Source organism: Moschus berezovskii, chromosome 12, assembly GCF_049115385.1.
Source record: "Moschus berezovskii isolate FMDL1 chromosome 12, NW_MosBer_1.0, whole genome shotgun sequence".
Classification (NCBI taxonomy): Eukaryota; Metazoa; Chordata; class Mammalia; order Artiodactyla; family Moschidae; genus Moschus; species Moschus berezovskii.
Window position 1 is genome coordinate 56700403 of NC_142471.1, and position 72089 is coordinate 56772491.

A 72089-nucleotide genomic window follows, 5' to 3' on the forward strand; every position below is an offset into this window, starting at 1 on the left:
ATCAGGCAGCTCAACCCCAGGCATTTCAGACTCCAAGCCCTTGAACCTCCATGTCAGAGACATTTATTGACCTTTTTTCAAGTGTAAGATCCTTGAAGGGATCAAAGATCTATAAGACAGGACCTCTTCTTTCAGGAACCTTTTTCCCCGGGAGAGAAGGCAGTTGCTTCGCTAGAAGGCAGAGGGTAAAGTCACTGTTGTTGCTTTTCAGTCTCTAAATCATGTCAGACTCATAGCAACCTCACGGTAAGAGGTGCCAAAGAAGTGCTGCAGGCATGAGAAGGGGAAGCGAGGGAAACTTTGCTTTTCCTCTGGGCCAGACAGTTCAGGGACACCATGCGACCTGTGGATGAGAGACAACTCGAGTTTCTCTTCTTGTTTTGAGTAATGATCAAAAGGAACAGAAAAAAGAAATAAGCAAAAGATATTTAAAGAGAGGAAATGCTCTTGGGCCTTTGTCCAAAGAATTTCTGTTCACAACTTCCTTTTATGCATTGATTTAATGCAAACCACTGAATGCATCCCAGCTGATGGGGAGAGAGAGAAAAAGCCACTGAATGACTGACTTTGGGATCGGCATCCAAAAAAGGGTTAACTGTGATTATATCTAGGGTGGAAGTAAGTTCATTAAATGGAGATGGACGTTACTTTTTACCTTACACTGTCCTCTAGGTTTGACCTTTTTCTATGAGCATGTATTGTTGTTTAGTTACTAAGTCATTTCTGACTCTTTTGAGACCCCATGGATGGTAGCTGGCCAGATTCATCTGTTCATGGAATTTCCCAGGCAAGAAGACTGGAGTGGGGAGCCACTTACTTCTCTAGGGGATCTTCCCGACTCAGGGATCAAACCTGTGTCTCCTACGTTGGCAGGCGGATTATTTACCACTGAGTCACGAGGGACACGATGCGCATGTATTTTATGTTAAAGAAATCCATGTCTTCCTCTCCACCTCTCTCAAGTTGTTTTGCAACACAATTATCCTCTCTCACCTGAAATCATAACCCTTCTGTAACAACTTCTAATGAAGGAGCTACTATTTACAGTTTGCCCTAGGTGGAGCAGAGTGCTAAATTCTCTAAGCATCTTCCTTATTTCTCACTATAATTCTTTGCGTAGGTATTACTGCCTTCTTTTTCCAGATGAGGAAACTGAGCCTTAAATGAAGTAATCTGTTCAAACACACAAGTTCAAAAACAGTGGAGGAAGGATTGGAATCCAGGCAGAACCTGCAACGGTCCTAGCTAGAATCACCGCTACCATTCTCTGCTGCCAGTTACCTTCTTCCACCAGATCTGATTACATCATTCCTTTGCTTAAGATCTGTGGAACTCTCACTCATATCCCACTCACCAACCATTGCCTATCATATCATTTCCAAGTGCAGTTTTCAATTCATCCAGGACTCATCATAAACCAACAAGCAATAGCAAGGCCTAACTTTCTTTTCAAAGCAATTTTCCATATAATTTCCCAAGTCCCTGTGACAAGGGCAAATGAGCAAGCAGTTCTAGGCAGCTTCAACGGCTGGTCGAGCAGCAAGACAATAAGCCTTGACGTTCCTTCCTTGTTCACCCAGAGCTCAGAACTCTGGTTTTCTGTTTCTGTTCTCTCATCTCTGATTTACAGCGCTGTTTCTTCTTCCAGCTATGTCCTTTATCCCACCCAGAGAACGCACACAAATCCTTCATGATTTCTAGTGTTCAAATGACCGGTCTTTCTTTGGGCTCCTGTACCAATCTGTTAACACCCTCCCAGCATTATAGCACAAACTACATTAGATTAGATGCACTTGCTTGCCTGATTCGTTTTCCTAGTATACTGTGACCTTCTCCAGAACAGACTGTGACTGATTCTCTCTCCTAGTAGACTGTGACCTTCTCTAGAACATGGGTTGTGAGCACGGCCTTAGTCAGGAAGCAGAAATTGATGGAGGAGAGAATGAATGAAGAAAAACATGATTAATGGCAAATCTGTGTTTCCATTGCTTCCAGGATCCATGCAACACTGAACCAGTATTTATCAAGAATGAGACACAGTACTTGGGGCACAGATAACTTAAAAACAGGACAGAAATGGTAGTATGTGTGTGTATTTAGAGAAGGCGTATATATATATATACACACACACACATATACATATACATGGAGTATATATATATAGGGTGCGTGTACATATACTGTGTCTCTCTCTGTGTATATATAATACATACATACACACATATATGTCACATTTGTACATATATAAGTATATATATATATACATATTCATATTTTGGGTACATATATATGTGTATGGGCTTCCCTGGTGGCCCAGTGGTAAAGGATCCACCTGCCAATGCAGGAGACACAAGTTCAATCCCTGGGTCAGGAAGATCTCCTAAAGAAGGAAACGGCAACCAATTCCAGTATTCTTGCCTGGAGAATCCCACAGACAGAGGAGCCTGGTGGGTTACAGTCCATGGGGGTTCCAAAAGAGTTGGAAATGACTTAGTGACTAAACAAGATATCCATATATAGGGTTATAAAGTATGTTTGTACGTATATAGTGTTCATGCATATATTGTGTATGTTCATGCACACATATACAGTGGGCAAATACATGTCTGTGTCTGTTTAACAGTACGTGGACATATAGTCTGTGTGTGGTAGGTACATGTATAGTGCGCACACATATGATGTGCATATATGCACACTCACATGGCCTGTGCACGTTTAGGTACCTGTGTGTTCACTAGAATGCAATGTGAGTGGAGATTTAGAGGGTACAGCAAAAGATGGTAAGGATAGCCAGTACACACAACAGAGATATTTTTTAATAAAACGAGGAGAAGCTTGAGGCTGCCTCTCTGCCAAGGAGAGTGAGAAGAGTGAAGGAAGAAGAAAGAGCTGGAGAATTAAGAAGGAAAACAGCTTAGAGAAAGTTCACTAAAACCAAGCAAGAACCATATTCTAAAGCTTGGTGAGCAGACACAAATACCTTTCAAACAAAGCCGGAGAGGTGGAAAACCAAGGGGTGGGAAAGCACTGGCTTTGATCAATAGGAAGGTAGCAGTGAATAGAGAGTGAAAGCCCCAGGAAGAGGTGGGGGGGATGACTCAGTGATGAGGAAGCAGAATCGGACAAACACAGACTTCTGTCTCTTTCCAACACTTTGGCTTTGAAAGGATGATGAGAGAAGCAGCTTTGAAAAAAGCAGGATCAAAAACTTGGCTTTTTATTTTGGTTCTCTTAAATGGGAAAGGTCAAACATGTGTGTGGACAGAAGGTTATGATTCTGGTGCTGTCCCAGGATTCACATTGTGAAGCATCATTTGCAGCAAACACAAATACAGTCAAGACCTCTAACCCTTATAGCACTCACATATAGAAGCCCAAAATCTCTCACAACAGGTCTGGGAGATAGGTTCTATAATTATCTACATTTTACAGTTGAAGAAACCAAGCACAGAGAGGTTAAGTAACGTGTCCAGAGTTGCTCAGCTAGTTAAGTCCCAAGTCAAGTCCCCTTTCCTCTCCCAGGCAATCTAATGTGCAATGAGAGATGCAGAATATAGAGCCTATGACATGCTTCATGCTTTCCCAAGTCCTACTAAGACTGACCTGGCTTTCTCCCCTGCCAAGTAGAGGCTTTGAATTTGGCGGGGGTGGGGAATCTGGGTTTGATGGGGGAGGAATAACAGAGGGAGCCCAGTTAATGGCATTGCAGAGTTTGCAACTCAATTGCCAGTTGTGAATTTTATCATAAGCATCATCCAAAGACAGTTACAGTACACACTATGAGACCTAAGATCAAGAACTGCCTCCATCTCCAAGTATTTTATGATCTGGAGCAAGTCGCTTAACTGGTGCAGGTACCAATTTTCCATTCATAACATGGAAAAATAATAATAAATTATTCTACATCCCTTAGAGTGCAGTTGTGAGGAGCAAGTGAAAAGATGTGAGAAAGTTCAAGCAAATGTGCACCATTTCATTATTATTCTCTCAAAACTGAGAAATTGCTCATTCTCTCCACTTCCCCATTCCACTTCCAGAGGTATTAAAAACTGGTAAGACATCCAACTCTGGGAAAGTGTTTCTAAACCCAAGTAATTTCCATGTGTACAATTTGCCCTAAGTGGGAAATTCCCTTACACAGTGAGACAGGATGACCCATTTCAAAATTTCTCTGGAAGTGAGCTTTAATTAACTGTCATTATCTAAGATTTGCAGGCTGTTTTTGGATCCTAAAGCTGCTCAAGGCAAATAATACTATATATTCTACACCAGTCTGTTCATCCTTCTTTTCTTTTCTCCACTCACCATGGGGATCATGATATTAATACACTAACTCCAGTAAAGCATTTTTCCCTTACTACCTGCTTCTGTGAATTTCACTTTTATTCATCGATATAGTCTTTAAGTCCCAGCATGGTCCTGCTGCAGATGATCAAGGAGGTGACTTCAGCAGAAGCCAACAAGGCACAGCCATTGGAAGGGAACGTGAGAAAATCAGCCAGGCAGCCAGGCAATCTGATTGTATTTTGCCAAATGTTTGGAGCACCAGTACAGAGTGTGGCTATCAAGTCTTCAGATGGATTTTTTCATCTTTAAACAAGACAGTTTGGTGCATATATCCTGAGCCTAGAGTTCCATGCAAAGCAGCTGTCCTTCAGATTTTTAAATTGTCTTGATTTTTTAAAAACTTTACCCTTTCTATCTAAACTATGTTCCAAAGATAAAATTAAAACAATTAGGCAGCAGCAGCAGCAGCAGAATGGGGTATATGATGGGTGACTGGTGTGTGTTCGGTTGTAGGCACATTCACTGTAATCTATGAAAACGTCTGGACCACAATCAATCTCCTTTGCAGGTGAGAAACTAGGGATCCAGGGTCAAATTTCACTTTTTCTTTCTTTGAGAGAGGAGTATGCAGTTTGTATGTATGGCTTCATAAAGAAAAGTGAACATACAAAAATTTCAAATTGCAGAGACAACCTGTGTGATGGTCATTTGTATTAGATAGCTTTATGAAAGGTTGTTGGGGTGGGAGGTGCTCATTCATAATCCCTTCCCTATCTGCATGCAAGCTCAGTTGTGTCTGACTTTTTGTGATCCCATGGACTGCAGCCCACCAGTCTCCTCTGTCCATGAAATTTTCCAGGCAATACTGGAAAACACTGGAGTGGCTTCCCATTTCCTACTTGAAGCCATCTTCCTTATCCAGGGATAGAACCTGCAAGTGCTGCCTTGGCAAGAGGATTTTTTTTTTTTTTTTACCACTGTGCCACCTGGAGCCCCTTTAAAGCAGACACTTAACAGTTTTGCAAAGCGAAGGACTTCACTAATTCTATTCATCCCGCAAGACAGCCCTTCTCCCCAAATGATGAAATGGTGACCCAGTGTTAATCTCGCTGTAAAATTTTACAGAGAGCAAAAACTTTTAAAATTTACTCTCTGTAAAATTTTATAGAGTAAGTCTCATTAGTTCCCTGTTATGCAGAAATCAGCTGAAACACAACCAGAACAATGGTATTTTCCCCTCTGGGAAATCTCTAGACCAAGACCAGCACACAGATGCCTTCTCTACTGCCGTCTTTCCTTCAAGTTCCATCACCGCCAGACTCCTCTCTTTCCACAGCTGGGCTGATGCAGACTCATGACCCTCTACCATCCCACTTCCCTCTTCCATTCCAGTTTATATCGGCCAGACTACCAGTGAAAATCACAGAAGCCAGTGCTTGTTGAGTTTAGGTGCTTTACTCTTTTTCAAGCACAAATAACATTTATTTTAATATAAATACACAAGTCTATAAAAAATTTTTTTAAAGTACAATAATCTGAGTCACTGTCCAGCAGGACCATGCTTCATTTTTACAAATATCAGATGCTCCATAAAAATATACTCTTTTAGCCTAGTTCTAGGACACCTTCAAACAGTAAAATTCCTTGTTCTACAAAAAAATCTTCTTGGAGATTATTTACATATGCCAGTGACTTTGGATACTTTATACCCAGAAATCAAGGATATTGAAGTGAGTTAAAATTCCACATCAAGAATACAACTGCTGACATACAAACATTACAATAAATTATTAGATTGTGAAAAACACATCAGAGTTTCTCTGTAAGTTTCTAGCAGATAATAAGTTACCCACGGGAAAAAGAAACAACAAAACAAAACCATCTCAAGTCCACCTCAAGTGTGTCTCTCCTGATTCAAGTGTGAAATGTCCCAGGTCTGAGGTGCAGCCACACCTCACCGCAGCACGCACTGTGCCGGGAGGGGTGCGTGCGCATTACTTGGCGTGAGCAGACCTCAGAGTTCCCAGTATTTTGTCCCAGTGTGTGAAGTAAGGCGCGAAGTTGCAGTTAAACTGGGAGTGATGCAGGTCGTGGTGCGCCACGCCCCCAAACCACCCGAAAGGTACCAGTCTGTGCGTGGACCAGGGGAAGTCGTAGCCGGAGTGGTCCTCCACCGACAACCAGATGTTGACCACGTGGAAGGTCAGGGTGGTGAGAGGGTGGCACTGGAGCAGCAAGACGTTCACTATGTCAAAGAAACCCAAGGAAAAGAGCTCCCCGACGCTCATGTACTGCGTGGCCAGCGCGAACGGGGACGAATTCTGATGGTGCATCTTGTGGAAGGTCCGGTAGAGCCAGGGCACCTTGTGATGCAGCAGATGCCACACGAAGAACTCGGTGTCAAAGAGCAGCAGGCAGAGCACCACGTGGCTCACCAGCTGGAACAGTTCGGGGGCTTCGGCGGGCAGGAGGGCGGGGCTGACCGCCCAGTGCAGCAGCGTCATGGGCAGCACGAACACCACGTGCTGGTACAGCGTCTGCCCCAGGCAGGGCAGCAGCTGCCGCGCAGACGGCGAGAAGTCCGGGCGGATCTTGTAGCGCCGCAGCGTGGGCACCCAGGGGCACAGCAGGTCCAGCACCACGAAGGGCAGGCAGAAGCCCACGTAGGTGGTGATGGAGAAGAAGACAGGGAAGAAGGGCGACTGCAGGAGAGCCTCCCAGGTCCTCAGGCGGTCCCAGAGGGGCTGCAGGAGCAGCTGGCCGGAGCCGCAGAGGACCTGGAGCTCGGAGCGGTTGTGGCTGTTCATGATGAGGCTGTGAAGAGCAGCGCGGCTACTCCGGTCCTAAGGCTTTTCTTAGAGCTTTCGACCCGCCCCCCGTGATGTCAGCCGCAGTGTTTACTCCCCTTCCCGTCTTCGCGGAGCTTGCAAAGATAAATAATCCAACAGAATTGCGCTTCGTTGCTAAAAATACTCAAGTACAGCTGCGTTCAGTGGCATTCAGATATGCAATTACGCAATGGCACGTCGTAATTTCTATGCCTTACAGGATTACGTTCTGATGTTTTAAGGGACGTACAATTTATACACGATACAATGCACAGAGCTTCAGTGCAGAGTTTCTACGAGTTTTGACAACTCAGTTTATGGGTTAGCACCATCCCTAAACAAGAGGGAATATTTCCATCATCACCAGAAACAGCTCCTTTGCAATCAAGGCAGGAGTACTTGTGTTTTTAATACATACATTAAATTGCGTCTGTGTGTTTTAATAAAGACACAAATGTGGCTGTATTTTTTTTTTTTAATCTTTAAAAAGCGACATACCTTTCCTATTTCGGATCTTTTCTTTCTGCTGGCGCGCTCTATTGATCTAACTAGCAGCGATCGGCAAACCTTTCTTAGACAGAACCGCGCAGGTCGCTGGCCGCGAGCCGTGGCGATCTGCGCAGGAAATTAGCCGGGAAGGGTAGCGGGTCGGGAACCTCCTCCAGTTCCCGTATCTTTCCCGAGCGGGCTCGCGGAAAGCTCCAGACCCTACAGCACGAAGACTCCCTCGGAGGAGCCCCCCAAACCCTGCCGGAGGGTCGTCCCTTCGCGGTGCGCCCGAGTCGCCCAAAGCGGCGACGGGAACCGGGAGGTACTGCGGCGAAAGAGGGGACAGCGACTTTTAGCCTTCGCTTTACCTAAAAAAAAAGAGTCAAGGGCTGGATTTAACATCCAGAGCTTGCCCATCCAAATCTGGCTAAAAGCCACTGCATCTCATTTGGGATGAAAGCAGTGCAATCAGTAAACCACCCACTTTGAGAGAAAAAGGAAAATTTTTGCGTTCCCTGAAGTCTGCGGGGAGGCTGTTGATTGAACAGATGATGTCGCGCCCTCCTAGCCCTTCCCTTTGCTGGTTCCGCGACGCCGCGTCCTTGACCCCGCGATCCCCCAAACCATCCCTGGTGCTGCGAGCCCAACGGCGAGGCCACCCCCCAGCTCTGCGTTTCTCCGCCATCAGCTGTGGTCAACTGGTCGGGATTGAGCCTGAGAAAGTCGGTATTAGGAGAGCTCAGATGGGTCATGACTGGGCCGGGAGTGGGGTTGGAGGGTGTGACCGCAGGACTTGCAAGAAAAGCAACCTCCGCGTTTGACCCGGGGGCCTGACGAAAGAGACATCTAGAGAGTGGAAGTTTGGGATGGAAACTGAAGCCAGGGGTCACTCCTAATCCTAGCTTTGCCCATTCTTGTGTCTATGAGGTTAGGATCAGCGCCACACTCCAGGAAGTTCTGCTTTATCTTAACCCCCCTTTCCAAAGGGAAATAACAATCATACCCATCTCATGAGGCTACTGCAACCATTAAATGAGAAAATAGTAATAATAATATTGTTAAAGTTACCCTGTAATGTCTGCTAGACATTAAATGAGAAAATAATAATATTAAGTTACCGTGTTCTGTCTGCTAGACATCAAGTGAGAAAATAGTAATAATAATATTGTTAAAATTACTGTGTAATGTCTGCTAGACATTAAATGAGAAAATAGTAATACTGTTGTTAAGACATTAGCTAAGTGTTTTACTTGAAGTGATTAAATGCAGTCCTTGGAAGAGCTGGGTTTGCCAGTTGCCAAGATTATTTTTGCCATAATCTTAACAGAAGTGAAAATATAGTGCCTGATGGAGAGGGAAATGGCAGCCCACTCCGGTGTTCTTGCCTGGAGAATCCCAGGGATGGCGGAGCCTTTTGGGCTGCCGTCTATGGGGTCGCACAGAGTCGGACAAGACTGAAGTGACTTAGCAGCAGCAGCAGCAGCCCAGTTACAGAATGAAACACCTATTATTTTAAATGCGTACTCCACATTTTTCCTAAGGAATAATTGAGGAAGCTTGCAATTAAAATCAAAGTCATATAACAAGAAATAAAAGATATAAAGCCATATGTTATACTACAAGGAAATAATAAGTACAACAAAAATACAGACCAATATATGGGCCTATAAATGAATGATATATAATAGTTCAAATCATAATATATAATAATTTATCAATATGTAAGTCTCAGACTTACAAATGAATTCTGCTCAGATGCAAAATATCACTCACATTTGCCATCTACAAAAATTAAGTCAACCTTCAACTTTCAGTTCAGCACATGCTGTTCTTTTCTTGTGGTTTCAGCTTTATGCTGGAATGCTTTGGATTCTCTCACAGATTTTTTTAAGTGGGTGGCTTAATTTGGACTTCACTAATAGATTGATATCAGGACTGCCTCCTTTGAGGCCCTGGCCTCAACCAACCCGTTCTTTTCCTTTCTCAGTTCTTCTGGTCTCTATCCCTAAACCTGTTAGAATATGCTTCGTAAAATGCTGAGCAGCAAGACCTGGAAGCCACAGCTTCAGCGTGCTTGGCCCAGGCTCTCCCCTCTAACTTGCAGCACTTTGAAGAAGAACTACCAGCTTCTCTGCCTTTCCAGCCCACAAAGCTGCCCAAGTCCTCCTGTATACAAATGTAGTTGTCTCAGGGAAAGCGGTCCGTTAAATTCTCATCCGTTGTCCACTCCATGTCATAGAGGATGCTGAAAAGGTAAGCACAACATTTTGACTGGTAACACTCAATTGACTCAAATAAAATTGAGCCCTATTTACTCTTCAATTCAGTTCAGTCGCTCAGTCATGTCTGACTCTTTGCGACCCCATGAATCACAGCACGCCAGGCCTCCCTGTCCATCACCAACTCCTGGAGCTTACTCTTAAGTAGTGCCATTTCCTAAACTGGCATGTACCTTTCCTAAACATGTACCTTTGAACACTTCTAATTTACACAAAACGTATTTAATTACCTGCTAGATGAATAGGTCTTTTTAGAGCACAGAGTCCATCTCCTAGGATGTTTTTTCCGCGGTCAAGCATTATACCTTGCACGTAATGAGGTTCAAAAGATATTTGTGGGCTCCATGCTCATTTTAGAATATATTGGCTTTAAATTAAGCCTGAAAAAGGAATCGTTTTTTCTGGGGCACTGGTTGATGTCATTTAGGTCTACTTACTTCCTGGGATGGTTTTCCATAGAGGTATTTCCTGACTTCTGATGGTATTAAGATTTTGGCCCCATTATTTCTTCTGCTTCTCTAGTTAGTTTTGATTTCCCATGCATTTTTATCTTGGCATGGTCTTTCTGGCAGGATTGGAGGATAGGAATTCTTTCTTCCCTAGCTATCCTAGAGAGCAAAGCACTTTGCTGAGCGCACACCCACTAGGTTATGTACATATTTAACACAATCTTAAAGCTGTTTGGTACCAACTTACCACAAGATGTGTAAAGCACCATCTCCCAGAAAATATAGAACATGTAATTGGAAAAACCTTTTACCAATGACACCGTTTCTTTTTATGAGTGACCTTTATGATTTTTTTTCTTTCCAAAATTAGGTAAGACTGTCTTGTCAACTGTCCTTTATCGAGCCCATCTTTGCATGAAATGTTCCCTTGGAATCTCTAATTTTCTTGAAGAGATCTCTTGTTTTTCCTGTTCTGTTGTTTTCCTCTATTTCTTTGCACTGATCACTGAGGAAGGCTTTCTTATCTCTCCTTGCTATTCTTTGGAACTCTGCATTCAGATGCTTATATCTTTCCTTTTCTCCTTTGCTTTTCGCTTCTCTTCTTTTCACAGTATTTGTAAGGCCTCCTCAGACAGCCACTTTGCTTTTTTGCATTTCTTTTCCATGGGGATGGTCTTGGTCCCTGTCTCCTGTACAATGTCACGAACCTCTGTCCAGAGTTCATCAGGCACTCTATCAATCAGATCTAGTGCCTTAAATCTATTCCTCACTTCCACTGTATAATCATAAGGGATTTGATTTAGGTCATACCTGAATGGTCTAGTGGTTTTCCCTACTTTCTTCAATTTCAGTCTGAATTTGGCAATAAGGAGTTCATGATCTGAGCCACAGTCAGCTCCTGGTCTTGTTTTTGCTAACTGTATACAGCTTCTCCATCTTTGGCTGCAAAGAATACAGTCAATCTGATTTCGGTGTTGACCATCTGGTGGTAGGGACCTAACAGAAGCAGAAGATATTAAGAAGAGGTGGCAAGAATACACAGAAAAAGTGTACAAAAAAGATCTTCACGACCAAGATAGTCACGATAACGTGATCACTGACCTAGAGCCAGACATCTTGGAATGTGAAGTCAAGTGGGCCTTAGAAAGCATCACTACGAACAAAGCTAGTGGTGGTGATGGAATTCCAGTTGAGCTATTTCAAATCTTGAAAGATGATGCTGTGAAAGTGCTGTACTCAATATGCCAGCAAATTTGGAAAACTCAGCAGTGGCCACGGGACTGGAAAAGGTCAGTCTTCATTCCAATCCCAAAGAAAGGCAATGCCAAAGAATGCTCAAACTACCGCACAATTGTACTCATCTCACATGCTAGTAAAGTCATGCTCAAAATTCTCCAAGCCAGGCTTCAGCAGTATGTGAACCGTGAACTCCCAGATGTTCAAGCAGGTTTTAGAAAAGGCAGAGGAACCAGAGATCAAATTGCCAACATCTGCTGGATCATGGAGAAAGCAAGAGAGTGCCAGAAAAACATGTATTTCTGCTTCATTGACTATGCCAAAGCCTTTGACTGTGTGGATCACAATAAACTGTGGAATATTCTGAAAGAGATGGGAATTCCAGACCACCTGAGCTGCCTCTTGAGAAACCTGCATGCAGGTCAGGAAGCAACAGTTAGAACTGTACATGGAACAACAGACTGGCTCCAAATAGGAAAAGGAGTACGTCAAGGCTGTATATTGTCACCTTGCTTATTTAACTTATATGCAGAGTACATCATGAGGAACGCTGGACTGGAAGAAGCACAAGCTGGAATCAAGATTGCCGGGAGAAATATCAATAATCTCAGATATGCAGATGACACTACCCTTATGGCAGAAAGTGAAGAGGAACTCAAAAGCCTCTTGATGAAAGTGAAAGAGGAGAGTGAAAAGTTTGGCTTGAAGCTCAACATTCAGAAAACAAAGATCATGGGATCTGGTCCCATCACTTCATGGCAAATAGATGGAAAACAGTGGAAACAGTGTCAGACTTTGTTTTTTTGGGCTCCAAAATCACTGCAGATGCTGATTGCAGCCATGAAATTAAAAGATGCTTACTCCTTGGAAGGAAAGTTATGACCAACCTTGATAATACATTAAAAAGCAAAGACATTCCTTTGCCAACAAAGGTCCGTCTAGTCAAGGCTATGGTTTTTCCCGTGGTCATGTATGGATGTGAGAGTTGGACTGTGAAGAAAGCTGATCGCTGAAGAATTGATGCTTTTGAACTGTGGTGTTGGAGAAGACTCTTGAGAGTCCCTTGTACCGCAAGAAAATCCAACCAGTGCATTCTAAGGGAGATCGATCCTGGGTGTTCATTGGAAGGACTGATGCTAAAGCTGAAAGTGCAATACTTTGGCCACCTCATGCGACGAGTTGACTCACTGGAAAAGACTCTGATGCTGGGAAAGGTTGGGAGCGGGAGGAGAAGGGGACGACCGAGAATGAGATGGCTGGATGGCATCACCGACTCTGTGGACATGAGTTTGAGTGAACTCCGGGAGTTGGTGATGGACAGGGAGGCCTGGCGTGCTGTGATTCATGGGGTCGCGGAGAGTCGGACACGACTGAGTGACTGAACTGAACTGAACTGTCTTGGCAACTATGTAACTGAAATGATTATTCTTAGATATCAGAGATGAGACATGTTGTAACATCTTACAGCTGTAATCCATAAAATTTATAGAAGTTGAAGACAAATATCAAAATCTTACCCCTCATTGTAAAAATGAAGACTCAGTCTCAGAAAAGTCAAGACTAGCTAGGGTTCAATAGGAGGTTACAGCCAAACTGAGTGCAGAACCCCATCAGTGTCAGTTTCAAGAGTGACACCTCTACAGGAGGAGTTTAGTTTTGGAGTGGGACATGGAAGATGCATATTTATAGGGCAGTTTACAAAAGACTCCAAAAACCAAACAGTTTAATTACCAGTATCCAAACACTAGGGTATGCTGATGATAGACATGGCGGGGTGGGGGTGGGGGAATGTTAACTCCCCCAAGAGATTCCTCGATGCCCTATTTGACATAGATCTAATGAATATTTAAACACTTTATATTTCAATCCATCTGTGTCATGTGTAAATGAGTGCTTCTACTGAGATTGCTGAAATTCTCATTGACCTGCTTGAAATATAAAAGCATATAAAACCATCTCCTTTAAGAGGCATACCATTGCCCCTCACCCATCAAATAGGTTGTTGTAAAAATCAAAGCCTTATGAGAAGGCTTCAAAACCCAGGAAGGCACAGGGTAAAAATATAAAGTATTTGTTGTAATACTATTAAAACAAGTTGACAGAGAAAGACTTTTACTTGCTTAGTTTGAAACAGACCTTGAAACTTGCATAGTACAATAAATACTCAATAAATACTCTTGAATGAATCACTAACAACCTCTTAAAAATCAGTATTATTATAACCTGTCTTTCAGGGATCACATTTTGAAAATCTCTCCATATATTAAAAAAAAAAGAGTTATAATTATAGGGTATTTTAAATGTTTACATGTGACAAGGTAACACCTTTCATGCCCACAAACACAAAATAATCAGTGCCTGAAGATAATATCAACAGTCTTATTAAGGGTGAAGCCTCCATTCAAACCTTCCTCACTTCCTTCCTCCTGTCTGAGTCTCTGACCACTCTTAACTATTAGGCAGGTTTTTATTTTTATGTCCCATTTGGGACACAGTTATTCTTTGAGAACATTTTTCATATGTTATGCATTAGGCAAGAATTAGTTGTAATCTTGGATAGAAATGACCACAGACATGGTTGGTCTAACCAGTCCTCAAATTAACAACTGGCTCCTAAATTCACAAAGTTCTCCGCCTCGTCCAGAAAAGGTGAGGAAGCAAAGCCAAGGGTGCCCCCTTACGGCAATGAAAAAAAAAACAAACTTCATCCTCAATTGTGACTTCTTGCACATGCAGTGCGCTTTGCCCAGGCACACACAAGACCTTGGAGTTCCAAGTTGACAGAATGTTAACTAGTCTTCTCCTTGCCCTAGAGGTCTCTGGAGATTTTTGTGCTCTGCTCAAAAGAATATGTATCAAACACAGTGGAAAATAACAGAGTCAGAACTCCTCCCAACCTATTACAGGACTTTTCAAGGCACAAGGTCCAACCCTGTTCTGTACTCTCAGCCAACGGTGAAACAAAGCTACGTGAATACAGTAGGGCTGTAAGGATATAAGAGCCTACACGACCGCATCAGCAGGAAAAGGCCGGCAACAAAGGCAAATGCACTGTGGCCCCCAACCTATCTGGCACTGGGGACTAGTTTTATGGAAGATAATTTTTTCCATAGACTGGGGGTGGGGGGAGGTGGTTTCAGGATGATTCAAACACCTTTCATTTATTGTGCATTTTATTTCTAGTATTATTCCATTGTGATATATAATAAAATATACAACTCATCATAACGAAGAATCAGTGGGAGCCCTGAACTTGTTTTCCTGCAACTAGACAGTCCAATCTGGGAATGACGGGAGATGGTGGCAGCCGCCCCCTCCAGCATTAGCATCACCGCCTCGGCTCCACCTCAGATCAGCAGCAGGCATTAGATTCTCATAAGGAGTGATGCAACCTAGATCGCTCGCATGCACAGTTCATAGTCCCCTTGGAGCTTTGACAGGAGGAGATCTGACAGGAGGTGGAGCTCAGCCGGTAATGCGAGTGGTGGGAAATAGCTATAATTACAGTTGAGGCTTCAGCTCCCTCACCAATGCTCACCTCTGCTGTATGGCCAGGTTCCTAACAGGCCATAGGTGGTACTGGTCTGTGGCCTGGGGGGTTAGCGACCCTGGTGTAACTCAGCTGTAGTAAGAACCACCATGCAACATCTCCACCTCTGGCTTGGCCCATGTACTGATGAAAAATCCCCAAAGAAAACTTTGGCAAGGAGGTGAAGAGCAAAACGATAAAGAACTCTATAGAACTCAGGCCCTGTTCATTCACTCCTGTCTTCTGGGGAGTGGCAGATTTACTCCCCACAAGTTCACTGGGGCATCTGAGGGCGACTCTATGATAGAAACCAAAGAAGGGAAACCAAGTCACCTAAAACCCAGAAGCCATTCTCTGGCCAGCTCTCTCTCACTGCTGGTGGGAAACAACAAAACAGTCATGCTATTTCTGGCCCTATACTTAAGGATCTTGTACCTGGTTGGCAAACCAGTTTGCCTTGGTCAAAGGAGAAAGAAGTGTTCTTTCTTAAGGGGAACATAAGACCAGCAGGAAGAGTGTCATCCCCCTGGGGTCATATATCCTCCACATCTAGCACAATTTTACTCTTTTCTGTACAATTTTACTTTCAGTTCAGTTCAGGCGCTCAGTCGTGTCCGACTCTCTGCGACCCATGAATCACAGCACGCCAGGCCTCCCTGTCCATCACCAACTCCCGGAGTTCACTCAAACTCATGTCCACAGAGTCGGTGATGCCATCCAGCCATCTCATTCTCCGTCGTCCCCTTCTTCTCCCGCCCCCAACCCTTCCCAGCATCAGAGTCTTTTCCAGTGAGTCAACTTGTCGCATGAGGTGGCCAAAGTATTGCAGTTTCAGCTTTAGCATCAGTCCTTCCAATGAACACCCAGGATCGATCTCCCTTAGAATGGACTGGTTGGATCTCCTTGCGGTACAAGGGACTCTCAAGAGTCTTCTCCAACACCACAGTTCAAAAGCATCAATTCTTCGGCAATCAGCTTTCTTCACAGTCCAACTCTCACATCCATACATGACCACGGGAAAAACCATAGCCTTGACTAGACGGACCTTTGTTGGCAAAGGAATGTCTCTGCTTTTTATTTTTTTTTGTCTCTGCTTTTTAATATATTATCAAAGTTGATCATAACTTTCCTTCCAAGGAGTAAGCGTCTTTTAATTTCATGGCTGCAATCAGCATCTGCAGTGATTTTGGAGCCCAAAAAAACAGTCTGACACTGTTTCCACTGTTTTTCCATCTATTTCCCATGAAGTGATGGGACCAGATGCCATGATCTTTGTTTTCTGAATGTTGAGCTTCAAGCCAACCTTTTCACTCTCCTATTTCACTTTCATCAAGACGCTTTTGAGTTCCTCTTCACTTTCTGCAATTTTACTTTAGTTGCCATGAAAAATCAGATTCCACTTCAGACTCTCCCAGGAGTTACTTGTGCATCTAATTTCATTCAGCTCAGTGACAAAGTCTGCCATTTTTCACACATTCTGTCAGTCCACATATATTTATTGACTCACTAATATTCCAGGCTTTGTGTTAGATTCTAGGTATACAAAGGTGAGTAAGATAGATCTTAAAGCTCACAGAGTAGTGGGAGAGATCACATTAGACCCCCAAATCTATGTTTTGGGAGCCCTGTGACGTTGCCTCTGCTAGCTTTGATTGCTTAGTTTAAGGAGAGAGGTTGATGGACAGAGCTTGAATCTAGGGTCCCGTCTGCAGCCATTACCTGCAGACGGCGTTAATCAGGGTTTAGTCTCCACTCACAGCCTCGCTCAGCAGACCCTGAAGATTTCCAAACCATCTCCCCACTCCTTAGGTTAAGACCACTCTCCTTCCTATGGGAGAGGACCGAAGGTTCATGGGCAGTATCAATGAGGTTTACAAGGAGTACGGAGGAGCGGGGGGAAAGACAAGAAAGAAAACATCAGTCCTGCTGCAAGAAGGAAGTCCAGAATGACTATTAAATAAAGGCGAACTCACACCTGCACACAATGCTTCAGGCCTGGGAGGCCGAGTTTTATTGACAAGTTTAAATAAGATCACTTGAATGTTATAAAGCAGTCTTATGTTGTCTGCACAGATTAACCAAGTATTGTTTATTATTGCAAAATAACTCTATCAGAAAACCAGAGCAGTTGTCACTGTTCGTTCATCTGACAGCACTGCAAGGAAACAGGGCAGCAAGAAAAGCAGGGGAATGGGGGTGTCCGGACATAGGGATGCAAATCAGGAGTATTAAAAATCTGAACACATACAAAAGAAAAAACAATCCCTGAGCTTTAATCTGAAAACAACCATGTTCACGTTCACATTTCTTTTGTGTGAAAATGAAGCAGGGCACTCCACCTGAGTGGCATCAGGGCTTCTGCTCTACACATGCCATCGCCAGGCTCCAGCAGCTAGTGAAGTGAACACTGCAATTTCAGGAAAAAATAGTGCTATCGTGTCTTCACAGGACTTTCCTCCTGAAACAAGTGGATTTATGGCCTGCCACACAATGAAGAGTTCACACATCAGTGGTTGACTCTATCAGTCAAGTTAAAGTATAAAGTTGATGACTGTATTTTTTTTTTATGAATGTAATTTATTTTTGAAGACTCCAGAAAATTACTTCCCTCAGTCTGAGCAATTTAAATGTTTGCTAAATAGCAGCTCTCACAATTAGGCTTGATAAAATTCATCATAGGATCATTATAACTGGCACTGCTGAGGTGTCACTGAAATTGATTTCGTACCTACTACATGAGAACATGAGGAGGTGTCACTTAGATCTCTAAATACAAGGCCATTTGACCGACAGCCCTTTAAGGCAAGCAGGTAAGAACTGGGTACTTATACACTGAGCTTCTTTCAAGTCTGTGTCAGATTATTTACTGATGAACAAGGCATCTTGAAAATTCTAACGTGTCAATGTGTCCTGTGTTGAGAGTAAAAAGGCAATATAGTATATTCTAAATTGTAAGGATAAATGGAATGGTCACGATCGTTTATGAATCAGTGTCATTTTTAAGACTGGTTGAGGCACCAACTTTGTATTTGGCCATGATTAAATGAAAAAAGCAAAAGCATTTCTGATCCTAACTGGAGAGAATCAGGCATCTTCAAAAGCATAATTTCCTTGGTTATAAAAATATAAAAGGCCTGGGAAAGGAATACGAATATTTTAGAGAAATGAAGCAAACACACTTAACACGACTTGACAGTAAATGTCTCCAGTCTGGCCTTCACTGGTACTTCCTCATTAGATTTATAATTTCATTATAGAGTTTCCACGGGGCATCTAAGCCCCAGATAAAGTCAAGATGATCCCACTCAGGAATGCGCTTGTGGTACACCAGGTTGGAGATCTGCATCTGTAAGAGCATGACATCCTTGTCGTCTGCGAGCCAGTCCCGACCTCCGCTCCAGACAGCAGTCTGCACCAGCATGTCTTTCACATTGTAAAGGGGAGGGGAACTCTGTAATGAAAACCCACAGGAAGCTCTGTCTCTGTTGTTTTAATTGACAAAAATGCAATCCCCTGAAAACACTGACTAAAAAATCTGATCCAAGAATAAAAGACTAAATTTTGAAAACTGCTCTCAGGTTACTTTTTAACTTACTACTGCCAGAACAAAAAAGAAGCCTAACCCAGAAGAAAAGAATACTATAATGACTGCTGGCTATCAAATTGTTACCCTGTGCTGGTAACATCCCTGGGAGGAAGGCATCATTCTCCCAGGTGGTTGATGCCAAGCTGCAAAACCAAACCAAGTGCTTGGGAAGGGGTTTTGGAGTCACACCCCAAACCTTTCCTCCCTCTGGGGTATGACACAGTCACAGAAATTCTCTAAGTCTCAGTTTCTTCTGCTTTAATAATAATAACGACATCTATGTCACACGGATATTCTGAGAATTAAGTAAGAAAAACATGAGCATAGGGCCTCACATTTTAGACTCCTTAGCATTCAAAGAAAGGTCAATTTATTTGTATATGGAAGAAAAGGTCTAGGCAATGTAATTTGGCCAAATACCCCCACCACCACCAGCCACCAGCTAACAGTCCTAGATTTGTCTGACTCTAATATCTGTTCCTGATCACTATCCATGACATATGAGACAGTTACACATACAGAGCCAGAGAAAGGACAATGTCCAAAGAATGAACCAGGAAGCTTAGGCTGTTCTAGAATTGACTAGGGGAAAACAAAGGCTACCTAGTCAACCCTCCTGGACATTTCCCCAGCACCTGAGCCCAGCCAGAATTCTCATAACTCAGGCTGGCTTCTTTGATGAGTTTTCAGGGCCCATTTAAATTCTAAAAACTTTGAAGACTTTACCTGGTTGTAATGAAAATAATTCTTGGCACTGCTTCCCCAGTCAAAGGCTTGAAACTTGTGTGATTTAACAACCTAGACAGAAGATAATTGGGGGCGGGGCAGAGTTATCTAACACAGAAATTTGACTTAACATCATAGGTTGCAAGAGTTAGCCACCTCCCCAGATACCGAATTTATTAGCTCAGTTCAGTCACTCAGTCGCTCAGCTGTGTCCGACTCTGCGACCCCATGGACTGCAGCATGCCAGGCTTCCCTGTCCATCACCAACTCCCAAGTTTATATTGAAACCCAGGTTCACTCTTCATTTCCAAACTGATTTAAAATAAAATGACATTATTTTTCTCTCCATTCCTAAATGACTCAATTTCGCACTGTATGATCGGAAAGTAGCTATTACATGACACAATAAAGCAGCTACACCTATGTGCTGTAAACGATACTGGATTAACAGTGCATCCACTGGATAAACTTCATGATGATGTTCTTACTGAAATTTGAATCTTAAACTTTTCTAAAGAGTTAACTATCTTACTTGGGAAAGGAATATATATTACAAATAATATATAGATTTATATACATTTATACATGATTAATGTATATTTATATGGGTAATCAGAGAAGGCAATGGCACCCCACTCCAGTACTCTTGCCTGGAAAGTCCCATGGACGGGAGAGCCTGGTGGGCTGCAGTCCAGAGGGTCGCTGGGAGTCGGACACCACTGAGCAACTTCACTTTCACTTTTCACTTTCATGCATTAGAGAAGGCAATGGAAACCCACTCCAGTGTTCTTGCCTGGAGAATCCCAGGGATGGTGGAGCCTGGTGGACTGCCACCTATGGGGTCGCACAGAGTCGGACATGACTGAAGTGACTTAGCAGTATATGGGTAAATATATTTATATTAGTATGTAAATATATTAATTGTATTAGCAAACATATATAGCCTAATATCAACACTATATACTTATATTAATATACGTTAATATATTTATATATAATTATATACAATCTCCATCATATTTCCTATATCCATTCCATTTGATTAGTCATATTACTTAACATTATAATAATTTCATTTAATATTTTTCTTGAGTACCAGTACCAGTATAATCACCAAACTGTACTGCACATCAGAACATTTCTAACCACTTGAGGATACTGGAGCCGTGAAATGATGTTGTATATGAAATTTAAATGTATGCTTATTTTGAATAGCATGATATGAAAATATTAGTAAAGTCACTTATTCATAAATTTTGAAATAATGCAAATTCATACTTCCTCTATACCCCCCAATTAAAAATACGTGGAGAAACAAATTCAAAATGGGCAAACTAAATGAATTGGAAACTGTTCACGTTTTGGCCAGAGGGTGGTGCCTAGTAAATGGAAAAAATCTAGACATTTTTGCCAAACTGCTTTTGATTTATGAGAATACTGGAGTGGGTAGCCATTCCCTTCTGCAGGGGATCTTCCTGACCCAGGAATTGAACCTGGGTCTGCTGTATTACAGGCAGGTTCTTCATCATCTGAGCCACCAGGGAAACCCCAGGAGAAGTTTTTAGTTCTTATCAACTGCATAAAATTCTACTGTTTCATGCAACAGAAAACAATGTGAGATGAGGTACTACAGGGGAAATGTTTAGCATCTGCTTTTGTCATCACAAATGACATATTAATAACTGAAACACATTTAACAAGCAGAATAAGATATGAATTTACAGCACCTGTTAGTGCATCTGTTCCCCAACTCTAATTGTCAGTGAAAATATATGAATGCAAGTTATTCTGCCCCTGGAGACAGACATCAGTTTGTCCCTTTCTCACATATGTCTTGAAAGGGCATTTCAGAAGATGGGAAAAGTGAAGAATATTATAGTAATGAAAATCTGTTAATAAGCTAACATTCAATGACAGATACTTAGTTAAATATATCATATTACAATATACACACAGTATGCCACTGTTGTGAATATATATAATAAAATAGAGAAAACTGTTTATAAACAATATTAAGTGGAGAAAAGTCAGAAAATAAAATTGAACATGCACTATGGTTATACTTAGGGTCAACCTTTCTAAAGTACCATACATATCTATAAGTCTTAAAGATATACTTATCCTCTGATCATTAAGTCTACTAAGACCATATCCTAAGAAACTCACCTCCCTAAGGTATAAGGACAGATCTCTAATTCAAGAATACTTATCCTAGAATGTTTTATTGCCCAAAAAACACTATCATTGTAATAATAAAAATAATAATAAATTCAAGCAACAAAAAGCTGTTCTCAGTTACAAAGGTTTCTAAGTGCAGTTATTGACCAGGAAAAGCATTTCTGACTATGGCACAGACTGTTATTTGTCCCCCCAGGACCGATTCTTGCCTTCTTCCTCTCAGTAATAAAATTTCTAGGTTTGTTTGCTAAGCACCTAAATGCCAGAATAGGAACGATATCCCTCACAGGCTTCCTTCCTGTGGGCTGAAACTGCCATGAACGTGACCCAGTTTCACCCAGACGGAAGAGGCCAGTGCCCCAGAGATGGTGAGCTGCACTGCAGGGGGCACTGGGTCCCTGCCGGGCTTCCTGGAGCAGTCATTCCCCCGACTCCACAATCACGGGCCACTGATGTCTGGACTGGATTCTGAGGAAGAAAACTATGTAGATGCCGTATTTTAGAGTCTTTGATACAGCAACTTGGCCTATACCTAAGAAATACAATGCTACTTAATTCAATAAAATAATTAAAAAGTGCACGTAGCCTAATTCTTCTTTTGTAATGGAAACAACTATACCAAAAAATTTTAAGATTACACTGCGAGAGTTCAGGACATGCCAACCCACAACATGCCGCTTGGCATAACGATGATTTGGAGTTAAAGGCACTTGAAAAACAGCAGATGCAAGGGGGACGCTGACCTTCCTTTTTCTTTCTAAAAGGAGCCAACAAAACTTGCCTATGAAAGAAGCCCTCCCTGTATCGGGGAAGCAGCACGCACAACACCAAAGCCTAAGCGAGGAGGCTACACAAGGAGGGACTCTATACAAGGCCTTGTAAAAATAACTCCCACATCCTGTAAGTCTCCTCAGATAGTTTACTTTTCCACAACTGCTACTCTTTGTTCAACCTAGTATGTTAGCACTTTGGCAGAGTTACTTCTTTGGGTCTTCATTTTTCTTGTGAGGGCTCCCATGAACACAGAAAAAAATCCATATGCTTTACTCCTGTTATTCTGTCCCACAGCAGTCCCAGTCAGAAACCCTAAGAGGGTAAAGGAAAAATTATACCTCCCCTATAATACTCAAATACTAGTAGTAGTTATCATTGGTAGTAGACATACAGGTGATGTATTTTCTTCTTTGTACTCACACATTTTTGAAAATTTCATAATGAACATATATATGTAATAAAAAATGACTAAGTGTTTCTTACAGTGTTTTGAAGAGCCTAACTAATGTATATTTCTTAAGCAGCAGGTTTCAAACAATAGAGAACATCAGATCTTACAAGGTACTTATTACAAAGCAGATCCCAGGGCCATACCCTCAGGAATTCTGACTCCCAACAAGTCTTGGATAGACCTAAGTTATCTTAGAGTGCCCTAAGTAATTCTGAGGGCTTCCAGGGTGGCTCAGATGGTAAAGAATCTGCCTGCAATGTAGGAGACCTGGGTTCAATCCCTGGGTCAGAAAGATCCCTTGGAGAAGGGAAAGGCTACCCACTCCAGTATTCTGGCCTGGATAATGCCATGGACAGAGGAGCCTGGTGGGCTACAGCCCATTGGATCACGAAGAGTCAGACACGATTCTTCAACTAATACACACTAATATACACACAAGTAATTCTGAACAGCACTGAAAAGATATGTTAGGACCTGCCTTCTTCAAATAGGAGCAAGGACCTGGGCTATGAGCACAGCCACCAAGGAGATTACAGATTCTGGAAGAAATCTGAAACACATGAGGCTTATACAAGAGGATAAGATTTTCAGCTAAATTTAAAAATCCAGTAAAGAACTATGTTTAGAACTATTGAGAAGGGAATGCTAACTACTTAAAGATTCATTTCAAAATGTACTATGAATACAATGGCCTTTAAGGGCCAAAAAAGCAACTATCTTCTTGACAAAGGGATGACACAGGGAGCAGAAGAGCAAAAGGGCAGGGCCACCTTCTGCAGGGAATCTGGACTTCAGAAAGATTCTTGGGGCACATTCCAGTGCAGTTAGGACCTAAAACCACACGGGCACGCCTGGGCCTGAGAGCGCTGCTCTTATCCACAGCCAGTAGCCTCTGACTCCCACCAGCTGTTTGAGAAAAGGGCTAGACAAGAGCAGGAGCCTGCCTTACAGCCAGTCCAAGAGCTCCAGGCAAACCCAGCACACAGGGGAGGTGTGCAGCATGAAGAAATGCCAACCTGGGGGGGAAATGGGGGAATCTGACAACCTTGGCCACCACACTCCCGGGGGCTCTGAGAAGCCAGGGCTGTGCTGTGCTGAGGCACACGGGAACAGCGCCTGGACAGCTCAGCATATGCTTTGAGCTCAGCTCAGTCATCCTCTGTATAAGGGAGCACTGACCTCTGAGATGACAAAAGCTGGGCCTTCCTGAAAAATGTCCATTAGAGTTGAGGGTAAAAATGCTCAAGCAGATCAGCATATGTTGATGGCAGGGTATACAGAGAAAACCACCAACTAAACAGAGATGTGGTTGAGGAGAAAACCAGGGGCCTGAATGGACACTTAGCAGTGAACATTTGTGGACTTTCGAAGGTTGCAGGACATTACTTCAGAGGTAAGTGTGTGCTCTTCTGCCTGTCACAAGCTCCCGGCCTTGCAGATGCCTCTCTTCTAAGCCAGATTCTGACACTGAGTCAATGATGCTTAGCACTGGGCCTCACAGTCACCATGGCGCTAAAAGCCTCACACCCCATCCTGCCTGGTTCGTAGGGACAAGCCCAGGGGGAGGTGACCTATGGCATCCCCAACAGCCAGGGCTTCTGGGACATGAACGTGCTAGTAATGTCCTGAAGCAATGGGTTCCAAATCCTGTTGAACAGTAGAATCTGATGGGCAGAATTTTTAAACAATATTTAAATTCTCACCACTCGGCACCAAAAGCAGTCCATCCTAAAGGAAATCAACCCTGAATATTCATGGGAAGGACTGATGCTCAAGCTGAAACTCCAATACTTTGAGCACCTCATGCGAAGACCTAACTCATTGGAAAAGACCCTGATGCTGGGAAAGATTGAAGGCAGGAGGAGAAGGGGATGACAGAGGATGAGATGGTTGGATGGCATCACCAACTCAATGGACATGAGTTTGAGTAGGCTCCAAAAGTGGGTGTGAGTTAATAGGGGCCTCTGGGGGTGATAGATATGTTATTGTCTTGACTGTGGTGATACATTTGCAGGTGTATATGGCAAAACAGACTACACTGTACACTTTAAATACTGTATGTCACTTATACCTCGATAAAGTTGTTTTCTAAAAACAAAAGTTTAGGCTTTCCAGTCCGAATGAATTGTCCCATCTCCAGGGTAGGTTTTCTAGAATAAACATGCATGTTTTTGTGATATGTGATCATACAATCAAAACTCTATATTAAAACTAAGTGATTCTCATTTATATCCATGATTGATTTAGCTGCTCCTCCACTGATGTTTCAGGTAAACTGTGTTCATGGGTTAATGCTGAAATGCTCTGTGTGCTTAGCTGCTCAGTCGTGTCCGACTCTTTGTGACCCTGTGGACTGCAGCCCACCAGGCTTATCTGTCCATGGGGATCCTCCAGGCAAGAATACTGGAGTGGGTTGCCATGCCCTCCTCAAGGGGATCTTCCTGACTCAGGGATCGAACCTGTGTCTCCTGAAACAGCAGGCAGATTCTTTACCACTGAGCCACCAGGGAAGCCCTCAATAGCTGTTTCGTGAATCTGCACGTAATGCAGTCTGCCCAAAGAAGGATAACGCAGACAACATTGACACAGTGACAAGAGCCCAGGGCACTGGGAGGAAGGCAGCCCAGATGTGTGAGCAGACTTTCTGTTTCTCGGAATGCAAAAAACCTTCCAACGCTGATTTTCTACAACCTCCCACTGTGCCCCTGAAATGCTTACCTGGATCCAGTGTATCATGTTTTGCACAGAAGTTCCAGCAGGATTGTGTGTTGCATACACAGCCACTCTAGACTGCAAAATAAATATGCAGCAATAAAGAATGAAAATAGCATGAAGGAGGCATTGATAATAAACATAGTTTACACTGGGAAGCATTACAAACTATAGAGCCATAACCTCAAATACATGAGATTGAGAGCAGGAAAAAATTCTTTGACCACAAATATTAATACATCCTATAAAAATATGTATAACCACACACACACAAAGGAAGTACAGCAAAATAGTAACTGTGGGGCTTACCAGCTGAGATTACTGGTCATTTCTATTTTCCTCTGCATGTTTTTCTGAATTTCCAAAGTTTTCTATGACAATCACACCCTGCTTTTTATTCATCAGAAACAAGAAAAATCAACATCCCTTAAAAATTTCCTAGAGCCTTCACTTCAGAATTTTAAAACTTATTTTCAAACTATAACACAATAAATTACAAATGTAATTTGTAATTACAATACATCAGCACATTGCTGGCCAAGGGTTTACAGTTTGTAAAATAAATAAATAAATGTATATAAATGGGTGTTTGTGTATCAGTGGACACTCTAAACTTTAAACATACCTAAATGTGTCTATTATTTAAAAGAAAAAATTCTTTAAAAAATATAAATATCAGAATTTAAATGATGACCAATCTCCTCACTGCATAGTTTTCACACAGGTACAATGCAGGAAACTGACAAGCGCTGGCAGGAGGCTAGCCACAGATGGTGTTTCAGGCACCTGCCAAGGTGGATTCTTATGCCTTTGAAATGAGATTCTTAAGAGCTCTACTGAGGTCACTCCTGCCTCTCCCATATCCTCCAACACAAAGACACATATTCACAGATAAAATCACTGAAAGTTTAAAGCAAGTGTTATTGTAAACATACATACCATATTCAAATTTCTTTCATTAAATCCACACAGAACAAAAAAGATATTTCCGCAAAGCTCCTTCAGAATGACATGAGTGCAAACATGTGTACTCAGCCACTTCAAAAATGAATTCTGTGGAAAAAATTCTTTGATCCCAAATAAGTCCTATAAAATAAAAAGACTCTCTCAGCATTTCATTATGATGTACTGGCCTCCATGTCCCGCCTCACAAGCAGACACACACCACCAATCTCCACAGAGGGACTCAAATGAGAAAGGGCAACCGGTAGTCATTCAAACCAGGATACCTGTGTGATATGCTTACTAAGGCAACAGCAGAGGTTACAGATGTTAAAGTCTCAAATGCAAAAATGAAGGCAGCAAATCTAATAGGTCTACAGAAGGCTTTAACAGTGGGAAAGGGCCTGTATGATCCCTCATTCCAGGGCCATCTCCAAAAGGTTTCATCTGATGTTGATAGATGGTGAGTGACTTCTGAGAAAGAACTGAAACTGTAACTGGTCAGCAATGTGTCTCCTTAGAACACATATGTCTAATCCAATTCTACTGGCCAGTGCGCCAAATCCTGCCCACTCCTTTTTGGGGCTTTTTAATACTTGATATAAAATTTACCATTTGAACCATTTTTCAGTGTTCAGTTCAGCATCAGTACATTCACATCATTGTGTGACCATCACCACTATCTATCGGTCTTCAGAACTCTTTCAGCGTCTCAGACTAAAACTCTGTACCCATTAAGCAATAAAGCCCCATGCCTCCTCTGTCAGCATGCTGTTTTTATAAAGCTTTATTAGAACACAGCTGAGCTTATCTCTTTACATACTGTCTCTTGCTGTCTTCACATGATAATGGCAGAGTTCGGTGGTTGCAATGGCAATGATATGACCCATAAAACAAAAAATATTTACAGAAAATGTTTGCTGACTCCTTGTGTACACCAGGCCTGATCAATGGCCCCTGGACCTGTGCTCAAGTATTTCTGGGGTAATCACCATGCCTTCCAGGCAGATCTTCACATATGTACATAACATGAAACAGGAAAAAGATCTTCCTTATAGTGAACTCAAATTATCTCCTTATAATTTACACTTTTGCTAATGCCTATCCAGAAGGATAAGCAGAATGAAAAATTCAAATGCTTACAAAGGCAGTTTTATGGGTTGAATTGTGTCCCCTCCCCAAAAGACATTCCCTTTATCTCACTATATGACATATTTGGAAATAGGGTACTATTTATCAAGGTACTCAGTCTACGTTAAAAAAAAACATGCTTCTCTCTGGACCTATACAGATATGTAAACTCACCCACAAGGTCCATAGAAAAAGACCCCAAACTGAGCACCATGAGGAAGGTACTAGGAGAAGCCTTGGTAGTTGAAGGGACTTTGTTTGTAACCTCTAATTGTTTATAATGAAAACTGAAGCTTCTATTATCCAAGGTATTTAAAATAAATCTAGTTGGAGCGGCCCATATCTTATCTGCCTGTCTGACCACTGGTACAGAGAATCTGGATTCTGAGGTCAGAGAAGGTTCTGCATGTCCTGTGAACATATTTCTTAAATGGTCAAGAGATACGTATACATTAAGTATATATTCCTGTATGGAGTTTCAAATGTGTGTGCATAAATGTATCAAGTCCAGAATATAGATAGTGCATCTGGCCTCAGCTGGTTCTCAACTTCTCATAAAAATTATTGCCTCCTTGAGTACAGCCTGGGGGCTTCACACATTGATCTCTGATGAAGTTATCGGCCTGTGCTTAGGGGTCATATAATAAAATATAATAGTAACTGTGTCTTTAGATCACCATCAGTGTGGCCAAGGTCAGGCACGTGGAAGCTCCTGTTTCCCATCTACTGCCTACTCCTCTATGCACAGGCCCATTCTATGGAATAAAGGCAACTTCAAGGAGGTTTAGGCTGCCTTTCTCCTGGCCTTCCTCGTGCTCTCTTTCTTGGCAGCTGGGGTGCTGCACTGATGTGTCAGCCATGAGAACAGAAGGCTCCAGTGTAGAGTTAAGGATACCTTCCCTGGCTCCCCAGGATCTGGAAGTAGGGGTGAAACAGGGAAGAAAAATTGTGGAAAGAAGGAAACCCACTACTTCATTGGTAGGGGAGGAAGGCACACATTCTTCCACTAAAGGTCAATTCTTCAGCACCAAGGGAAATCTGTGAAGGAAGGAAGTGGGGGTGGGGTGGGTCCAAATACCTTGAGGACACGATCTGGAATTCGTGCTAATTTAACTAGAGGACTAGTCATGAACTCAGTTGAAGCCACAGGAGCCAGGGCAAAAAACATTTTAATCTTTTTGGCCAGCTCAGGGATCCGTGAAAACGCTATAAAACCTGTGAGAACAAAAAGAAAAGAACAGAATTCCATCTTCCAGGACTTCCCTCTGCAAAGGCAAGGGTGGGTGTGCATGTCGCCCTCTAGTGGCAACTTGAGAACCATGCAAACAATAGTGAAAATCGTTCAGGTTCAGTTGTGTCTGACTCTTTGCGACCTCATGGACTATACAGTCCATGGAATTCTCCAGGCCAGAATACTGGAGTGGGCAGCTGATCCCTTCTCCGGGGATCCTCCCAACTCAAGGACCAAACTCAGATCCCCCACACTAGGCTTCCCTGGTAGCTCAGCTGGTAAAGAATCAGCCTGAAATGCAGGAGACCCCAGTTCAACTCCTGGGTCGGGAAGATCTGCTGGAGAAGGGATAGGCTGCCCACTCCAGTATTCTTGCGCTTCCTTGGTGGTTCAGCTGGTAAAGAATCCACCCGCAATGCAGGACACCTGGATTTGACACCATGGACTGTATAGTCCACGGGGTCACAAAGAGTTGGACACGACTGAGTGACTTTCACTTTCACTAGATACTGAGCATAGTCCCCTGTGCTATACAGTAGGTCCTTGTTGAATATCTATGCAAGCGATGCCAGGAAGCAAAATTCGAGAAATGAGGACCTCTGAATGCCTATGTAGCTTCCCAGGTGGCACAGTGGTAAAGAATCTGCCTGCCAATGCAAGAGACTCAAGAGACACAAGTTCGATTCCTGGGTTGGGAAGATCCCCTGAAGAACTGAATGGCTACATTCCGATTCCAGTATTCTAGCCTGGAAAATTCCACGGTCAGAGGAGCCTGGAGGGCTTACAGTCCCATGGGGTTGCCAACATTTGGAGATGATTGAGCACACATGCACACACAGAACACCTATGTGTGCACACACTGAGTTTGGTTAAATCAGTAAATCAAGTATTTGTTAAGTGCTTGTTGCTGGGAGGGATTGGGGGTGAGAGGAGACGGGGACGACAGAGAATGAGATGGCTGGATGGCATCACCGACTCGATGGACATGAGTTTGAGTGAACTCCGGGAGTTGGTGATGGACAGGGAGGCCTGGTGTGCTGTGATTCATGGGGTCGCAAAGAGTCGGACACGACTGAGCGACTGAACTGAACTGAACTGTTTCAATTTTCAACCTAGATATACACTGGAAGAAATCCAAGTTGCTAGAACCAGGAGATGTTTCCCATTCCTTTATGATGTAAGCCAGAGACTGAAGACTGTGTTCTTAATAGTTCCACCCCTGGTCCCCATCCCTTCATCACTAAGAACGATGTACAAAGGTATTCAAAGCAATCACCATGGACTCAAAAGGAACTTACACATTTAGAATCCTCTAGCTCTAAAATATCTTTTAGCTTGCTCTTAGGTCACTTCTTGCCTTAAACTTGGTCCCAGAATGTCAACTTTGAATGCAGTGGGGCAAAGGACACAAATAAACAAGTCAAGGAAGAAGGAATATAGATGAAAAAGTGGTCAAGTCCATTAATAAGAAGGGCAATTATGTCCTGGTCACTTTTTCCTTGAAGGCTCTCAAGCTGGCAAAGAGCGGAGGGGTGGTAATGAGAGCAAGGCTACTGAACCACATAGCTGGAGACATTTTAAAGCATTTTAGCTTTCGTATCATAGTTTTCTTCTAGGAAAGTAATCTAAGGAGATTGTGTGATAGGAACACAAAGATACTAGTCATCAGTTCAGTTCAGTTCAGTTGCTCAGTTGTGTCCAACTCTTCGCGACCCCATGAATCACAGCACGCCAGGCCTCCCTGTCCATCACCAACTCCCGGAGTTCACTCAAACTCATGTCCATCGAGTCGGTGATGCCATCCAGCCATCTTATCCCCTGTCGTCCCCTTCTCCTCCCGCCCCCAATCCCTCCCAGCAACAGAGTCTTTTCCAGTGAGTCAACTCTTCGCATGAGGTGGCCAAAATATTGGAGTTTCAGCTTTGAGGTCGGGGGGGGCAGCCGAGAGGAGCAACCCCACGTCCAAGTAGTGGCTGCGCCAGTGCAGGAGGGCTGAGAGGAGCTACTCCACGTTCAAGGTCAGGAGGGGCGGCCATGAGGAGATACCCCTCGTACAAGGTAAGGAGCAGCCGTGAAGAGATATTAGTCATCAGTTCAGTTCAGTTCAGTCGCTCAGTCATGTCCGACTCTGCGACCCCATGAATCACAGCACGCCAGGCCTCCCTGTCCATCACCAACTCTCAGAGTTCACTCAAACTCATGTCCATCGAGTCGGTGATGCCATCCAGCCATCTCACCCACTGTTGTCCCCTTCTCCTCCCGCCCCCAATCCCTCCCAGCATCAGAGTGTTTTCCAGTGAGTCAACTCGTCGCATGAGGTGGTCAAAGTATCGGAGTTTCAGCTTTAGCATTAGTCCTTCCAATGAACACCCAGGACTGATCTCCTTTAGAATGGACTGGTTGGATCTCCTTGCAGTACAAGGGACTCTCAAGAGTCTTCTCCAGCACCACAGTTCAAAAGCATCAATTCTTCGGCGATCAGCTTTCTTCACAGTCCAACTCTCACATCCATACATGACCATGGAAAAAACCATAGCCTTGACTAGATGGACCTTGGTTGGCAAAGTAACGTCTCTGCTTTTTAATATGCTATCTAGGTTGGTCATAACTTTCCTTCCAAGGAGTAAGCGTCTTTTAATTTCATGGCTGCAATCACCATCTGCAGTGATTTTGGAGCCCAAAAAAATAAAGCCTGACACTGTTTCCACTGTTTTTCCATCTATTTCCCATGAAGTGATGGGACCAGATGCCATGATCTTTGTTTTCTGAATGTTGAGCTTCAAGCCAACCTTTTCACTCTCCTCTTTCACTTTCATCAAGAGGCTTTTGAGTTCCTCTTCACTTTCTGCCATAAGGGTGGTGTCATCTGCATATCTGAGGTTATTGATATTTCTCCCGGCAATCTTGATTCCAGCTTGTGCTTCTTCCAGCCCAGCGTTCCTCATGATGTACTCTGCATATAAGTTAAATAAGCAGGGTGACAATATACATCCTTGACGTACTCCCTTTCCTATTTGGAACCAGTCTCTTGTTCCATGTACAGTTCTAACTGTTGCTTCCTGACCTGCATACAGGTTTCTCAAGAGGCAGGTCAGATGGTCTGGGATTCCCATCTCTTTCAGAATATTCCACAGTTTATTGTGATCCACACAGTCAAAGGCTTTGGCATAGTCAATGAAGCAGAAATAGATGTTTTTCTGGAACTCTCTTGCTTTCTCCATGATCCAGCGGATGTTGGCAATTTGATCTCTGGTTCCTCTGCCTTTTCTAAAACCAGCTTGAACATCTGGAAGTTCATGGTTCACATATTGCTGAAGCCTGACTTGGAGAATTTTCAGCATGACTTTACTAGCATGTGAGATGAGTGCAATTGTGCGGTAGTTTGAGCATTCTTTGGCAATGCCTTTCTTTGGGATTGGAATGAAGACTGACCTTTTCCAGTCCTTGGTCACTGTTGAGTTTTCCAAATTTGCTGGCATATTGTGTGCAGCACTTTCATAGCATCATCTTTCAAGATTTGAAATAGCTCAACTGGAATTCCATCACCTCCACTAGCTTTGTTCGTAGTGATGCTCTCTAAGGCCCACTTGACTTCACATTCCAAGATGTCTGGCTCCAGGTGAGTGATCACACCATTGTGATTATCTTGGTCGTGAAGATCTTTTTTGTACAGTTCTTCTGTGTATTCTTGCCACCTCTTCTTAATATCTTCTGCTTCTGTTAGGTCCAGACCATTTCTGTCCTTTATCGAGCCCATCTTTGCATGAAATGTTCCCTTGATATCTCTAATTTTCTTGAAGAGATCTCGTTTTTCCTGTTCTGTTGTTTACCTCTATTTCTTTGTATTGATCACTGAGGAAGGCTTTCTAATCTCTTCTTGTTATTCTTTGGAACTCTGCATTCAGATGCTTATATTTTTCCTTTCTCCTTTGCTTTTGCCTCTCTTCTTTTCACAGCTATTTGTAAGGCCTCCTCAGACAGCCATTTTGCTTTTTTGCATCTCTTTTCCATGGGGATGGTCTTGGTCCCTGTCTCCTGTACAATGTCACGAACCTCCATCCATAGTTCATCAGGCACTGTATCTATCAGATCTAGTCCCTTAAATCTATTTCTTACTTCCACTGTATAATCATAAGGGATTTGATTTAGGTCATATCTGAGTGGTCTAGTGGTTTTCCCTACTTTCTTCAATTTCAGTCTGAATTTGGCAATAAGGAGTTCATGATCTGAGCCACAGTCAGCTCCTGGTCTTGTTTTTGCTAACTGTATAGAGCTTCTCCATCTTTGACTGCAAAGAATATAATCAATCTGATTTTGGTGTTGACCATCTGGTGATGTCCATGTGTAGAGTCTTCTCTTGTGTTGTTGGAAGAGGGTGTTTGCTATGACCAGTGTGTTATCTTGACAAAACTCTATTAGCCTTTGCCCTGCTTCATTCCGTGCTCCAAGGCCAAATTTGCCTGTTACTCCAGGTGTTTCTTGACTTCCTACTTTTGCATTCCAGTCCCCTATAATGAAAAGGACATCGTTTTTGGGTGTTAGTTCTAAAACGTCTTGTAGGTCTTCATAGGCCCATTCAACTTTGGCTTTTTCAGCATTACTGGATGCAGCATAGGCTTGGATTACTGTAGTATTGAATGGTTTGCCTTGGAAACGAACAGAAATCATTCTGTCGTTTTTAAGATTGCATCCAAGTACTGCATTTCGGACTCTTTTGTTGACCATGATGGCTACTCCATTTCTTCCAAGGGATTCCTGTCCACAGTAATAGATATAATGGTCATCTGAGTTAAATTCACCCATTCCAGTCCATTTTAGTTCACTGATTCCTAGAATGTCTATGTTCACTCTTGCCATCTCCTGTTTGACCACTTCCAATTTGCCTTGATTCATGGACCTAACATTCCAGGTTCCTATGCAATATTGCTCTTTACGGCATCGGACCTTGCTTCTATCACCAGTCACATCCACAACTGGGTATTTGTTTTGCTTTGACTCCATCCCTTCATTCTTTCTGGAGTTATTTCTCCACTGATCTCCAGTAGCATATTGGGTACCTACCGACCTTGGGAATTCCTCATTCAGTATCCTATCTTTTTGCCTTTTGATACTGTTCATGGGGTTCTCAAGGCAAGTATACTGAAGTGGTTTGCCTTTCCCTTCTCCAGTGGACCACATTCTGCCAGACCTCTCCACCATTACCCGTGCGTCTTGGGTGGCCCCACAAGGCATGGCTTAGTTTCATTGAGTTAGACAGGGCTGTGGTCCATGTGATCAGATCAACTAGTTTTCTGTGATTATGATTTCAGTGTGTCCGCCCTCTGATGCCCACTCGCAATACCTACCGTCTTATTAATATTAGTCATAGTTTACCCTTAAAGAGGGAGTTAAACCAATTATGACACAGGTCTGTAGTCCCTATTCAGGGGAACTCGTTTGCTCAAATTATGGGCAATTATTTTTTCTTGAAACTTTGCTAAATTTTGTTTCTGTTACAATGAACACATATTACTTTTTTCATCAGCATAAATTAAAAATACTTGTGACTTTTAAAAACTGTAAATAAAGCATATTATGGCATCCTTATAATTAGCTTTAGTCTACTTCACTTTTTAAAAAATCAGCATATTTCCTTGTTTTCTTTATAAAAGTTCCTCCATGTATAAAACTTCTTGTTATCTATCTACCCTCTCATATCCCCATAGTATTTAACTAGGAAGATATTTAATAGGCTGAATGTGTGTGCATGCTCAGTCGTGTCCTACTCTTAGTGGCCCCCTGGACTATAGCCCGCCAGGCTCCTCTGCCATGGCATTTTCCAGGCAAGAATACTGGAGTGGGTTGTCATTTCCTACTCCAGGGGCTCTTCCTGACTCAGGGATCGAACCCACATCTCCTGTATCTCCTGTTTCTCCTGCATTGGCAGGTGGATTCTTGACCACTAATGCTACCTGGGAAGCCCTGTAATAGGCTGTAGCTGACATCAATTCCTTCAGTCAAGGGAGCCATATACAGCATGTTTACCTATTTATGTTTAAGTCTGAATTCCCAGAGAAGACTCAGTCTTACAGAAATTCTTTGCCCTTTCAATTATTTCTACTGGGCATTAAAAAACAAACACAAAACTCCATCTGAACTAACATTTCTTACTATTTCACTTTTAAGGGCAAACACAAATTCTGTTACAAGACATTTTATCAACCTTCCACTTTCACTATATACATACCTATTGTGGTGCCTTGAGAATGACCCACATAATACAGTTGTTCTTGGCCAGTTTTATTCAGAATGAAGTTAATTGAAGCTGGTAGGTCATAATTTGCCATCTCATCAAAACTGTAATCCATAAAAAGGAAACCTTTCATGGAGACATTGTACAGAAATATAACAGCATACAAATAGCAAGTGTGTGGGTCTGATGAGTCACTACAAGCTGCACACAGCTGGGCACACCTGCCCTGAGTGTAGGAAACTGAACATTACCAGGATTGCAGAAGCCTCTCTGGGCTTCTTGATAACCATGCCTCCTGAAAAACCGCTTTCCTCATTTTTCATAAAATAGTGTGATCCATTTTTGAAATTTTCTATGAATGGGATCAAACAGTGTGTGCCTTTCTGCATGAGACTTCACCTCTGCCGTCACATATCTCTGCTGTCAGTTGGTTAATGTGTCAATACATCACACTTTGTCCATTCACTGCTGGTGGACATTTGGGAGTTTCCAACATTTTGCTATTGCAAATAATGTAACAACAAATATATTCCTGGATAGGCCTTTGGTAAAAGCTCTCATTCTTGTGTTTTACGGCCTTGGGTAGGTTCTGGTATTACAAATGGGAAGCAAGCCCGAAGGAGTCCCTGGTGCTGACTTTCTCCGATGCCTGGTACGGGGACATAGCCCTGAGCCCGAGTGCACATGTGCTGTTACCACCATTCCCAACGTGTCAGGCTCCCCGCCAGCCTCTTTCCAGCTTGCATCCTCTCTGTTAAGCCCCCAGTGACCTTACGAGATAGGTATTTATTATCCCCATTCTACAGACACAGAGGGCTTATGCCACATGCATGCCTAATGTCATGCAGTGATTAACTGGTCCAGCTGGAATTAAGAGAGAGAAGAGGACTTCTGCAAATAAGAAAAGTGAACATTTGGAGGACATGTTTATGAAGGGAAGGAGAAAGTTATGGGATACAATTTACTCAGCAGAACCCACACTACCAGGAATGCCCAAATAACTAAAAATTCCTTCTTGAATCTAATCCTTCAATGTAACCATTTATTTTACCTTACTGCTATTTATTAAATTCCTAACATTTGGAGTACATGTTTATGAAGGAAGGGAGAAGGTTAAGGTGTAGAACCTTCCATAAACCATTGGTTTCGTGTCATATGATCTTGAATTCCCCATCTATTTGCCTCCTCAATGTTTACACTGAGGGTACCAAGGAAAGAGATCCCTGCCATAATCGACTTAAAAGATACCTGAAGGCCCAGAATTCATCCTGAGAAACTGAAAGAGTCTTGTGTTTCTGAGACCAGGTGTTTCCCCTGCTGTTCCCCATCCACACGTCGAAACCAGCATCTGCCAGGATGAAGCCCAGGCTGTTGTTGGGCAGGTTTGTGACCCAGTCACTGGAGTCTGCCAGCAAGCCATGCTGCAGGAACACCACTGGTTTGGGACCTGGAAGGCAATCAAGTTTAGGAGTTAGCAGCACAAAGCTTCAAAACTGACATGATATCAAGCTAACCAGATAAGTCGCAAAATATCACAAAGCAAATAGTGAAACAGAGACAAAAGACCGAGGTGGTGTTACCATTCAGGGGTAACTGTACTGTACATAATGTGTGAAGAGAGCATGGGAGCTGTTTTTCTTGGGCACATGAAGACACTTCTCACCCATCAAAGGTGTTTTGGGACTGGGCCATGGGAAAGGTAAAAGTGAAAGTTGCTCAGTTGTGTCTGACTCTTTGCGAACCCTTGGATTATACAGTCCATAGAATTCTCCAGGCCAGACTACTGGAGTGGGTAGCCTTTTCTTTCTCTGGGGATCTTCCCAACCCAGGGCTCGAACCCAGGTCTCCCACACTGCAGGTGGATTCTTTACCAGCTGAGCCATCAAGGAAGCTCATGGGAAAGATGATTGGACATTAAAAGACCAGGAAGTCAGGCTGACCAAGGAAAGAACTTAGGGACCAGTGGGGCAGGACTCTCTTGTTCCAAGAGGCTCTGGTGCTGGTCATCATTAACAGAAGGAGTGTCTGTGCTCGGTGATGTCTGCTGGGGAGGGTTAAGGGAAGGCAGGAGGTTAGCACATAGGGAGCGAAACTCCTAGCTGCTGGTTCCAACCTGTGCCTCTTCAGACACTTAATGGAAAACCTGAGGTTGCATAGTAGCCAACTTCGCAGGGCAGAGTCTTAAGAGAGGAGGATGGGTTCCAGTAGGGGTGAGAGAACCGAGGAGGGAAGAGCAGGATAAAAGGTGGGGCAGCTAGGACTGAGCAGGAAGGGGAGGCAGGTGCCAGTTTGTGGGGACCAGGAGTCAGCTCCCTACCTTTTCTTGAGGGAATATTTCAAATGACTCTGAAATCTCTCTACACTTCCCTCCCTACACCCCCCTCCAGAAGGTTCAAAGGAGAAAAGTGGGAGTTGGCAAGTTGAAGATATACCAGGAAACTCTTTAAACACCACCAGTAAATAACTTCTGGATTCCCAAAAGCAATTAGGAGCTACGGATGCTTTGGCAAGAGGTGAGCATGAAGCCCAGGAAAGTGCAGGCGGCCAACTCAGGCATGTGCCCACCACGCAAGGTCGGCTGAGGGGCCAATTATGGCAGCTAAAGCGCTTTCAACAACATCTGCAAATACCTCTATTGAACCCTGAACATGCCATCTACCCCTGAATGAGGCTTAAAACATTCCCAGACCTCTTGCTCTATAATCCATGGAAAGGTTTCCCAAACCTTTATTTGGATTGTATTTACCTGTATTTATGCTCCTGTATTTACCCTACATGTTGAATTTCCATGGACTTGCCTAAAACAACCTCTATTGCAATCCATGGTTAAAAAGAATCTGTGCATAACAGAAAAAGAAACAAAGAAAATTGTTTCAAAATCAAACAATCCAGGTACCTGGATTGCAGTAGTGATTGTTTTAAGCAGGGCAGGGGGTGGTAGAGGAAATTCAGTGACTTGCTAAGACACCCGTCATAGGGGATGGGAGTGGATCGAAGTCATGCTTTTTTCTAATTCTCTTTTTGTTTGTTGGGGTTCCCCCCCTCCCCGCTCACTTCAAGCTGGATCCAAAAGCTCAATGAACCACAGATATAAAAGGTGAAACCAGAAAGGAAAAAAGGAGTGAATCTGGTCTTTCAAAGTCAGGTGTTTTCAAATCTGCAGGATCTCGGCCAAGAACTGCAAAGGGGAGGGCAGACCCCACAGCTTTCTCCTGGGAAATGCCAGCAGGGGAGGAAAGGGACTGGCACGGAGAGGCACATGGTTGAGAAACGGCTCCGCCTGACAGCAACCTCAAGCTTCTCAGCTATGTCCTATTCAATCATTTAAGGACTGGTCACTGAGAGTTTCACTGGATAATAAGGAAAGCACTGGAAGTTAAAAAAAAAAAATCAAGTGATTCAAAACACACATTACATTTTCTGTAAACCTGTCCCGGTACGTACTCTGTGTCAGTCACTGAGCTAGATTCAGGGATAAGAAAGTGGGTAAGCAGTGCTCCCTTCTCCATGGAGCTTCATTCTAGTCAAGGAGACAGACACGATTACCTTCCAGCCCAGTGTGGAAAGGGCTAGACTACCACACAGTGCAACTCAGAGAAAAGAGAAATTTCACTCAGCCAGGAGAGGAAGAGTTGAGACAAATCTCAAGTGACAGACAGACTCCCCACAAAGGGCTCGGCAGCCTGGATCTGCAGAGACCTGACACTGTATCCCGGGCCTCAGCCAGACGGGACCCCAGAGGGCACTGTAAAAGCTCTGATGCACAGGGGTTTGGGGAACCACTTGCAGGGAGTGGTGTGCCTTGTCCGATTTGGGCACAGAGGGGATATGAAGGACTTCCTTCAGGGTGTACATCCTTGCAAGTGGGGCCAGCTCCCCTTCCTCCCAGAACGAAAGGGGCCTCTGAGGAAGAAGCCACAGAGAATATAACCCACTGCTTCCCATGCCCGTGACTCTATGAGACATGATGGGCCACCAACAAAGAGAAAATACTAACAAATCCAGGCCTGGGGTGGAAAATGGGTACTAAACTGCTTGTCCCTTCCCTCTGACATTTAGTGAACGCAAAATGGCAGCAGAATAGACAAGGGCACTGTGACAGGCCTACCCACCTGTCTTCCAGCTCCTCCTACCTGCTCCTACCTGGCTCCCATGGGGCAGGGAGAGGAAGGAAGGCACTATGTCATCTCTCCCAACCCGCCACCAGTCAAGGATTTGCTGGAAAAAGAAGTTTCTCTCTAGGAGGGTTAAGCCTACAGTCATTCACATCTTCCAGTGAATTAATCAGATTTCTCTTCATCCTGCTGAGAGAAACTGACTGAAGTAAGAGCTAGCTATTACTGTGCACCCCTGTGTTCTAAGGCACTGTGATGAAAATCTTATGAAGTCAGTACTATTTCCATTTAGGAGAACAAGAAATTGTGGCTAAGAGAAGTCAAGTCATTTGCCCAAGACTGGATCAGAGTTAGTAAGTGGGGGAGCTGGGATTTGAACCCACATAAACTAATGCCAGGGTCTGTACCCTTAAACTGTTTTGCTACGGGAAAAGCTAACAACAGAGTCATTCTACAACCCACAGAGGCCCTCAGGCAATGACAAGCAGAAGAGGGAAGATATTTTGGAGGGAGTCAGGTGCTTTGAAGAAAGAGATCTCTAGTGGATGGACAGGAGACAGAGCATGGGAGGCGGAACCACAATATTCCACTTTGGAAAAAGAAGTTTCTCTCTAGGAGGGTTAAGCCTACTGTCATTCAGATCTTCCAGTGAATTATTTTAATCGGATTTCTCTTCATCCTGCTGAGAAAAGCTGATTGAAGTAACAGCTAGCTATTACTGTGCACCCCTGTGTACACAGGTGATTCTCCCAAGGACCAGCCTAGTCCACACATGCCAGCATCTGCAGCCTGGTCTGTCTACGCAACAGACCAACACAATGGGACAAGGGCTGTCTTTCCTGAAGAGCCCTACTGTGAGTTTGTCCACACTGGCTGTACGAGGGCTGCAGGCTGAGGAAAAGGCCTGCGGGCACCTTTAGCCCAGAGAGGGTAAGTGACTTTATCAGTTGCCTACATAGTCAGCACAAAGCCAGCAAAGAGATGCAGTCCCGTGATGGCCCTGATAGGGCCAAATGTGGGTGGGAGCCAGGAAGGGATTACTCAGGCTTCAAAAATGAATCTGCTGAGCCCACAGCCTCACAAGAGGAAGATGACCAGGTGCCTACGGAAGTTCCTCCCACCTCCCAAGGCACTGGCCTTCTCTACCAGGGCAGTGTCTGGACGGGCCTCAACCACACTGGAAAACACTGTGAGAACTCAGCTGAGGTCCAAAGAAGAACCGAAAGGAGGAGGTGGAGGAGCAGATCACAAAGATCAGAACACTGGCATGAAACAGACTTTAGTTCTTACTGGGTATGAAACCCTACAGGATTTACTCAATCTCTCTGGAATACAGATGTTCTTATCTAAAGTGTGGGATGACACAGTGGTTGATAAATAATAGTGAATCACAATAATAATAATAAATGTACTAGTTAATTAATTATTATTATTACAGCTCTGTGAAGAAAGACAACATGAATGGGCACTCTTTAGCCATGGTAACAGAATCTCAGTTACAATAAGAACACTAAGTGTTGACTGTGTCAGGTGCCATGCTAAACCCTCTACATGCACCATCTCAGATGAGAAACCACATCTCGCTGAGTTGGGGCAGTAGGCTAAACAGTGGTCCATCAAAGATGTTGTGCTGTTTAGTCACTAAGTAGTGTCTGACTCTTCTGAGATCCCATGGACCGTAGTCGGCCAGGCTCCTCTGTCCATGGGATTATCTATTCAAAAATATTGGAGTGGGTTGCCATTTCCTTCTCCAGGGGATCTTCCCAAACCAGGGATCAAACCCACATCTCTTGAATTGGCAGGTGGATTCTTTACCACTGAGCCACTGGGGAAACCCATTCCTAATTCCTGGAACCTGTGAACACGTTACCTCACATGGCAAAAGGAACTTTGCAGATGTAATTAAGAATCTTAAGATGGTGTATCACCCTAGGTTATCCAGTAGGCCCAATGTAACCACAAGGGTCCCTCTAAGAGGGTCAGAATGAGAGAGAAACTGGAAAGGGCTACTGCCTTTGAGGATAGAGAATGGGGCAGGTAAGGTGGGTAGCTTTCAGATGCTGGAAAAAGCAAGAAAAGGGATCTTTCCCAAGTGCCTCCAGCAGGCAGCCCTACCTTGATCTTAGGACTTCTGACCTCCAGAACAGTAAGTTAAAAAAATATGTGCTGTTTAAGCCACTAAGTTTGTGGTGGTTTGTTACAGCAGCAATAGGAAAGTGTAAGGCAACAGCTGGGTACTAGGTTTTGCTCTCATTTTTCAGATAAGGACTCTGAGGCACAGTGTAGCTAAGTCATCTGTGCAGAGTTACACAGCTGGCAATCCCAGATCAGGACTCTCTGCAACTCCACGGACTGCAGCCTGCCAGGCTCCTCTGTCCATGGGGTTTTCCAGGCAAGAATACTGGAGTGGGTTGCCATTCCCTCCTCCAGGGGATCTTCCCAACCCAGAGACTGAACCCAGATCTCCTGCAGTACAGGCAGATTCTTTAAAGTTTGAGCCACTAGGGAAGTCCAGATCACTGCACTCACATTTCACAGTCACCCTGCTGGAAAGGACATGACCCTCAGCAGGAAGGAACACAACAGTGCTGGGATCACAGAGCAGGGAAGAAAAATACCCCGTCCTCAGGGCGCCTTTCTCCCCAACAGTAGCCATGGTCACAATGATTGCTAAGCAATGAGAAGGCAGCAACCATTCTGTCTCATTCACTGCAGCATCTGTGGCACCTGATGCTGAGTCTGCCATGTGGTGCTCACTGCAGGTAAATTTGATAAATAAGTGCAATAGTGAAGGAATGAAGAAAGGAAAGCAAAAAAAAAAAAAAAACAGTGCATACTCAAAGCTACAGATTTTCCAGTAGTCACATATGGATGTGACAGCTGGAACGTAAAGACGGCTGAGCTCTGAAGAAATGATGCTTTCGAACTGTGGTGCTGGAGAAGACGCTTGATATTTTTTTGAACTGCAAGGAGATCAAACTGGTCAATCCTAAATGAAATCAACCCTGAATATTAACTGGAAGGACTTTAGCCGGAGCTGCAATACTTTGGCCACCCGAAGCGAAGAGCCAGTTCATTGGAAAAGACCCTGATGGTGGGAATGACTGAAGGCAGGAGGAGAAAAGGGTGACAGAGGATGAGATGGTTAGACAGCATCACCAACTCAATGAACATGAATTTGAGCAAACCCTAGAAGATAGTGGAGGACAGGGAAGCCTGGCACGCTACAGTCCATGAGGTTGCAAAGAGTCAGACACAATTTAGCAACCGAACAACAACAACAAATTCACACATATGGAGATACACCATGTGTGCTTTCCAGGGCACAGCCTTAATTAGAGCTTACTATGGACCCACGATGGCGCTAGACCATTTATGTTACTCTTCCCGCGTTATACAGGGGGTCTCTGAGGCATAGAAAAAAATAAATAATTTGCCCCAGGATGCAGATACAATTAGTATACGGCGGAGCTGGGAACATTAAAGTGCCCATTATCTCCATGCCAAACTGCCCTTCTGCTTTCATGCCCTTCTCTGTTACCACGGCCTGCCTTTAAATAGAGGTGCTGTGCCTCTGAGCTCAGGAGGATCCGACCCTCCTGTGGTCATCATAAAGTGTGGATGCTTTGGTCAGCCCAGGCCCCAGGAGGACCAGGACTGCACCAGACTAAAGCCCTGGACTGCAGAGATTATCAGGTAATCAGAAAAGGTCTGGGCCCTCCGACAGCTCACAGTCTAGTGGGGAAGCCCGAGATTACAAGCATCATCACCCACATAATAAACTATTATTTATTGTCTTAACTGCTGTGAAGGAAACACACAGAGAGCTATGAGAATGTGTAGCCAGAGGCCTGACTGGGTGTGAGTGGCTGGGGAATTCCTCCCTGATGCAACACTGAGCTTAAACAGGAGGAAGACAGGGAGTACAGGGGAAGGAGAGGTGCTGAGCCAAGCATCTCCTCTTTCCACTCTGACTCTCTGCTCCTGGCCCCAGTCGGCAAATTCAAAAGAAACTGCTGTGCAGCTGACACTGCCTTGCAGCACTTAGTTAGGCAGAGGGCCTGAACACAGCCCCACACCCAGTGTGTCATCAAGGTCCAAGGGCATGAGCTCAGAGAGCCAGAGGCAACAAGTCCAGGCACTGACTAATGGCCCTACGTCTATCCAGTGCCACCCTGGGGGGAGGAATTGCATCCCAGTTGATCAAGGCCTCTGTTTAGCTTGGTAGGGCACTGCATTTTGGAAATGGTTTCCTGAGGAACCACATATAAGAACAGAAAATTCAGGAACTGGCTGCAATCCTAAAACATATAATCAAAATTAATTTAAAAAAAAAGAAAAAAACACAGGCTGATGGCCTTTTCCTGCAAAACCTAACTCACAAGTCAGGTTGTGAATTTTCAATTATAACTCAAAAAGTTCAATGGGCAACCCTTGAGGAGTTTTGCCAAGGCAAAATTCAGACAGCCTGTTTCTTCACGAAGACAATTACACTCCAGAATGCATTTCACTCATCAGGCCAGTAGAACCACTGCTTTTCAGATATAAATGTTCCACTGTTGGCGCTTTATCTAATGACCTCTTTAGTTTACAGTTTATTTCGCAGTTAAGCAGGAAGGAAGTCTGCCTCACTGATATTGTTGCTATTTTATTGTTTGGGACAAAGCCTTTATTTCTGTGTTTTAGCCAAATAAATATTTTGACTCCCATAGATTCAACTTGCTCAATACTTATTAAATACATAAGGTCATACACTCTAGCTCAAAGAACACTGAACCTGGAGTCAGACTGGCTGGACCACTAGCCTTTGATGTAAAGCAAATTCCTTTCCCTCACTGAACCTAACTGTCTTGCCCAGTAAAATAAGGGTGCGCTGCTCTAGAACCCAGGTTCCCAAACCCTAGGATTTTACTGTGGAATCCACTAGGGAGTTATGTTAAAAATGCAAGCTCTCCAAATCCTCGGTTCACGCAGGACTCTGAGATCCTTCCAGTGCCAGCATCCCATGACTTTCTGAAACAAGGCTCAGCAGATGAAAATATAATCACTTCCCTATGAAGGATGAATTTCTGAATTTCAATTCCCTTACAGAATTAGTGTAAAGGAGGGGGAGCTCAATACTTGAGAGAGAAGGTTGTGTAACACAGAGAAACAGCCCACGTATGCCCTACTGGTCACCAAGAGCTTTCGAAATACACATTTCAAGCCGCCTAATTAGTAGAGGTCTGAGTAGACAGGTAAATGATTGTCTAAATCAGGGGATTCTCCACTGGGTCCATAAACTCTCTGCATCTGAATATAAAACCTGTGTATACAAGTGTCTCTTTGATCTTACTTGAGAGAGGATCTGTTGCCTTCATCTCCCTCAGAATCCCAGTTCTGATGACTGCCAGATACACCTCTGAATGAGGCCAGCCACGCAGACAATATGGCCATGCTGGTTGCTGTGAAGAATGCAAAGGTGACAAAGACGCAGCCTCCTCCTTCAAAAAGTGGCTGCGGGAGGGACTGGGGGATGGGGCAGAGAGAAGTACACACCTAAGTCAACCCCACAACAAAGTAAGGAAAGGACCTCAAGAGGGTGGTCAGCAAGACATTTGTGAGTTCAGAGGAAGTGGTCTCCTTCCTGCTCAAGCAACCAGGGAGAGTAGACAGTTAAGCTGGGGTGGGGCTGCAAGGGTGGGGGGAAACAGTGTTTTTACAGATGTGTAGAAATGAAGATGGTAGGCACAGTGAGTCACCAGCGGAGGCCCAGAGAGAAATTAGCAAAAGTGGAATAACTCATTTGGATTTGAGAGTGTGAAAGAGCAGCTCTTATAATACTTATAAACTGATACAACTTCAACAATACTATTTGCATTTTGGCTATGGTGCCAATTTAAATCTGTGCCAATGAGAAATGTTTCTTAGATGATGGGTAAAGATCAATGGTTCTCAAGCACTCCCCATAAACCAGATGAAAGAGATAGTCTATCCCATTCTACACAAGAAGACGACATCCTATCCTGTGACTGTAATCACTAACTTGGGGAATCATGAAGTTCTCTGCACATACCCAAGGTGAACTTCAAAACTCCACTGCTACACAAAATGAGGCGAATAGTACAGACATCAGCCAGGACACAACATTAAGGAATGGTGTTATCTTTATTTATTAGAGTCACGAAGACTTTTGAATGGCAGTATCATATAATTATTCTTGGGCTCTAAGAAGCTTAATCCTGCAGAACTACATAAGATGGGTGAGAACAAGGAGGCTGGCAGAAAGGAAAGCAGTTGACACGGTAGAGGAGCCATGCAGCCAAGGCCTATGATAAAAATCTTATGATGATCCCCAAGTGAGGCTCTACATAAAATCGGAGAGGGCCACTGAGACAGGACTGAAAGACACTCACCACGCAGCTTTACTAAGGTTCCACAATGAATGTGATATCTATAAATAAGTAATGGAGGTGACATTGGCAAGATGGAGAAGGGACAGGCTACCCACTCCAGTATTCTTGGGCTTCCCTGGTGACTCAGGCAGTAAAGAGTTTGCCTGCAATGCTGGAGACCTGGGTTCGATCCCTGAGTTGGGAAAATCCTCTGGAGGAGGGCACGGCAACCCACTCCAGAATTCTTGCCTGGAGAATCCCCACAGACAGAGGAGCCTGGCGGGCTACAGTCCATGAGGTTGCAAAGAGTCAGACACGACTGAGGGACTAAGTGCAGCACAGCACAACCCTAGTCCCTTCACAGAAACTCCAACTTTGCAACCATCTATAGAAGGGTTGCTAGCATCCCTGAACCCAGGGGTAAGGTTGCAGCATCACAACAGAACACAAAAATGAGAAAAAAATAAACTACACTAAGAAGGGCAGGGGCTTCCCTGGTGGCTCAGTGGAATAGAATCTGCATGTCAATGCAACAGACATTGGCATGCAGGTGCAATCTCTGATCAGGGAATATCCCACATTTGGTAGGCAGAGCAACTAAGCCCATGTGACACCACTACTGAGCCTGTGCTCTAGAGCCCTCGAGCCCCAACTACTGAGCCCACTCGCCACAAATACCAAAGCCTGCCCCCCTGAGCCTGTGCTCAGAAAAATAGTGAAATTAAAGTGAAGGTCACTCAGTCATGTCTAACTCTTTGTGACCCCATGGACTATACAGTCCATGGAATTCTCCAGGCCAGAATACTAGAGTGGGTAGCCTTTCCCTTCTCCAAGGGATCTTCCCCACCCACGGATCGAACCCACGTCTCCCACATTGCAGGCAGATTCTTTACCAGCTGAGCCACAAGGGAAGACCAAGAATACTAGAGTAGGTAGCCTATCCCTCCTCCAGGGTCTCCTGCACTGAAGGCAGATTCTTTACCAACTGACCTATGAGGGAAGCCCACAAGCCACTGCGATGAGAAGCCTACGAACCACAACTAGAGAGTAGCCCCTGCTCATCACAACTAGAGAAAAACCCACACAGCAACAAAGAGCCAGGACAGTCAAAAATAAATTAAAAAAAAATTATTTTTTTATAAAAGAAGAGTAGGAAGAACAGCCTCACTTCATTCTTGATAAATGAATTATGTTTTAAAGGATCATGTAATGACTTATAAATAGTACAGATATATGGCATTATTTTCTTATGCATTAAGAGCATTCATTTCTTAAAAGATAAGCAGAATGAATAGCCCCATTCTTGTTTTGAAATTCTCTCTCTCTCTGATTCTGAGTTTATTTCAGATGGCCAGGTAAGCAGTCACAAGAGCATAAGGTAGGGTGGTGGCCTGGCAGAGAGGAAAAGGCTAAATGGAAGCCATGTAACGTGGGAACCTAGAGAGGACTTGTCAGCTCCTGGAGGATGGGAGTCAAGAGTGACTATGCAGTTTCTGGTCCTGGTCATTAGGACAATGAGGGTGTTATTAACAGAAGAGGAAGTCAGGAGAGGAAGCGGCATGGATAAGCCAGCCTCCAAGTTGGGTGTGAAGGATTTTATATATGCTTTCTGTCTATCTGGCTTAAATAAGCCAAACTAGCACCACTGACAACACTGCTCCGGGATGGGAGTGAAGGACAGGGCAGAACCTCAGCTCCATGCTCGGCCTTGGACCAAGGAAACGCAGACCATCAGAAAAGCACCTATGCAGTTCTGAGGAGAATCACAGACTCCTTTAGATAACTGACCACCTTCATAGACTGCTTCCAGACTGGTCTCTGAGCTTAGCTCACAGAAGGTGTTACATACACATCACTGATTCTCTACAGGGAGGCCTCTGAAGATATCCACTGCCCCCATCCACATATCCCTGCCAAAAAAAAAAAAAAGAAATCTAACCCATACAACTAGGGAGAAATAAAGACTAACGGAGAACTCTGAGATCATGTCAGGCAATCGACTGTTTTTAAAAATGAAGAACCCAAGACCTACAGAGGTGAAAGCACAAAAGTACTTATGGACAGAATTCCTCCATCTCTTCTTCCTGTCACCTGATAGCAAGTCACGAAAGATGCTCACTTCCTAGGGTACAGCAATTTCACCTGCAGTGGTTGAGATAAATACCACAGGAAGGCACCTGGCACTATTTGCTTTAATTGCTATAGGAGGGAAAAGCCTGGAGGTAGATATGGAAAAAGGAGGCACATTCCCTAAGCTTGTTTTCACTGAGGTTTCCTGTATCTTTTAACAATGGCTCACATTACTAATGTTAGTCACATTATATTAGTCAACTAGCCACTTTTGGAGAAGGCAATGGCACCCCACTCCAGTACTCTTGCCTGGAAAATCCCATGGACAGAGGAGCCTAGAAGGCTGCAGTCCTTGGGGTCGCTGAGGGTCGGACACGACTGAGCGACTTCACTTTCACTTTTCACTTTCATGCATTGGAGAAGGAAATGGCAACCCACTCCAGTGTTCTTGCCTGGAGAATCCCAGGGACGGGGGAGCCTGGTGGGCTGCCGTCTGTGGGGTCGCACAGAGTTGGACACGACTGAAGTGACTTAGCAGCAGCAGCAGCAGCCACTTTTAAGAGAAACAGTATCAATATATATCTTTCTTTATATTGAATCTCTAATCTGTATACAAGGTTCACTTTAAAAGTAAAAAAGAGGAAGGAAATCAAGATCATATGTTCACTCTGAAATGTTTTGTGTGTCCTGAGCAGAAGAAAAATAGAAGCCCTTGTTGTAACTCATTTCTCATTTTTTAACATACATTTAAGAGGATCTATAAATCATAAAACTCTCGAGTCAGAAATTAAATTTCAAAAAGAGCACTGGCTGTCTTCACCAGGTAATGTCATCAAAAGACTCATTATGGCTAGAATTTATGAGATAAAAACATAGATAAATCAGATTTTACTAACAGAAAAATAGACAGTGATATAAACCTCAATTAACACAGAGGGCTCTTAAATTCACTTTGAATAGAAATTTTCTACTCACATAAAATTTTGAAGAAGACACAGTTATCCATTTACCTAAATCTCACCTTAGTAGCCGAAGGAAAGCTTCTAAAAACAAAAAGTGTCTTAAAAAAAAATCTATATCTAGAGAGACAATTGACTAAGGATCATATCCTTATTCTGATGTCTGTTCAGTGATTTCAAGAAGTCTATCTAGAAATTCTTCAATCTACACTGGAAACCACAGTTTTGCTTGAGTTATGAGACACAGAAATAATATGCATATATTTTAAGCCAAAGCTATAAAAACTTTCAAGTATTCCTAATAAGCATAGTTACCAAAACAAGACCGTATAGAAAGTAATTTAACAATATCTGGGTCTTCACCGGTGGTTCTGATGGTAAAGAGTCTGCCTGCCAATGCAAGAAGACTTGGATTTGATCCGTGGGTTGGGAAGATCCCCTGGAGAAGGGAATGGCAACCCATTCCAGTATTGTTGCCTGGAGAATTCCATGGACAGAGGAGCCCTGAGGGCTACTGTCCATGGGGTCGCAAAGAGTCGGACATGACTGAGTGACTAACACTCACACATCAAAATCACAAATCCACATATCCTCTGACCCAAAAATTCTATTTCTGAAAGTGTATTTTATAAATAAACTTGCACACAAACAAGGTTATTTACAGCAGCAGTACTTGTTAATAGAAGAGTAGAAATAGTCCAAATGCCACTAAGAGAACACTTGCTAAATAAATCGTGACAGTTATACAGTGGAATACTATGTATTGGTAGAGATGAATGATAAAGTGCTCTTTGTACTATATGAAAAATATTCAAAACATTAAACAAAAAAATTCAAGAAACAAAAATGTGTATTATATGCCACATTCTAAATTAAAAGGCAAGCAGGGAAAATAATAATTTATGTTTGTTTCTAAAGAGACTTTTTTAAAGATAAAGAAATTTAAAATAAAGAAATTTTGGAAGGATACATAAAAAAACTGGGGAGGTAAAGAATAAAATAGGAGGGAAGTATTTTACTGTGTAGCTTTTTATTCTCTTCAATTTTTGAACTATGTGACATTACCTACTCAAAAAATTAAGTAATTTTCAAATAGCAAGAGCTATCTACTTAGTGTTCAAATCACTTTATTAAATAAAAGTGCTTCTTTATAACAGTGAGATATTTTAGCATATTCTCAAACAAACCTGACCTTTGCCTCTTTAAGTGAAAATGAAATCAGATGATTCTTGTCCTTGCTTCTTTAAAAAAAGTGTTTTTACATACCTTGCATAAATGTAATACATTGAGTACTTTGGTCTAAAAGACAATCCCATTTCAGTGTTTTCAAGTTAAATCTGAACTTGTGACTGATATAAAAACCAGCAAAATTCCAGCAATGCAATTAAATTTTCAGAACTTTCCTATCTCAACACTGAAAATAACCATACCTTTGTCCAAATGGTTTTTCCTCCCATGGGGAATTCGGTTAAGGCAAAGAATATACCCATCTGCTGTCACAACCAGGTGTTCCTCACTAGGGAATCCCCAGTGAGAGATAATTTCACTCTGTGGAGCAAAGGAGAAGACAAAATGTCAACGACCAAGTTTTATTTCAGAAGCCAGTCATTACTGAAATTTTAGTCTGCTCAATCCAGTAGCCAATCTCCATCACAAGAGTAAATCCTCCACTTGTTTTACCCCTGCATTCCACTCACAGATGCTTAGTTAAACCTTGGTTTCACCATTCTAACATGTTCTGCACCAAGTGTGCCTTATTTTACCATAGCTTTGGGCTTCTTTGGTTCCATCCTGGCTCCCAGGCACAAATAAACACTTCTTTCTTTTCTAAATATGCCAGTTAATTCTGTAATCTACAATTTTCCTTGTTTTAAGAGACCCCATCCTGGGAAATGAAGGATAAAAAGTATTAATCTGTTTTTACTCAATGGAACAATAGATCTACAGTAGAATGTCAAGGTAGAGTTGAACAAGATAAAATGATACAGACCCAGAGCAAATCACTATCTTGTACATCTTAAACTAATGCAATGCTGTATGTCCATTACATCTCAATAAAACCAGGGGGAAAGATGAAAAGGAATAATGATCAAATTCACATAAAGAAAGATCTATGGGGCAATTAGGTTTTCCAATTAGGGGCAATGGGAATGCTCAAACTACTGCACAATTGCACTCATCTCACACACTAGCAAAGTAATGCTCAAAATTCTCCAAGCCAGGCTTCAGCAGTACATGAACCATGAACTTCCAGATGTTCAAGCTGGATTTAGAAAAGGCAGAGGAACCAGAGATCAAATTGCCAACATCCACTGGATCATCAAAAAAGCAAGAGAGTTCCAGAAAAACATCTACTTCTGCTTTATTGACTATGCCAAAGCCTTTGACTGTGTGGATCACAATCAACTGTGGAAAATTCTGAAAGAGATGGGAATACCAGACCATCTGACCTGCCTCCTGAGAAATCTGTATGCAGGTCAAGAAGCAACAGGACTAGACACGGAAGAACAGATTGGTTCCAAATAGGGAAAGGAGTACATCAAGGCTATATATTGTCACCCTGCTTATTTAACTTATATGCAGAGTACATCATGAGAAACACCAGACTGGATGAAGCATAAGCTGGGATCAAGATTGCCGGGAGAACTATCAATAACCTCAGATATGCCGATGACACCACCCTTATGGCAGAAAGCGAAGAAGAATTAAACAGACTCATGATGAAAGTGAAAGAGGACAGTGAAAAAGCTGGCTTAAAGCTCAACATTCAGAAAACGAAGATCACGGCATCTGGTCCCATCACTTCATGGAAAATAGATGGGGAAACAGTGGCTGACTTCATTTTGGGGAGCTCCAAAATCACTGCAGATGGTGACTGCAGCCATGAAATTAAAAGACACTTACTCTTTGGAAGAAAAGTTATGACCAACTTAGCATATTAAAAAGCAGAGACATTACTTTGCCGACAAAGGTCCACCTAGTTAAAGCTACGGTTTTTCCAGTAGTCATGTATGGACGTGAGGGTTGGACTATAAAGAAAGCTGAGTGCCAAAGAGTTAATGCTTGTGAACTGTGGTGTTGGAGAAGACTCTTGAGAGTCCATTGGACTGCAATAAGATCCAACCAGTCCATCCTAAAGGAAATCAGTCCTGAATATTCATTGGAAGGACTGATGCTGAAGCTGAAACTCCGATACTTTGGCCACCTGATGCGAAGAACTGACTCACTGGAAAAGACCCTGATGCTGGGAAAGATTGAAGGTGGGAGGAGAAGGGGACAACAGAGGATGAGATAGTTGGATGGCATCACCAACTCAATGGACATGAGTTTGAATAAACTCAGGGAGTTGGTGATAGACAGGAAGGCCTGGTGTGCTGCAGTCCATGGAGTCACAAAGAGTCGGAAATGACTAAGCGACTGAACTGAATGTTTAATAAAAGTTTCAGGTATACAACACAGTGATTCATAATTTTTAAAGGTTAAATTCCATTTATAGTTATTATAAAATATTGTTAATATTCCCTGTGCTGTACAATATATCCTTGAAGCTTCTTTATTTTACACATAGCAGTTTGTACCACTTAATCCATTGGGCAATTGTTAATTAGGAGCTCAGTGGCATACAGCTAACTCAGTTATCCAGAAGACAATGTAAATAAGTGCTTGTGATTCTCTCTACTACAAATACTTGAAAGGATTTAAGTTTATCATTCTTACAGAAAAAAATTAAAAAGGAAAAATGCTTTTAATTTTAAAAAACCTTCAAAAGAAAAAATCAGGAACAGGAGATAACACGTATCCTTAAAACCCTAATAACAGGTTGCACACTCTTGACTGACTATAACTTTATCAAAATCTCCAAAGCTGCCTGATTCTTCATTTGTGTCACTGTTTTAAACCTTCTATTTTCTGTAGCAATCTATACTTTCCTGATATTTTATGCCTAAATAAAGTATCTCCAGTTTTAATTGTTCGCTTCAGATTAATAACTTCAAGATGTTTTCATTACATGAGGGATTATATATTTGCTTGTTTGTTCTAACAAAATTGCTTTCAGATACTTTGATCTTTGTATTGAACTATGAACACTGGTAATCTGTCCTTGTTTATCACGTTCAGTATTAACATTCTTCGGAAGTTTTAACACTTTCTTATTGTTGATTAAACAAATTCAGTGAGATTTAAAAATGAAATGAATGTCTAAAAATATCACTTATCTTATTAAGAATTATATCATTTCATCAGTAAAAAGAAGTTTGTAAAATACACATTACCTAGTGGGTAAAGTCCAGCTAACTGAACTGGAGATTCAGAGACCAGGAAAAACATAATGAGATATAGAGAGAATGGAGTTTGTAGCTTCACGTAGCTATGTAACTGGATTTCAGAAAATAACATTGATCACAGATGCGTTTTAAGAAGCAGATGCCTTTAAGAAACTTACCACATTCATATTTGTTTCGGGATCCACAGGTGTCTGCTTCCATCCAGATGCCTGGGAAGGCAGGGTCCCAAGGACCAAACAGACCAGCAAACCCCAGAGCCACATTTTCATTCTGTATAAAACAGTCTGTTGTTATTTGCCTACACCAATTTTACTACACAAAATTACACTGGTAAATAATGCTCCAAGGTTCTGAACAAGTTTACGTCAGGTAAAAGTTAGGCAAAGGACAAATACGGAACAAATGACTCAAGCCACACCTCAAAGAAAAAATTCAGGAATTCTTTTTAACTAGAAAACTTCCCACCCACCACCCTCAGTTAATTTGTGACACATGGAGCCCAGAACACCCACCCACCTCCTCACCACAAAGTTAAACGTAATGTTCCTGGAGCAAGAGCAGAAGAGAGGACTCAGAGGAGAATATGCTGAGAAAAGGGAAGATCCCCAAAATTCCAAAGCCTGTTAACCTCCCACCTTTTCCTCTCTAACTGTGATTTAAATGTTCTGAAGTTCAGCTGATATGAGCTCCTATGCTTGCTAGTTATTCACGTCCCTTCTTGCACAAAGTTACACGTTAGGATTTGAATTTGTCACCCAAGGGAAAAAAAGTGAAATGAAAAAAATAAGAGAGCTGGCAGAAGGAAAGAAGATTGCCCCTCTCTGCTTCTGAGACCCTCTCCAGGGATCAACACAGACCAGATAATTCTAACAGTGATGGCACAAAATCACAGCACAGCAAAGACCTTGGGGATGGATATTAAAGGCAAAATGAAGTGACTCTTCCAAGGACATGCCAATGGTTAAAGGCAAAAGTGGGACTACAGCCCCAGCCTCCCACATATTTTAAAATAAATATATTCCTTAAAGATATGAATGACGGCAGACGAATGGACAAGGAAGTTGTGGCACATATACACAATGGAATATTACTCAGCTATAAAAAGGAACACATTTGAGTCACTTCTAATGAGGTGGATGAAACTGGAGCCTATTATACAGACTCAGAAAGAGAAACACCAATACTGTATATTAATGCATAAATACGGAATTTAGAAAGACAGTAACAGTGACCTTATATGCAAGACAGAAAAAGAGACACAGATGTAAAGAACAAACTTTTGGACTATGTGGGAGAAGGAGAGGGTGGGATGATTTGAGAGAAGAATATAGAAACATGTATATTACCATATGTAAGACCAGTGCAAGTTTGATGCATGAAGCAGGGCACTCAAAGCCAATGCTCTGGGACAACCCAGAGGGATGGGGTAGGGAAGAAGGTGGGAGGGGGATTCATGGTGGGGGGACACATGTGCACCTGTGGCTGATTCATGTTTATATATGGCAAAAACCATCACAATATTGTAAAGCAATTATCCTCCAATTAAAATAAATAAATTAATTTTTTTTAAGATATGGATGAGTGTATCCCAATACAAAGACTTGTATAAGGATGTTCGTAACAGCTCTATGGGCAATAGTCAAACACGAGAAAAACCCAAATGCCCTTAATGGGTGAATGGATTATGATGTATACATACTATTCAGCAATAAAAAGGAATGCACATAAATAACATGGATGAATCTCAAAATAATTAGGGTGAGTGAAAGTCCATAGTCCCAAGCACATGATGTGTGCAGTCGCTCAGTTGTGTCCAACTCTTTTCAGCCCCATGGACTATAGCCTGTCAGGCTTCTCTGCCCATGGAATTTTCCAGGCAAGAATACTGGAGTGTTTTGCCATTTCCTACTTCAGGGGATCTTTCTGACCCAGGGATTGAACCGGCATCTCTTGCGTCTCCTGCATTGGCAGGTAGATTCTTTACAAAGCCAGATCAAATAAATACATATGATTTCATTTCTATAAAACCCTAGAAAATGCAACCTAATCTCTATTGACAGAAAGCAGATAAATGGCTGCCTGGGGAAACGAGGGGCAGGAAGTAAGCATTGCAAAGGGGTACCCAATGCACAAGGAATCTTCTGGAGGTAATGGACAGGTTAATGACATTTAACAATCATAGTTTCACATGTATAAACATATCAAAACGCATAAAATGTACATTCTAAAGATATCCTGATAGTATTGTACGTCAGTAATTCAACAGAGCTGTTTTTAAGATGGGCTTAAACCCAGTATTACACAAGTCTTAAGAAACTGGTTCTCAGATGATGGCAAAAGTGAACTAGCTCCCTTCTGCTGATTCATCTCCTGCTGGTGATGGAGTGATTTCTCCCAGAGGTGGTGAACCTGAAATTTCTAGACAGGAATGGATATTATCTTGAATCTATACAGGCAAAGTCACAAGTTTACATTTCTTTATGGTGGTTAGGAAGGGCTGTACAGTTTCGGTCTACCTTTATCATAAATACAACCTTCCGAAAGCCCATTATTACTAGGGAATACCAAGTAGATTGAAAAAGAAAAGTAAAAGTTTGTAACCACAGTTTCAAATCGTAACGACTCCAGTGGCAGCTGCTTTTCCACTGAATGCAGTGCTCCCAGATCTGGGGCAGCTATCCCCAAAGAAAGCTCCAGAAGGATGATATCTGAAGCTACTCAACTAGAAAAGTCATCCAACTGATTTTTCCTTCCAACAAAACACTGGACAGTTTCTCAACCTATCAGTCAAGTAACTGTCATAGGATGATGACTAAGAAGTTCAAGGAGAAAAAGCCTCCTCCACAATGGATTCAGTGGGCTCTGCAACTTTATCTCAATTCTTTTGGTATTGTTAACAACCCAACTAAGTACTTGTCTGTCTTCATTTTACACCAGCCTGAGGGCAGAGCCAGTCTCTGGGTCAACTCTGAACCCCCAGGACCCAGCAAAGGGTGGACACACAACAGATTCTGAAAAACAGTATTGGGGCAGACCAGAGTTCAGTAGCTGAAGAAAAGATAAGCTCCAAAGCAGCCTGTTATTCAGCTAACAATAACAACACTAATAATTTTGACTCCCATTTAAGCTCTTGCTGTGCTCCAGATTTCGCAGGCAGCGCTTCGGTCCTACTATGTTCATTACGCTTCCAACAATTCTCTGCGGTACCGTTAAATCCTTTTTCCAGGAAACTGAGGCTCACCCAGGTTTATTACTGGAAGCAAACTGTCCAGTGGTTAAATAGTATCGCAGGGAAATTCACCAGGACAGGTATCAAGCCGTTCCTTGACCACTCCTCTGGCTAAAACGTAAGCGCGTTCTGGGGGCTGCCTGGCGGAGCTAATACGAGTAAAGGACGAGGAGGAAGTAGGGGAACTGGGAATCAGAAATCCTGGGTGTCGCTGCAGCCCAGGGAAGGACGGGCAACTTCAAGAGAGCCCTCAACTCCCGGGTGCCCTCGGGTGCTCCGGGAACCAGCGCAGAGGGGTCCCGCAGAGGATCACAGGCGGCGTGACTGAGCACTCGGACCCCGCGGAGGAAAGCCGATGCTGCAGCACCCTCACCTAACAGTGCAGCAGGGCCGGCACTCACCTGCAGCCGTCCTCCCGGGCCGCTGTCTAGGGCCGCAGTGCCTGCTCGAGAGGCTGGGGCGGCCGCAGAAAACCCGGAGGGGCGGAGCCTCGCTGGACCCGGGGCCCGCGCCCGCGCGAGGCTCAGCCAGTCTAGCGCCCCCAATCAGATCAGCCCAACCTTGGGAAGAGCAGGGGAGACTCCGCTTCCGAGCGGGCTCCCTGCTCCCGCGGAGCATGCGCCATGGGCGCGCTCCAGCGGTGCGGCGTCCCGCAGCCGGCTACGGGGAGGAGCTCATCACCAGCTCCACCCACAGGCCGCGCCGGCCGGGTCTGGTAGGCTGCGTGGGCTCCACCGCAGGAGCTCCTGCAGAGCCACTAAGCTCCGCGCCTGGCACAGAGAAGGTGGGCTCTGTATTTGTGATTATATGCTACTTATGAATCCCTCAGCGGTGTGCCTGAGGCAGGGCAATCTTGTTGTACATTTTATTTTTATTACTAAAATGCCTAGCATTAAGTGGGTAAAGAGTTTGCAATGCGGGAGAACCGTGTTCGATCCCTGGCTTGGGAAGATCCCCTGGAGAAGGAAATGGCAAACTACTCCAGTATTCTTGCCTGGAGAATTCCATGGACAGAGGAGCCTGGTGGGCTACAGTCCATGGGGGTCACAAAGAGTCGGACACGACTGAGTGCCTAACACTTTAACTTTTGAAGATACTAGGGGTATAGCAGCCAAACAAGAGCCTTCTTCTCCTGCTTACATTCTCATGGGAAGAGACATCATGAATAAATATAAAAACGAAGTAGTGAAAAGTGCCATGATGAACAATAAAAGAATAATGAGGGTAGGTGCTATGTTATGTTTAAAGTAATCAGGAAAGGACCCTCTGATGACACATCGAGCACAAACAAAAAGAAGGTGATTTCGAACCATGTGGATACTGGGAAGGAGCATTCTGTGATGAGAGGATAGCAAGTGCAAAGGTCGAGGCAGGAATATTCTTCAGTTCAGTTCAGTTCAGTCGCTCAGTCGTGTCCAACTCTTTGCGACCCCATGAATCACAGCATGCCAGGCCTCCCTGTCCATCACCAACTCCTGGAGTTCACTCAAACTCATGTCCATTGAGTTGGTGATGCCATCCAGCCATCTCATTCTCTGTCGTCCCCTTCTCCTCCCACCCCCAATTCTTCCCAGCATCAGACTGTTTTCCAGTGAGTCAGCTCGATGCATGAGGTGGCCAAAGCATTAGAGTTTCAGCTTTAGCATCAGTCCTTCCAATGAACACCCAGGATTGATCTCCTTTAGAATGGACTGGTTGGATCTCCTTGCAGTCCAAGGGACTCTCAAGAGTCTTCTCCAACACCACAGTTCAAAAGCATCAATTCTTCGGCGATCAGCTTTCTTCACAGTCCAACTCTCACATTCATACATGACCACGGGAAAAACCATAGCCTTGACTAGACGGACCTTGGTTGGCAAAGTAATGTCTCTGCTTTTTAATATGCTATCTAGGTTGGTCATAACTTTCCTTCCAAGGAGTAAGCGTCTTTTAATTTCCTGGCTGCAATCAGCATCCGCAGTGATTTTGGAATATTCTTAGTGGTGTCTAATAAGTGGAATTTGGTCAGTGAGGCTGGAACAGAAAGTGCAAGGTGGAGAGCAGTACATCATGATGTTCTAGAGGTAAGTGGGGGCCTTGGGGACCAATTGGAATGACTCTATTACTTCTTACCAAGAAGAGAAGCCATTGGAAGCTGTTCAGGAAAAAGCAACATAACTTTGTTGGCTATATCATTTGTAACTGTTGCCACCTGTTGCATAGATTGTCCTTTTATTTTGTCAGTAATGTCCTTTTAAGTTTAAGTTTAATTAGGTCCCATTTTTTAATTTTTGTTTCCTTTGCTTCAGGAGACAGATCATATAATTATGTTATATATATTATATATATATTGCTGTGATTTTATGTCAAAGAATCTTCTGCCTATGTTCTCTTCTAGGAGTTTATGGTTTCAGGTCTTACATTTAAGTCTTTAAGCCACTTTGGGTTTATTTTTGCTTATGATATGAAGGAAATGTCCTAATCTGATTGTTTTGCCTGTAACTGTTCAGTTTTCTCAGCACCACATGTTGAAGAAACTGTCTTTTATCCATTGTATGTTCTTGCTTTCTTTGTCATAAATGGCCATAGGTGAATGGGTTTATTTCTGGTCTCCCTATTCCATTTCCTCTTAATAGTTTAACTCTTAAGCAGGCCATTTTTCACTTTATCACAAAGAAGAGGGTGGTTGAGTCAAGCTGAAGGAAATAGGGTGCTTGCCCTGTCAATATCAGAACAGCAGAGCATACCAGGTAGAGATTCAGAGGATGGGAGGGATAGGGGTAAGGATGGGGGATCCCATCACTTATGTATGTGAAGTGAAGTGAAAGTTGCTCAGTCATGTCTGACTCTTTGTGACCCCATGGACTATACTTTCCATGGAATTCTCCAGGCCAGATTACTGGAGTGGGTAGCTTTTCCCTTCTCCAAGGGATCTTCCCCACCCAGGGATCGAACCCAGGTCTCCCACATTGCAGGCAGATTCTTTACCAGCTGAGCCACAAGGGAAGCCCAAGAATACTGGAGTAGTTAGCCTATCCCTTCTCCAGGGTCTCCTGCATTGCAGGCAGATTCTTTACCAACTGAGCTATGAGGGAAGATTGTATTCCCATCTTCAAGAGATGGGAATATACAGCCTTGACGTATTCCTTTCCCAATTCGGAAACAGTCTGTTTTTCCATGTCCGGTTCTAACTGTTGCTTCTTCACGTGCATAAAAATTTCTCAGGAGGCAGGTAAGGTGGTCTGGTGGTCCCATCTCTTGAAGATTGATTCCCATCTCTGTGAAGAACTGATTCATTGGAAAAGACCCTGATGCTGGGAACGACTGAAGGCAGGAGGAGACAGGGATGACAGAGGATGGCATCACTGACTCGATGGACATGAGTTGAGCAAGCTCTGGGAGTTGGTGATGAACAGGGAAGCCTTACGTATGTATGAGTCACATAAATCCTTGTGAGAACTTTGGCTTTTATGAATTTGGAAACTTTCTTGTTGTTTTAATATTGGGTATTATTGAGTTTGAACTTTTTCTATAAAACACAGGATATTTTTAAGCAATGAAATTGTGCTGATGTCTTTAACAATTTGTCTGCAGCTTCTTCAATACCCCTGTCACAGTATAATCCACAAATTTCTGTTGGTTCAAAGCAAAAACCAGACAAATGAAAAAAGGCAATATTAAAGTAGAGGGACAGTAGGCAATTACATTTTTTGTCCGTACCATTCATTTCATTATAGAGAAAGAATCTTCCAAACAAGAGAAGAACCAGGCTAAGTCCCTGGGATCTTCAGGAGAAAAGGAGTGAAATGGAGCAGACTGAGACCTCAGTAAAGGCTACAGTGGTCAGCAGTCCTGGATTCTTCCACAAGATCCTGGTTAACGGTAAACCCTGGGAATAAGGAAATCAGTGTCAATTCTAAGTGCCAATCAGTTCCAGACAAGCCAATCTCACAATTACACTCATGAAATTCGTCTTTTCAAGTACTGCAGAACTTATTTGCATTTTATAGAAAGCACAGATCTGAATATAGTTAAGGAAGCAACTACAGACAGAACTAGCAGATGCAGCATTAGCTTTAAGAGATGATCTGATGGCTTCTTCCTTATTTGTGTGACTTTCTAGAATCTCTTACTCTCCACCTCCTCCGCCAACCCTTTCCTGTGTGAGTCAGAACTCAGCTGTTAGAGCAGAGAATTAAAGGCTGTGTCCTTGCCTCAAATTTCAAAGGAAAAAAAAAATGTATATATATATATAGAGAGAGAGAGATAAAACTTTTGTATATTATCACCATCAATCATGTTGGGTACAAAAAAAGAAGGCAGATGCCTCAAGGGAGTGGAAGTGACCAGGTCATGACTTATGGTGTTTGTCTATTGACTTCTCATAAGTTGCAAGTCCTCGAATGTCTATTCTGCTCAGACTTGTAAGAGTTCAGTAGTTAGAGAAAGGCCTCAATATTAGAGGACTGAGAAAGCAGGGAAGGAACTGTGTTATTATGGCTTTATGTTATCTTGTGTAGAAGATAAGTCCATAAAACATTTAACTCAAGACTGTCTTGGCTTCTATTTTCTGTTTCTGTTTCTAGAGAGATCCTATCTACTGCTGCTGCTGCTGCTAAGTCACTTCAGTCGTGTCCGACTCTGTGTGACCCCATAGATGGAAGCCCACCAGGCTCCCCCGTCCCTGGGATTCTCCAGGCAAGAACACTGGAGTGGTATCTAATGACCTCGTAAATCTGTTCCAGGTGAAGAGCTGTCTATAAAATGCTCTATGATTCAATGTCCATGCATGTCACAAGCTCTGGAAATTGCTCTGAAAACCACTGTGAGAATTATTTTGATATAATTACTTCTGACACCGAGATTGCAAAACTTCAGAGCGCACTTGATCACCATGCAGCATGCTCTACAGACATCTCTACAGCTAATCTGTCCAAAGGAAAATAAGAATGGAGAATAAGATGCAGGTGGCCAGGAATATGCAACTTAAAACACCTTAGTTTGTAGCCATCAACCTTACTCCTCCAGATGATCTCTTTTTATACAGTCTTCAGCTTTCCTGTTTCTGAGGTATATGCCCAAAGTGCTCTATGTCAGCTTTAAAAACAGAGATAACAGCTTGTATCAGTTTGGATTCTAACTGCTGCTGCTGCTAAGTCACTTCAGTCGTGTCCGACTCTGTGTGACCCCATAGACGGAAGCCCACCAGGCTCCCCCGTCCCTGGGATTCTCCAGGCAAGAACACTGGAGTGGGTTGCCATTTCCTTCTCCAGTGTGTGAAAGTGGAAAGTGAAAAGTGAAAGTGAAGTTGCTCAGTTGTGTCCGACCCTTAGCGACCCCACGGACTGCAGCCCACCAGGCTCCTCCATCCATGGGATTTCTAGGCAACAGTACTGGAGTGGCTTGCCATTGCCTTCTCCGTTGGATTCTAACTAGGACACTTAAAATGGGATGATTGAGAGCAGATTTACAAAGGGACCATTTAACTGTGGTTGGATAGGGGAATCACAAGATAGCACAGCTGTTAGCCATCCCTAGGCCCAAACAGATGAGATGGTTACTGGAAAATGGAAGGAAAGAGTCTCATAGAAGCCCCCGTGAAAGGAACAGAATCCTTCTTCAGAATGATACAGCCCTTAGCCTCTCGGCAGGGAGAGAAATAAACCCTGTGCCATCACTGTCTCCCTCCCTTCAGTCTTCTGCAAAGCATCCACCATTGACAAAACCCAGCCAGTAGCTGGAGGATCGAGGAACCTGTTAATTTAGTCCATTCCATAATCTTCCCACTTTACAAGGCTGGATGGAAAAGGATGAAAAGTGGAGCCAGAGAGGGAAATTCAAGATAATGTTCACATGATCTTTCTACATTCTATATTGGCAAAGTAGGAGGAAATCTGGAATTGTGATCAGGAGTGCAGACTCAGGGGTCAGACCACTCAAGTTCAAGCCGATATCAATAATTTGTTAGCTGTGCAAAACTGGGCAAGATTTTTAACTTCTTTTTCTCAGTTTTCTCACCTGTAAAATAAAATTAGAAGGGTCTAAGACCATTTCAAAGTTTAGACAGGATAATATGTGTAAAGCATTTGTAATTGTTCTGGCATATAGCACTCAATAAATGCTGGTTAATTTTTATTTTTTAATTTATTTTTTATTTTTTAAATTTATTTATTTTTTATTGGAGGCAAATTATTTTACAATATTATATTGGTTGGTTTTGCCATACATTGACATGAATTCGCCCCGGGTGTACATGAGTTCCCCCTCCTGAACCCCCCTCCCACCTCCCTCCTCCCTTTATCCTCCCACTGGGTCATCCCCACACGCCAGCCCCGAGCATCCAGTAACATGCATCGACCCTGAACTGGTGATTTGTTTCACATATGACAACATGTTTCAATGCCATTTTCCCAAACCATCCCACCCTCACCCTCTCCCACAGAGTCCCAAAGACTGTTCTATACATCTGTGTTTCTTTTGCTGTCTCGAATACAGGGTTATCATTTGCATCTTTCTAAATTCCATGTATATGCGTTAGTATACTGTATTGGTGTTTTTCTTTCTGGCTTTCTTTACTCTGTATAATAGGCTCCAGTTTCATCCACCTCATTAGAACTGGTTCAAATGCATTCTTTTTAATGGCTGAATAATATTCCATTGTGTATATGTACCAAAGCTTTCTTATCCATTCGTCTGCAGATGGACATCTAGGTTGCTTCCATGTCCTGGCTATTATAAACAGTGCTGCAATGAACATTGCAGTACATGTGTCTCTTTCAATTCTGGTTTCCTCGGTGTGTATGCCCAGGAGTGCGATTGCTGGATCATATGGCAGTTCTATTTCCAGTTTTTTGAGGAATCTCCACACTGTTCTCCATAGTGGCTGTACTAGTTTGCATTCCCACCAACAGTGTAAGAGGGTTCCCTTCTCTCCACATCCTCTCCAGCATTTATTGCATGTAGACTTTTGGATAGCAGCCATTCTGACTGGTGTGAAATGGTATCTCATTGTGGTTTTGATTTGCATTTCTCTGATTATGAGGGATATTCAGCATTTTTTCATGTGTTTGTTAGCCATCTGTATGTCTTCTTTGGAGAAATGTCTTAAATGCTGGTTAATTTTTAAAAAATTTTTTCTTACAGTAAATTCTTTCTATAAATTCAATTTATCTTATTATTAATGGCTTTTAGTTATCATATAGGTTCAATATATTTCCACTTGTGTATATACATCTAGCCCTATTTTCCTCTGCATACATAATTTTACAAAATTGGGCTCAGACCACATGTATTATTTGTCTGCTTTATTCCCCCTTAATATTGAAAATCTTTCTATGTCATTAAACATTTTAAAAATCATTTTTAATGGCTACATGTATGATACCATTATTTGGAGTCACAATAATTTACTAACAAATCTCCTTTGTTGTACGTTTAAGTTATTTTTAAAAACCAATATCACCTACTTATCCATGGTAATTCCATTAGGATAAAGTCTCTGAAATAAAACTTGTAGATCTAAAATAGGCTCTCCTTTAAGAATTGTTCTTATTCTAATTAATATTTTACAATTCTTTTAACATTGTTCAAAGGTGCTGACACACTAGATAAAGAAATCTTTGGTAACATAAGTGTTACCTTCTCTGGCGACAGCCATACAGTCCTTTAGGATGACATGAAAGTGTATATAAGTGAGACTGAAGTTTCTGTAGCCTAGATGTTTCCCCCTCTTTGGGGAAAATTTAAAATGACATATTGGCAAGATGACAGTTCAGCTGTAACTTTTAAAAATATTTTCTTGCCAAATGTTAACATCCAGTAAATGAACATATTCCCTGTTAGATGAAAGAACTTAACATAGGAAAAAGACAAGCTTGGGTATTCCCTTCACCTCCATTCATCATCTAAGACTTTTCCTATACCCCTGGCTGCTTCAGTAAAATATGATCACCTAGAATGATTCTTCACCTCTAGCTCCTATTGGAAGTACTCCTTATTCTCAACGAGATGCAAGATAACATTCTTCCTAAGGAAAGACATATTTGTTAAGCATGTCTTATTAGTGTCTTCCTAAGTACCTCACATCCAATATTTCAATAAACCCTTGCAAATCTGCATACAATTCTCTAGACTGCTCACTTTTTTATGCAGAAAAGAAGGATGCTATCTATGTCTTTCTAATTCATCTTAGGTGAAACCTGGCAAAACTAAGTATTTTACTGAAAGGTAAGTAGTAAGTCAGAGAAGGCAATGGCAAGCCACTCCAGTACTCTTGTCTAGAAAATCCCATGGATGGAGGAGCCTGGTAGGCTGCAGTCCGTGGGGTCGCTAAGGGTCGGACACAACTGAGCGACTTCACTTTCACTTTTCACTTTCACACATTGGAGAAGGAAATGGGAACCCACTCCAGTGTTCTTGCCTGGAGAATCCCAGGGACGGGGGAGCCTGGTGGGCTTCCGTCTATGGGGTCACACAGAGTCGGACACAACTGAAGTGACTTAGCAGCAGCAGCAGCAGCAGCAAGTAGTAAGTATTGGACTTACTTGCTTTCATTTAGCTTACAGTAAAAAAGAAAATACTCTATTAAAAAGCAGTACTCAGGACTTTGCTGGTGGCTCAGTGGTAAAGAATCCGCCTCTTAATGCAAGAGACACAGGTTCAGTCCTTGATCAGGGAAGATTCCACATGCCACGGAACAACACGCTATAACTATTGAGCTTGTGCTCTGGAGCCCAGGAACCGCAACTACTGAGCCTTTGCTCTGAAACTACTGAAGCCTGTGCACCCTAGAGCCTGTACTCAGCATCAAGGGAAGCCACACACCACAACTACAGAGTAGCCCCTGCTTGCTGCAACTGGAAAAAAGCCCACACAGCAGCAAAGACCCAGCACAGCCAATACATTAAAAAACTAATAAGTAAAATTATTTGTAAAAAAGCAGTACTCAGACCAATGCATGATATAGTACAAAACTTTAGTACATTAGAGAGTTCCAGAAAAACATCTATTTCTGCTTCATTGACTTTGCCAAAGCCTTTGACTGTGTGGATCACAATAAACTGTGGAACATTCTGAAAGAGATGGGACTACCAGACCACCTGACCTGCCTCTTAAGAAACCTGTATGCAGGTCAGGAAGCAACAGTTAGAATTGGACATGGAACAACCGACTAGTTCCAAATAGGAAAAGGAGTACATCAAGGTTGTATATTGTCACCCTGCTTATTTAACTTATATGCAGAGTACATCATGAGGAACGCTGGGCACACGCTGGAATCAAGATTGCTGGGAGAAATATCAATAACCTCAGACATGCAGATGATACCACCCTTATGGTAGAAGTGAAAAGGAACTCAAAAGCCTCTTGATGAAAGTGAAAGAGGAGAGTGAAAAGGTTGGCTTGAAGCTCAACATTCAGAAAACTAAGATCATGGCATCTGGTCCCATCACTTCATGGGAAATAGATGGGGAAACAGTGGAAACCGTGTCAGACTTTATTTTTTTGGGCTCCAAAATCACTGTGGATGCTGATTGCAGCCAGGAAATTAAAAGACACTTACTCCTTGGAAGGAAAGTTATGACCAACCTAGATAGCATGTTAAAAAGCAGAGACATTACTTTGCCAACCAAGGTCCATCTAGTCAAGGCTATGGTTTTTCCCGTGGTCATGTATGGATGTGAGAGTTGGACTGTGAAGAAAGCTGATCGCCGAAGAATTGATGCTTTTGAACTGTGGTGCTGGAGAAGACTCTTGAGAGTCCCTTGGACTGCAAGGATATCCAACCAGTCCATTCTAAAGGAGATCAATCCTGGGTGTTCATTGGAAGGACTGATGCTGAAGCTGAAACTCCAATACTTTGGCCACCTCATGTGACGAGTTGACTCACTGGAGAAGACTCTGATGTTGGGAGGGATTGGGGGCGGGAGGAGAAGGGGACGACAGAGAATGAGATGGCTGGATGGCATCAGCGACTCGATGGACAAGTTTGAGTGAACTCCGGGAGTTGGTGATGGACAGGGAGGCCTGGCGTACTGTGATTCATGGGGTTGCAAAGAGTTGGACACAACTGAGTGACTGAACTGAACTGAACTGAACTAAGTACATGAAAGTCATCTTCTGACAGATGAACTGGGAATTTTTTTCAATTTTCCTCAGTGTAACCTTATAAAATTCTGACTTTCAAAAGTGTCTGACACTGATCTTGATACTTGTTGAAGAGTCTAAGATCCATCTTTACAGTGATTTAGGAGATTATCCTAAAGCCCATCTTCTGAATATATCATCAGAGTGTAACAGAGCAGGATGAGCACAGCCCTTAGCAGGCAGCCATTGCTGTGCCTCATTGCTGCCCCTGCCTCCACTCTGTCACTAGGCAACAGGTCTAGCTAAGCTATTGATCAGTGCCTCAGTGGGCCCCGCCCATAAGCAACCAACTATCAATGAGACACCTTGCTAGTTGTCCTGCTCAGCTATTGGTCAGCACTGCAGTGGGCTCTGCCCACAAGGAACTGTCAATGAGGAACCATTAGGGAAGTGATTGAGCCAAGGGTCAGTGGTGTAGTGGTCATCAGGTGGAGAGTATGGTAAGAGGCAGATTCAGGCCTTTCCCTGAAAGCCCTCCAGCTCACCCAGGTTTGAGCCAGCAGGTGAGCTGGAGCGCCAAGGGAACAGGCTGGGTACTATTTCCTGCAGGGCTCCAGAGCCCTCACTAAGGCCTTCTACTAGCCGTAGCCCAGCCCTTGAGGTAGCGGTGAACCTCTCCCCATCCCTGTCTCTATGATCTGGTAGCAATGAGTAGCAATGGCTGTCTGCATGGGTTGCAGTCTGTGAGACCTGGTCTCATCATTTGGGTGGGCCTGACGAGACTGAGGGCCAGTTGCGTTGGGTGCTTGGCTCCCTCAGGGATGGCAGCTGAACAGCATGTGGGAACCTGGCCCTGAAGGAGCTGTCAACTGAAATCTGCCTCCTCTTAGCCAGGACTGGGACCTTGGAGGGTGAAAGTTGTGTCTTGGGACCTTGCCCTTTCTTGTCAAGACAAAGAATAACATTCCTTTAGTAGAGATTTATGGGAACATTACTGGACCATGCAATGACTCGAGAGCAAAAGATCTGGCATCAAGAAGTTTGCAACAACTAACCACGCCCCTCCCTCACGTTTTGCTTTTAAAGGGGCTTGCTGAAAGCTTTCTGTAACACTGGGGTTCTTAGTGCATGAGCCACCCATCTCCTTGTATGAACCTGTAATAAAACCTTTCTCTGGTCCAGACTCCAATGTTCTAGTTTTGATTTGCCTCACAGTGTGTCAGGCACTCGGACTTGTGATTTGGTAACAAGAGAACTGATCACAGTCTTCATCCCTTGGGATTTCCCCCACATTCTGATTACAGGTCTGCATTTTAATATCCTCTCTTTCAGCTAGTCTTTGTCCTGTGAGCTTGGTTCTAATCTCCTCATAACTATTTTTGCTCTTTCCGAAGTGCCAAAAATCCTTTGAGAAAAGCAGCTGAGCAGATGTATGGTGAAGTGTTACAAGTCCGGCTGCTGCGATGCCATCAAGATGCTTCTTCTCCCTGGGCCCTCCTTCCTCAGAGGAAACAGTCCCCCTTCTCGCATAATGGGAAAACGTAATACATTTGATTTAAACATACGTGGTGGAGGCGTTGGGTTTGGGGTTCAAATTCCTAGAACTTACACGGATGAGGCTTCTTCTGGGTCCCACTATGAAGGTAGAGTACTTGTGTTTTCTGCCTGGTGATGTTCACCTCATGATCCTTTGTAACCCATCAATACAGGAGCTGTCAGAGCTGGAGTCTCTTCCGCTTCACTTGAAGGTGAATGCTGAGGGAGGTGCTCACCGGCTTCAGAAGAGGCGGGCGCCTGGGCTCCGCAGCAGGAAAGTCCGCCCTCGCCCTCGGGGGACTCCCCTCTGCTGTCTCCATAGCTTGTGAAGGGGACCTGCAGCCCCATTGTGTGAGGTTGTTTTAGACGACCTGCTGTCACCTACAGAGGAACAGCCAGAAACTGTCACGAAATGTCTCGAGTTGCTGTCAGCATGCTGGGCCTTCTCCGTGTCTGCATCCTCCCCCTCAATGGCTCTCGCCTTGGGGCACCGTCTCCGGGGTGAAACCCTTCGCTCTCCTCCGAGCTCCTCGAAATCTGCAGTTTGGCCACAGAGTCGAAGCTCTGCCCACCCTCAGTGGGCAACTTGTAAGTGAATTTGTCGTGGTCACAGTCTCTCCTGGCGCTTCAGCGCCTCCCGAGCTCTGCCGGGCTCCGCGGTCTGAGTCCCTGGAGCTGGGGCTCCAAGCGCGGCCGCGGACCCGGGGTGAGGCCGGAGGGCGGTGGACACTCGGCCGCTCCGCAGCCCCGCCGCTCACGCCGTCTGGGCCATTAAGGCTGTTGATTCGTTACCAAACCGCCGGCTGGGAAACCGGTCACGATTCAAACATCCATCAGAGATCATTCAGTTATTGAAGGATTGTATCATATTTTGGGCACCTACTTTTGCAATCTCTTAATATTTCATATTGGAAAGAAGGTGAATTTTTAAAATTTCCTTTACCCAAAATTGAGAAGTCCTAGTAATGAATCTCCAGGTCCAATTTGTGATGGCAACTGGATATGATTACAGAATCACCGCGGTCTTATGATGTAAAGACTTGGGCTTAGATTTAGGAGCCAGAATTCTGGTCGGAAATCAAAAGGAGTCAGGGGTGGTCTTCCTCCCTGCAGGCAGCTGGCTGTGCTGTGGTCCTCCGGCCTGTCCCCTGATCCTCCCCCAGATCTGCCTTCCTCCTCCAAGTGCTCTTGGTAGCAGTTAGAGGTGGGGATGTGGTGCCTGCAGTTGGCGGGGACCCTGTGCTGCACCTGGGGGGTGGGCAAGGAGGGCTGCTGTTGGTTAGATTGGCTGATGGCTGAGGCTTCAGGGTGATGGGGCAGCCCTCTGGCCTCAGATCTCTTATAACTCCGGAGCAATACTGGAACATTACCTCTTATTTCTGGCCTATCAGTGAGTCCTGGATCTCCAACTCCATGTGAAACTGTGAATGCCAAGAAGTCAGTCTGCCCAGGCCTTGTGGCTCCATGTAAAGCTTTAGTTCCTCATACTCATGACCCACAATAGTCCTCGGATTCTTCACAATCTGCTTTAAAGTGCCTCTCTAGTTGGGATGGAGAATCAGAAATCTCCCCAGCAGATTTTCTCATTCCATTGACAAGAATGGAATGTGATATGTTCTGCTCAGACCCTGTGTCCATAGCTCCTTGAGTTTCCATACTTCTAAAAGCAGGGAATCACTTGCTGGTGTAGACAGGATGACTTCCTATGGTTCTTCCCTGAGAGACTTCTGGGGCAGCATGAGGGGGACCACCCCAGAAGGTGTCCAGTTTGTTGTAAAAGGTGAATTTGCTGCTGAAGCCAAAGTATGATGCTTGTGTTCACATTCAAGAGCAGGTTTTCTACTTGTAAGTCTCTGTGGACAGCACCCTGCTGGTGACCACACAGTACACACTACCTGGTGGACTCTGCCTTCAGCCTCTCTGCTTTCCTACTGCCCTGAGTCACAGGTGCTCACACACCTCTCCTCCACAAGCATCCTCTGAACAAGGCAGGGAGTTTCCTCCACCTTTGTCACTTCAAATATTTCACTATGTTGGGATGATCCAAACCTTCATGATTCCTGCTTCGTGGCACAGTCAGCAGAGGCTAGAGAGTTCTGCAGAGGTCAGTGATCTTTATGGCTGTTGCTTTCCCATCCAGGACATGCTGGCCAGCTTCACTGGAGCCCAGTCTCCCTTGCCGACCGTCTCCAGGGCCTGGAGGAGACCATGTGAATCTGAGTGTCTCCTCAGCACAGAAGGCTCAAAGGGCCCTTGGCATGGTGGACTCACTGCTGTGCTTGGAGTCAGTCCTAACATCAGCTTATATTTGGGAAGAACTGGTGAGACACCTGGTCTAAATCAAAACAAAATCAGTTCAAAATTCACCCCATGAACTGGTCTTTATGATGAGTCAAAACACAATGCCAGACAAGAATAAAATAAGAAAAATGGGAGGTCCAGTGGCTAAGACTCTGTTCCTAATGCAGGGGGCCCAGGTTCGATCCCTGGTCAGGGAACTAGATCCCACATGCTGCAACTAAGACTTGGTACAGCCAAATTAAAAAAAAAAAAAAATTAAAAAAGAAAAATGGGAACAGAAGTAAAAGAACAAAGAAAAAATGAGAAGGAAAAAAAGACAAAAATGCCAAAGAAGAAACAGGGTACCTTTGGTCAAAGTCTCTCAGGTGACTGAGAAGCAGCTACCTGAGCCAGAGGACTGACAACTTAGGCCCAGTGAGGGACTTAGATAAGTGCTAGGAACTCCAAAGCGATAGTTTCATATGAGGTCATGGAAAGACATAAACCTATCAACAAGGCTGGGCATAATCCATTGTGATTTTCTCACTGTTCGATTTCACAATCTCCTTATTCTTAAATGTTAGGGACCTCAGAGAGCTTTTTACCTAGGTTAAAGCAACATTACCTTATTAGAAACTGAAACTTGTAGGATGCTTCAGTGGCCTTTCCCAGTTTGGAAAGGAGTGATTATTTTTGGCTTTTGAAAGCCTCATAAAGGTCTACACTTAAAATATTCAATTTCCTTTAAATTCTGAATGACTGGGCTCAAAATAACATCACAACTTAACTGGCACTGTGAAACTGTATGAAACACGCGTGATACTGTATGAAGTACCTCAGACACAATAAAGAACATTGTTAGTATCTCTAAAGCCAAGGGGAAGCTAGCAGACATCATAGTTCAATTTCTTCTTCACAGATCTGCCTGTTTCTTTGCAGTACATTTCTCTTTTCCCACAGCCCAACCTCAAGACTCTGCACTAGCGCCTGCCTCTTCCTGACATATTCTCAGAGATCCATATGGCTCCCTCCTCCACCTCATTTGCTCCAGGATCACTTTCTTAGACTCTGGTGACAGTAGGAGGATGAAAGCAGTCACATTTACTGAAAGCCTGTCATTGAGGGAACTCATTGAAAACAATCCTGTTTCACAAAGCCAACGAAAAGAACTTGTAAGAGCTGTTATAATTTAATGAAATTGATCAATACAAATAATTCACCTGGTATAGATGTGAGGTTTTGTACAAACCCCCCAGGATTAGAACCCATGACGGACATCATATACTTTCTTCTATTTCCATCATAACCTTGTGGTCGTATGGCCCTCCTCTGTCCCTTCTGTCTCTCTCAGCCATCTCAGACCTATTAGTCAGGAGGTGTCCAGTATCTGGAAACATGTCATCATCTCAGGCCTCCACTGACCCAGCAGCTGCTTGCAGAAGAGCAGCTTGGAATCCTGGGGATCAGGGACTCTCACTGGGTCACCATTAATTGTAAGGAAATGTTCTGGCTTTTCCATTAAGTGCTGTAGTTGCCATGATCAAGCCGCTGTGCTAGGTAGAGTGGTGAACTCTACATCTCCACACACTGCCTTCCACCTTTAGGAGTGTTTGGGGAGAAAGAACACACACTGAAATTAGAAAGGAAGAGAGGGGCATCCCCGGTGAGCCAGTCTTTAATAATCCACCTTCCAATGCAGGGGATGCTGGTTCAATCCCTGGTCGGAGAACTAAGATCCCACATAGCACAGGGCAACTAAGCCTGCATGCCAAAACTAAGACCTGAAGAAGCCAAATAAACTAAAAAAAGAAAAAAATGAGAGAATAAAACGGACAATGTCAGGTAGTGTGTATGTTCTGATGTAGTCTCGGTTGTTTACTTTTGCTTTTCGTGCTTGTGCTTCTGGTGTCATTTCCAAAAAAACAGATGTCAAGGAGCTTTTTCTGCAAGATTTTAAGAGACGCTGGAGGGGTCGAGGGCGCTGTTCGGTTTCCCCACTAGGGGGCGGGCTTGGCCGACTCACTGGAGCCTTGTGAGCTGGGCTGTGATGGCTGGTCCATCTTTCCCCACGAAGGATTCCACACCCCCTTTTCAGAAGCAAGTACTTGGAAAATATCG

At 43.4% G+C, this 72089-nt stretch overlaps 2 protein-coding genes and 1 pseudogene across 2 annotated transcripts; 1 reads left to right on the top strand and 2 right to left on the bottom strand.

Moving 5' to 3' along the window:
* Nucleotides 1-5728: 5728 nt before the first annotated feature.
* CH25H (cholesterol 25-hydroxylase) lies at nt 5729-7195 on the bottom strand. The gene has a single exon (XM_055425943.2). It carries the CDS (start codon nt 7092-7094, stop codon nt 6282-6284), a length of 813 nt encoding a protein of 270 aa, XP_055281918.1. The 5' UTR covers nt 7095-7195; the 3' UTR covers nt 5729-6281.
* A 9882-nt stretch (nt 7196-17077) lies between these two features.
* Nucleotides 17078-56638, bottom strand: LIPA (lipase A, lysosomal acid type). Its single transcript, XM_055425129.2, has 10 exons — nt 56495-56638; nt 53023-53134; nt 50009-50126; nt 36309-36507; nt 35055-35164; nt 28676-28812; nt 26464-26610; nt 25531-25602; nt 19410-19481; nt 17078-18548 (listed from the first exon to the last, which is right to left on the bottom strand). Exons 2-10 carry the CDS (start codon nt 53131-53133, stop codon nt 18315-18317), a joined length of 1200 nt encoding a protein of 399 aa, XP_055281104.2. The 5' UTR covers nt 53134; nt 56495-56638; the 3' UTR covers nt 17078-18314.
* A 12748-nt stretch (nt 56639-69386) lies between these two features.
* LOC129555161 (DNA fragmentation factor subunit alpha pseudogene) overlaps nt 69387-72089 on the top strand; it is a 13910-nt pseudogene continuing 11207 nt past the window's right edge.

Bases quoted from the DNA above. Each gene is read 5' to 3' on its own strand.
- CH25H (XM_055425943.2), bottom strand. From the start codon at position 7,094: ATGAACAGCCACAACCGCTCCGAGCTCCAGGTCCTCTGCGGCTCCGGC.
- LIPA (XM_055425129.2), bottom strand. From the start codon at position 53,133: ATGAAAATGTGGCTCTGGGGTTTGCTGGTCTGTTTGGTCCTTGGGACC. The intron at 28,813-35,054 runs GTATGTATATAG...TTGTTCTCACAG, and splicing joins TTCTCAAGGCACCACAATAG to GTTTTATAGCGTTTTCACGG. The intron at 18,549-19,409 runs GTAAAGTCTTCA...TTTTCATTACAG, and splicing joins ATTATTTTCATTACAACCAG to AGTTCCCCTCCCCTTTACAA.